A 72089-nucleotide genomic window follows, 5' to 3' on the forward strand; every position below is an offset into this window, starting at 1 on the left:
TCTCTTAATATCTGTTAGGATGGGCTTAGACACCAGAGATGAGATCATAAGGAAGCCCTCGATATGTTTTCGACAATCTTTTTTTCTTTTTCTTTTTTTTGCAGCTGTGCCAACTATTGGCTCATTGGTGTTTAATGAAATAGCATCTGAGACAATGTCGATTCAACATAACTCTTGATTAATTACATTTTCTCTCATTTTAGGACAAAATGTGTATCAGATTAGCAAATGTGCTTCAGCACTGGGTCAGAAATTAACTTATCTATAAAGGGGCAATCAGTGTGTAAGCTTGCATGGAATAAAAAAAAGGAAATTGGGACTTTGTCTTGCAATTCTGACTTTTCTTCTAAACTTGCAATTGCTAGAAATGACGTCAGAATTGTGAGATATTAGCTTTAAATTCTGAGAATAAGGTCAGACTTGTGAAATTATATTGTTTTAAACAAGCTTCCATAAATAAGGGCTTTCTATATAATTATACACTCAAAACAATTGTACTTTAAACTAATTAAAAAGCAACTTAAATTTATATTAGCAGGACCTCAAGCACTTAACCACGTGTTCTACACTTCGCCACAATGGTAACCCTCCAAAAGCACCAAAATAACTATTTTAAATACCAGCATAATAGAACATTAAAATTTAACAAGTCTCCACATTTTATCATCTTAATTAAAACATGCATAAAATCTCTAAAAATGTATTTCATCGTTTTCTCTTTTTTTTTAATCCAGCCCAAGGAAGTGGAAATCTTGTTCCTAGTTTCAATAATGTCACTTTGACACAGGTAAAATCATTCATATAGTTTGAACTAGAATGTATTAAGTTGTTAAACTTTATGAAATTAAGTTGTGACAACATCTTGAATTGTTTAATATACTAGTTTTATTTAAGAAAATGTAACAATTGACCTAAATTTGACCTAAAACATGTTGAATCAAAATGTGTTTAAACTGTTTAAATAAACAATATATATATATATATATATATATATATATATATATATATATATATATATATATATATATATATTATTTTTTTAATTGTATATGGGTTGTATATATTAATAAAGTCTTAATTTCATCCAATTAATTCAATCATTAAAAATATTAAAGATTGTTACTACACCAATTATACCCCCCCCCCCCCCCCCCCCCCCCCCCCCCGACATACCCCACTCACTTTGGATTTAAGGGCATTTTGTTTATTTTTGTGGCAATTTTTCCCAAGCCCACATTAATACCCGGGCCTGCTTCAGCGGCATATTTACTTTGGCAAAATGTAAAAGCGTCCGCCTAGCCATTGAGTCTTGTTTGTATGAGGCCGTTTTCAGCTCTGATTTTGAGCTTCAGGTTTGAGCTGTGGTTTGAGCCAAACTGTCAACTAGAAACCTGTCTTATTGTCAGTGTCTGTCTGTCTCTCAGGTGAGGTCGCTGAGGGTTGTCTGGGTTGTCGAAGTCCAGTATCGCTGTCTCTCTCTCTCCTGTCGTCTGCTCCTCCCTCTATCCCAAGAGTGACACAACAAGTTAGTGGTGTAATAAATCACAGTGCGGCTGGCCGCTCTCATCTTTGATATAATTAATAGGTGCTAAGAGAACGTAACAGCCTGTAATTTGCAGATGCCATTTTGAGGAGGCTGTAAGAAAGCTTCTTCTCCGCCTAACTGCTTTATTTTTTAGGAAAAATAGCAGAGCAGTGTTAAAATGGTCAAGGTTAAATATCATTATTTTTACATGAAGATAAATCTGCAAATAGAGAGCTTTTGAGGCTAAACAGGAAACTATATTTTTATGATTTCTAAAGAAAACATGAGTCGTGTTTGCAAGTGGAAAAATATACTGTTGCTAAAGTGTTGTCTTCAATGTGGTAACAAGATATTACTTCACAGTTGCTCAATAGTTTTTCTAAGCTTTGTTTAAGGACAGGAGTGTCCAATCCTGCTCCTCGAGATACTTCCTTCAGAGTTTTGCTTTAGCACACCTGCTTGGATGTTTTCAATGATCACCAAGAGCTTGATTCGCTGGTTCATTGGGGCTGGATCTAAACTCTTCAGGACAGTGGCCCTCCAGGAAAAGGACTGGACACCCATGTGCTGGTGTGTCGGGAGTAATTGCCTTCCTTTAGCTCAAACAAAATTATTCCTTGAGTGTAATGTAACTCAGCTAACAAAAATATGTTCTAACGTTTCCATTAAGTTATTTTTTTCTGGTTATGTGATCATTAAGGGAACATTTTATATTATCATTCTGCAAACATAGGAACATTACTTTTGACAACCTGGAGCAATTGATTTCATTTGAAAAATATTAGACAGACGTCCAACTAAAACATTTCAGGAAAAAAAAAAACACATTATTTATACATTGTTAAAGGTAATGGTTTTGTGTGAACATTATTAAAAAGATCAGATAACTTCGAACAGACATCCTATTACTGGAATAATTTTATATTACTGGAATAATTCTATCAGAAATTCAGAACATTGTCTCCGGAAGCAGACTCCAATCCAACTCCAGTTCCTCCTTATTCAGAGCTCAAATTCCTCTTGACCAGGTGTATTAAATTAAAACCTGTTAAGCTTTACCAGGACGAGGACGCACTGAATCGTTCTTTGTTTAAATAGTTCAAATTTACTATTAGAATGTTATTACTAGGGATGGGAATCGAGAACCGGTTCTTCTTCAGAACCGGTGCCCAGTGAACCGATTCCTTGGAACCGTTAGCATGCTTGCTTAACGATTCCTCTTATTGGTTCCGCTCGTTGCAAATGTGTCATGACGTCACACACGCGCTACGTTGTTTTCGTTATATTTCACGCGAAAAGACGACAATACGGTCACTTGCAACACTTGTAAAATTTCAATTTCGTCAAAGGGAACTACCTCCAATATGCAGAAACATTTGGCCACACAGCATGTAATTCATTTGACGCGAGTGTGAGTAATTAAAAATGCTCCAACTACTTTAAAAGCCTACATCTGGGCACATTTCGGGTTTTATGAACAACCTGGTAAGCACGACCCGGAGAAGAGACAGTGCGTGTGCGCTCATGTCACGCACAAATAGAATATGCAGGAGGTAATACCACTAACTTGAAATACCACGTTAGCCGTGTTCACTCGAGCTGTTATAATGCCTGCAGAGTCTGACTGCTTTAGAGTAAGCATGAGCTCCAATATCACCCGGATCCGCAGCCAAAAACAAATCATCCACCCGCCCTAATGTTATCTGATTTAGGTATCCGCACCCGATGGTCAAATTACAAGTATTCTGTGTTGTTACTCGTGATTATAAATGGATGATCGTTCAACAACGACTCGTTGATGGATGCGCGCGTCTCAGGGTAACATTATACACTGATGAATGAGCGCTGCTTTTAAATGAACATTTCTTTAAAACAAAATTGATTTGACAGAATTTCATTTTCTTAATGGCATAAACAGACTTTAGTCCCATGAAACTTTAACTGGAATGTCACTGTTTCTGTCACTGTGACTTCCCGAACAGGCGAACACACACAAGCGTGCGCACGCACACATCACTTTTGAAGTAAAATTGAAAATTGGATTCAGTGCATCGTAATGCATCGAGATATCAAATTGAACTGAATCGATGACATGATAATCGTAATCGAACCGAACCATGAGACCAGTGTAGGTTCAAACCACTAATACTCTGTGCTGTGTCTTCTGATCAGATATTAAAGCGAGTTAATAACAGAGTTAACGCCTGTGAGGTCGTCATGAAAGCTCTTGACAAAACAACGTCCCTCATGGCTTTTAGCTCAAAAATGTGCGGATTTGGAGAAATATTAATAGATTTCATAGGTTCACGTCCGATTTCTGTAGAAATTAATAGTATTTATTGAATTTATACCCAAATTTGCTGATGTAATCATTTGAGCGCTGGATACTCAGATGTACTGTGTTTTCAATCCATACTGGCAGCCTGAGGGCGCCCTGTGCACATTTAGTCCATATGGAACACACGAAGAAGAGCCATATCATGTGACATCCCAGGAAGTTCATGACATAAACCAGAGAATGTCTAACAAGGGGAGAACTTTCACTCGCAGTAAACTTACAGCTTCTGAACTGGTTGCAGTTCCACTCTGGTTCCATATGAGGGCGCTCACAGGACGAGTGCAGAATGAATGGAAGTCTATGGAGCTATACCCTTCAAAATACACTTTTCTCAGGATATATTTTTTTGTCTAGTAATTTGAATGTTGTATTTCGAAAGGAGATGCAAAGAAATTACTCATTGCTGGCTGTCAGATATTTTAGAGTCACTTATTTGCTTTAAAAAGTATTTTAAAATGTCAATGACGTCATACACAATGTACCACCAGAGATACTGCTTTATGGCAATCCCTCAGTCACTTTGGTGCTTTCGCGCTCTGCACTTTCATCGACAACACAGCTGACACAGGTAAATACACGCGCTAGAAGAGTTTTTGTTTTGTTGTTTTAAAAGACCATGCCAAAAATACACACACAAATTCTGGTCCCGCTTCAGATGCCACGATGCCATCAAGCGGTATCTCTGGTCGTAATCAGTCCTTCACTGACCAATATGCGTTGGAACTACAACCAAAATTCGGTACAATAGAGCTTAATAGGGAGTGAACAGGCTCTCCGTAGACGGGCTCTGACATAAACAAAGCTTCCAGAGATCGCTGTAACATGTAGATAAAGATGTTTTGGAGACAATAAACATAATTGCAACGATATATAATGTGTTCTTCGAGCCATGTCAGGTATATTCATGATAATAAATTAAATTTATAATGTAATGCTAATCGATGTCGACTTTATCATTGTGCAGAATACTATAAAATTATATTTTCTGTCTGATTTTTTTACCCGAAGCCAAATCAGATCACAGAAGGTTATTTAAAACACTCGACTTGCATAATAAAGTAAGTTTGGAGCAAAAACATGGTTTTAATTTCACAAATTCTCATGTATAGAGGGTGTGCTAAGCTAACATGCTACATAGCCCTCAGATGCACCTGCCACCTAGCTGTTATTTTTATGAAAACTTTTACCTTCAACAGCTTGCACAAGTCTGCCATAAGCCGAGAGACAAATGGAGTACCCTGGTCAGTCAATATTTCCTTGGGGAAGCCCACCTGGCTAAACAGAAGGAACAACTCCTTGGCAATGTTCTTGGAGGTGGCTTTCCGGAGTGGAACTGCCTCAGGATACTGGGTGGCATAATCCATTATGACCAAGATATATTCATGCCCCCAGGCTGACTTTGGCAACGGACCCACCAGGTCCATCCCGATGCGTTCAAAGGGCACCTCTATAATGGGCAGTGGGATCAGGGGGCTGGGAGGAGGTTTCTGTGGGGAGGTGCGTTGACATACTTCACAACTTCTGCAGAAACGTCTTCTCACGTCTGCATTTACTCCTGGCCAGTGGAACCGATCCCTGACTCGTTGGAGAGTGTTCTCAGGGCCCAGATGTCCTGCCATTTCCGCCTTGGCACGCGGCACCACCTGTAGATGCTTTTCATCACCCCTCCTGATCGCCACGCAGTAGAGCAGACCATTTTCCACAATGAAGTGTGGCGTTGGATGAGGCTGGGGTAGACGCTCTTCTCCATTAATTACTCTGACCTGATCCCAACAGTTCTTAAGGCACTCGTCTTCTCTCTGCTCTCTGCTGAACGAACCCCCTGCTGTTACCTGTTGAAACAGATCAGAGTACACATTTAACTGGGAGGCACATGACTCACCCTCTTGTTCACTGTCGGTGGCGAGCATAACTGGCTGTTGTCGAGCATCCCTCTTTGTTCTTCCTTTATATTGTCGGCGCCGTCTGGTAGACTGCATTGTGTTTGACAGAAGGGCGGTCAAATCCAGGCCAGTCGCGACCAAGCAGGAGGGGCACTAGCAGATCCTGCACTATCCCTGCATCCATCCTCCAGCTTCCGGGGTCTGCGTCAATGGTAACCATACAGGCTAGGACATAGCGGGTGTCCCCATGCATACAGGTGATGGGCATCACAGTTTTACCTCTGCTTTTTGTTGGTACAACATCTAGACGGGCCATGCTCACTGAACTGCCACAATCTAATAACGGCTTCACTGGGCGTCCGTCAATCCTCACTCTCCTTTCTGGTGCCCCAGAGGGTATAGCACGGTGCACAATACAACCTGCCAGCCACGCTCGCACTTCTGGTGGGTTGGGATCAGTGGGCATGGGCTCATCGCGGGGCCCTGTCATGACTGGTCTGCCTACTGGCCTAGGGGTGCCCTCTAGCAGCCGTCTGTCACTCTGCACCCTCCGGGGAAATCCTCCGGCTCTCTCTCCAATGTCCTGTGCTTGGGCCGCCTCCGCTAATTCTACCGCTTGCACCAATTCACTCAGTGACTCTGGATTTCGCATCCCCACAGCCTTCCGGTGTACTCGGGGAAGAGACCGAAGAAGCTTGTCTACCACCATCTTCTCAGCGACTTGTAATGCAGTGGGTTGGCCAGTGAGAAGCCATAGATGGGCTAACCTGGAAAGTTGGGCTGCCTGTACTCAAACCGAGGAACGAGGGTCGTATGCCCACTCGATGAAACACTGTCCCGCACTGTCCCGCATTTTTCCCGGTGAAAGCCCCACCCGAGCCAATATCTCCTGCTTTAGCGCTGCATAATATGTAGCCGAAGCGGGGGATAACGAATAGTAGGCACGTTGCGCTTCCCCTGTTAGAAAGGGTGCAATAATTCCTGCCCACTCTGTCTCGTCCCAACCCTCCCGCTCAGCCACTATTTCAAATGTGTAGAGGTAGGCCTCTACGTCATCAAGATCTGTTAATTTAGTGAGCAGTTGGTTAGCTGTGGCTCGGGTATTGGGGAGTGGTGTTCGCTGGGCGACCTCTAGATGGCGCCGTTCAACCACATTTTCTGCTCTTTGCTGACGTGTAGCCAGCTCCTCTGTAAACCTTTGCTGGTGTAGTGAGACTTCTGATAGTCTGGCGTAGTGAGACTTCTGGACGAAACAGACCGAGGCCATCAGACACATTCTGCCCCGCCGGCCCGCTGCTGCCTCCACCCAGCCGGCCGGGCAGACGCCTCAACCTGTTTCCCGCCGAGGGCGCCCTCCTGCGGCTCCCGCCCCTCCCTCCCGGACCACGCAGCAGCCTCCACCCAGGGCCGGTCGCAGAGGAAGCCGTAAGAAGGCGCCACAGCCCTCTCCTGCCCCGCCCCCCGCTAAATGCCGGGCCAAGCGCCGCTCCTGAGACGGGCTGCTCAGGGATGATGGTTGTTTCTCAGGAGGTGGTAGCAGGACCACTCCTTCCCCCGGTGGAGGGCCGGGGGAGAATCTTTTGTTCTCCACTCCCCGCTGCTCACTCAGGGGTGGGCAGCACCCTAATGTGGTTAAAGACAGAAACAATCCCCTCTTCCCTGAGCTCACAGAGTTCTCGGGCGACACAGAGCGCCGCTCACAAGCCGTGCTCTCCTCGCCCCCCTCTGTCCCAGAGGCGGTTGACACGGCGTGCCGTCCACGGACCGCTTTGCCCCTGTCCCCCTCTGTCGCCAGACCCCTGGCAGAGCAGGCCCCCGTGGGACGACCAGCCTGGTCCTCCCCTGGCCCCCTCTTCCAGGGCGCGGTTGCTAACTGTGCCCCCACACCGGGGTGCTATGCCGTCCACGTCTGGGCCAGTTACTCCGCTGCCCCTCCAGGGGGACGCCTGTCGTTCGCATGATCCCGCTGGTTCAGTTCCTGGGAGCCTTGCTAGAGCTTCCCCGTCTGTCCCGCTGGATCGCGCGGACGGTCAAGCTCGGCTATGCGATTCAGTCCGCACGGTCTCCTCCCCGCTTCAGGGGAGTCCGCTCCACTTTGGTCGGTGGCAATGCCCCTATCATGAGAGCAGAGATTGCCACCCTGCTGGCGAAGGGTACAATCGAGACTGTCCCTCCAGCAGAGATGAGTTCGGGCTTTTTACAGCCCCTACTTCATTTTCCCCAAGAAAACCGGTGGGTTACGGCCAATCCTGGACTTGCGCGTGCTGAACCTCTCCCTTCACAGGATGCCGTTCAAGATGCTCACCGCCAAACGCGTTTTCGAATGCATACGGCCCCAGGATTGGTTTGCAGTGATCGACCTGAAGGACGCCTACTTTCATGTCTCCATTCTTCCTCGACACAGACCGTTCCTCCGGTTTGCTTTCGAGGGTCAGGCATACCAGTACGCGGTTCTCCCTTTCGGGCTAGCCCTGTCTCCTCGCATCTTCACGAAGTTCGTCGAGGCTGCCCTTGTTCCCCTTCGGGGACACGGGGTTCGCATCCTGAGATATATCGACGACTGGCTGATCCTAGCTCACTCTCGAGATCAGGTTTGCGAACACAGGGACCTAGTGCTTCCGCACCTAGCTCGTCTGGGCCTTCGGGTCAACTGGGAGAAGAGCAAACTTTGCCCCGTGCAGAGGATATCTTTTCTCGGTATGGACATCGACTCGGTCGCCATGTCCGCACAGCTTACGAGCGAGCGCGCGCAGTCACTGCTGACTTGCCTGAGACAATTCGAGGGCAGGAGTGCGGTTCCACTGACACTCTTTCAGAGGCTCCTGGGGTATATGGCGTCTGCAGCCGCGGTCGCGCCGCTCGGATTGCTTTATATGAGACCGCTTCAGCTTTGGCTTCGCGACCGAGTCCCGAGGTGGGCATGGCAACACGGCACGCTCCGAGTACCAGTTACTTCGACCTGCCGTCAGTTCTTCACCCCGTGGTCGAACCTCAGTTTTCTCAGGGCAGGTGTCCCCCTGGAACGAGCTTCCCGGAATGTTGTTGTCTCAACAGATGCCTCCACCACGGGCTGGGGCGCCATGTGCAATGGACATGCTGCTGCGGGCTCCTGGACAGGATCCAAGCGGCTATGGCATGTCAATTGCCTCGAGTTGTTGGCAGTACGCCTTGCCCTGCACCGCTTCCGGGCGTTGCTCAGGGGTCAACACGTACTGGTCCGTTCAGACAATACCGCCACTGTAGCGTACATCAACCGTCAAGGTGGTCTACGCTCCCGCCGTATGTCACAACTCGCTCGCCACCTCCTCCTATGGAGTCAGAAGCATCTGAGGTCGCTTCGAGCCATCTTCATTCCTGGAGCGCTGAACTGTGCAGCCGACGAGCTCTCACGACTTCAGCCACTCCCTGGAGAATGAGGTCGGTTCAGCTGATTTGGGACCAGTTCGGGGAGGCACAGATAGATCTGTTTGCCTCTCACGACTCGACCCATTGCGACCTGTATTATTCCCTGACCGAGGGCACGCTCGGCACGGATGCTCTGGCGCACAGCTGGCCGCAGGGCCGCAAGTATGCAACCCAGCCTTGGCACTGCTCTGTACAGCACGCGCTCTCCGCGCCTATGTAGACAGAACGCAGTGTTTCAGGACCTCAGACCAGCTCTTTGTCTGTTATGGTGGGAAGCTGAAGGGAAAGGCTCTCTCCAAGCAAAGGTTGTCTCACTAGAATAGTGGACACCATTGCTTTGGCATACCAGCAGCAAGGTCGACCGTGCACCCTTGGTGTGACTGCCCACTCCACCCGGAGTGTGGCGTCCTCTTGGGCTCTAGCGCATGGCGCCTCGCTAACAGACATCTGCAGAGCTGCAGGCTGTGTCCTCTCATGTTCTCGCTTCAACCAGCTAGTACCGGACCCGCTCAGGTGTCTTCGCTCGCTCGCTACGTTACTCCACGGACTGGATACGTGCGATATTCTCCTCAGGTGAGCTTCCCGGGAAAGCCCTGAGCTCCTCCAGCACTCCTGACATCGGCGCCAGTGTCTATTGCCTGCGCGTCGGCTAGGTGCCTCCCGTGTGCATGGCCCCTCCTCTGAGCGACCCCCCACATGTGTATTTCCACTGTAAGCCTCTCTGAGCATGTGTCTTTCCCTTGGCAAGCCTCCTTGCCACCCCTGGGGTTGAAGTATTCCACCTGCGGCTGGACACCACAGTGTTTTCCATATGCTTCCTTCGGGTCATATGTGTATTCTCTAAGTCCCCCCCCCCCTTCCGGGCTGGCATTAATTGCATACTTCCCCTAAGCTTGGGATATGTGACCCGTCACAGAAACCAGGGACACAAGTCGGCAGCACAACTTTCGAGCAAAATGAGAAAGAAGATTTTTTTTTCAAAATTGGTGATTTTCAATTTTTTGGAGAATCTGTTAATTGAAATCACGAAGAAGCCTCTCCATGTTTGAGATAGCAGTATTGGTATATTTAAAAGCTTACATTTTGAGGTTGAAATCGGCTTGTTTTCGGAGATTCTAGCATGCAGTAGGGGCGTGGCGTGTCATTGTCTGTGTGTATTTCCATACTGAATAACCCGGCGCTTTTGCCCCCGCCCTCCAAGTCAACCACATGGCTACTTATTATGCTGTGCTCTGGCCAGCTCTCTCTGATATCAAAATTCAATGAAGATGGATGCCGCAAAGATTGTCGCAGACGAGATGAACCGTCTGGCAGTTACACCGAAAATGTTTTCGCCGCACTTCGTGGGCTCGGGAAACTGAACCGGAGGTATGGGCGCAGCGCGCTCGCCCTCAGTGCTTCAATACGGCGGCTCGGCTCGCTGACAGCGGTGGCTGGCTGTTTCATATGTGACGGAGAATCGAAATAGAGGATGCAGTTAAGACCTTTGCTGCTGCGATGAAGGCCTGCCGTGCGTGTTTCTGAAATGTAAGTTAAGCTTCATTTGCTCTTTAGTCGTTATTTAAGATGCTGAACCTGCTGATGATATAATGTGCTTGCGGACATTTCATTTGTGTGTGTATACGCACATAAGAAAGTGGTGTAAAGAGATTTGCAACAGTAATTTGAGGAGGTGAAATGTGATTATTTGGAAAATTGCAGAAATGACTGCTTAAAGAAAAATGCCAGCAGGCATTTGCCTCCTACATAAACTTTAATATTGTTGACATTTTGGGCACACGAGCGTTGCGTACTATTTGCGCTATATGTAGGCCTATGGCTTATTGGTCTTTGTTTGTTGTTGTTGGTTTTGCGTTATATGTATATGGCATATTGGTCTTTGTGTGTTGTTGCTGGTTTTGCGTTATACTGTATGTATATGGCATATTGGCCTTTGTGTGTTGTTGCTGGTTTTGCGTTATATGCAGGCTATATGGCATATTGGTCTTTGTGTGTTGTTGCTGGTTTTGCGTTATATGTATATGGCATATTGGTCTTTATGTGTTGTTGCTGGTTTCGCGTTATATGCAGGCTATATGGCATTATTGGTCTTTGTGTGTTGTTGCTGGTACGTTGCAAATAGAGGGGCAGCACAATTGTTTTTCGCCTAGTGCGGCAGAAGTGCACTCATTCGAAGTGTAAAAAAAGCTGTAAAGCACATGGAGGAGCTTTACAGGGGGTATGGCTTATCTAAATGAGATGTAAATGAGCCCTATTGTCACCCCCAGCAGCAGAGACAGGTGAGAACTGCACAATCTTTAGCTCGTTTTCTCCTCTTTGAGCTTTTTTAAGTGCCTACTTTAAAATGGCCACAACTTCTCCAAATATTATCAGATTTCCACATGTTGCACATCGTTGGAAAGCTTGGATATTACACTCTCAGAATCTATGAATAACTCAAAATGCCCCAGAACCGACTTGTGTCCCTAGTTTCCGTGACTGGTCACATATGCTTCCCAGTGTACCTTGGTATTCCTGTGATAAATGGAGTCCTTCATCCAGTCTTGACAGGGATCTCGATTTACGCAGGGCACTGGAAGACAGCTGAGAAGGTGGCGTGATTAGACTGGTAACCCCATTCGTCGTCATCCAACATAACTCGGAGTGACAACGAAAGGGAACGTCTATGGTTACATATGTAACCCTCGTTCACTGAGTAGGGAACGGAGACGTTACGTCTGCCTGCCACTTTCCGCTGTACCGCGGGGATCGCCTGAGCTCAGTCTTGGCTCCTCAGCGAAGAAACATATCTGCATGTTGCTGGCTGCTTCCTCCTTTTATACCCACGAGGTGGGGCGGAGTTACGCCATGCAAATTCCGCAGACCCATGGCATTTCTTTGCCATTGGCTCGTTTTGTAATACTCGAAGTTGATAGGCTTTTTAAGCGAAACCCCATTCGTCGTCATCCGACGTAATGTCTCCGTTCCCTACTCAGGGAACGAGGGTTACATACGTAACCATAGACGTTTATCTGCATAGTAGTAAGATACTAGCCTATATTTAATGGCAGTTATTTTTACCTTAAAATTTATGCTAACAGTTGTTCTGAGTTCTCCAGAGGCCCCAGACAGTGTGATTTGTAACAATCATGTCAGTTTTTAGACGCATTTACTATCGCTTTTATTAATTCATGTTTTACTCTACAGTTTTTTTATTTATTTGTTTATATTCTTGAAACAGGAAAAGATTAAGGACAATCGGGCCTGGCTCAGTATAAACTGATTTTCAACAGCAGGTTCCTGCTCTGCAGAACATTAAACCACATACACAACAAACTCACACACTAGACAGCTAGGGACAACAACATACACACAAACCAAGATATTGGGCAACAGGAGGGGCTATAAAGCCGTCTCAATGGTCACAGATATACCTGTCCACTAAATGGCGAGCAAAAGTTATTTTAAACAGTCTTCTTGATGTGATAGTTCTGATGTGCTGTGGGATCTCATTCCAGATTTTTGTGAGCACATAAAAAAAGATCTCTGTCCATAACAGTTTCTAAAAGCCAGTAAAGGCAAACGTCCATTTATAAATGATCTGGTAGTGCGCTCAGAGCTTCAGCTAAGTTTCGGAACCAATTCGGTTAGAGCAGTTACAGTGTGTCCATTTGACATTTGATGAAACGGGTTTATCCCATGGCTTATTTTATAGTTCTGAAATGTCAAGGCATTACACAAAGATAGTGCAGTACAGTGGTGAGTCCGGCCTGGGTACCTGACATGGATCTTATGAGCTCTATTATAAAATCTTATTACTGGTTCAATAATCTCATTTGTTGTTAGTGACCAAACAGGTAAACAATACGACAAAGTGGACAGAATGATGGCATGAAGATAGGTTTTTTAAACAGAAAACAACCAATATGGTCTAATTTTGCTATAAACATATAACTTTTGATTTAACTTTCTGGTTAGGGTTTGAACATGTTCTTGATAAGTAATATGTGAGTCAAGGTAGACTCCCAAATACTTATATGCTGATACAATTGAAAGCGTTTGATTAGAAAAAGTGATAGGATTAGATATGGATAGTTGTCTTCTAGATGAATAAAAATACATGCATTGTGTTTTCTTGACATTAAGTGTTAAATGATTATCTTGCAACCAGTTCTGTAAATGCTGCAGATCCGTGTTAAGTTTGTGATTGATTGTGTCAATATTAGAACCAGAAAGAAAAATAACTGTGTCATCAGCATACAGCACAGAACTAGAAAAATTCAAAACATAGGGAAGATCATTAATATACATAAGTAAAAGACCTAAAATACTGCCCTGTGGAACTCCCATAGAACACACTCGTGGCTGTGATGTTACTGTGCAAATTCTTACAGTCTGAGATCTGTCACTTAAATATGAAGTACACATATCTATTGCGGAAGATGACAAATGAAAAGAAAGAAGTTTGTTTAACAGAATTTGATGATTGACTCTATCGAAAGCTTTCTGAAAATCTATGTATATAGCTCCAGTAATCTGACCCTTGTTTAGAGACGCACGTATATGCTCCGTGAAAAGCAGCAAAGCTGACATAGTTGACCGCAAGGGTCGAAAGCTATGCTGGCAATCACTGAGCAAGTTATTATTTTCAAGCTGGTTAATTAATTGATTATATAATATTTTTTCAAGGAATTGGGAAATTGTTGGAAGAATTGCAATTGGACGATAATTGGAAATATTAGTTGGATCATCAGATTTAAACATCGGGTTGATCTGGGCCGTTTTCCACATGGCAGGAAATACTGATTGTCTAATACACAGGTTAACTAAATGATGAAGGAGTGGTATAAGAGTACTGGAATTAGTTTTAAGAAAAGTTATGTTTAAATTATATATATCACAAGCATGAGAAGCATTCAGAGAACACAAAATATTAGTTATATCATTTTGTACGATTTCAGAAAAAGAGAATTGCTGAGATAATGCTGGCACTGATGTGAGAAACAGAGGAATAGTAAATTTAGAGGATAATTCTTGTACAGTAGACAATAAAATACTCATTAAAGAATTAGCAATTTTATCATGATCAGTAAGAAGAGTACCATTTATGGATAATTGTCAACTATTATTATTTTTAATTTTATTTTCACCAGTTATAGATGTCAATGTTCCCCATAAAGTTATTGGGTTGGAAACTGTTCGACTAATTTGATTTTCATAATAAGACTGTTTTGCTTTGTATAATTCAAAATTACACTTATTTCTAAACTGTGTGAAAATAAGCTTAGCTTCAGGTGTTTTTAATAATCTGAAGGCTTTCAAGGAAGAGACTTTCTTTTTTAGGAGCTGTAAAATATCAGGAGTTAACCAAGGTACTGTATTTTGTCTAATATGTATTTTACAGGTAGTTGTATATTTTTGACGTATTGTCTCCATTCTCCTATATAAATTTGACAGAACATGATCTGGATTTTGTAAAAACATCTTGTTACTCCAATCAGTATCAGCAAATTCAGCATTAAACTGAGACAATTTTGAATTTGGTACTTTTTTGATGTAACTCGTAAACGCTAGATCGCTAGCTAATAAAACTTTTATCCTTAAGGATTTCTTCACGTCCCGGGGACTGGATTTTCTCTGTGTGACTGAGACATGGCTGAGTGTTGGTGAGTCCAGTGTCTTTTCTGAACTTTTACCGCATGACTGTTGCTGTTTGAACTCCCCGCGAACGCCAGGTAGAGGAGGAGGAATAGCTACCGTTTACAAGAATGTCTATAAATGTAAGCAGATGTTGCCATTATCCAAGTTCTCCAGCTTTGAATTGAGTTTATTTGAGCTCAGTCGCTCTCACACAGTGTTGTGTGCAGTAGTCTATCGGCCTCCAAAATACAATAAGGACTTTGTAAATGACTTTTCTGTGTTTTTGGCTGAAATTATGCCTAAATATGATCGTGCCCTTATTATTGGGGATTTTAATGTTCATGTGTGTTGTCCTGAAAACCCACTGGCAAAAGACTTTTTACACCTTATTGACTCTTTTAATCTTGTGCAGTCTGTGTCTGGCCCCACGCATGAGCGCGGACACACACTTGATATTGTCCTATCCTATGGATTGCTTATTAATAATTTAGAAACCTGTGACGCTGTGTTTTCCGACCACATGCCAGTATTATTTGAGATTGTTCTTGCCTGTAAAACAGATAAACTGAGCACTACTGCACGGCGTTGCCGTATTATCAACCCCTCCACTGCTGTTCAGTTCTACTCCATTTTCAGTCAGCACTGTGACATAACTGAGGCTTTATATAATGATTCAGAGGAGATTAGCGCATGGTTTAACTCCATTTGCCAAACTGCTATAGACTCTGTGGCTCCATTGAAAACTAGGCAATCTAAAACTAAAGCTGAACCCTGGTTGAATGACACTACCCGTGTTGTCAGACGTGAGTGCCGTAGGGAACTGAGCGAAAATGGAAAAAGGATAAACTACATGTATCTTTACAAATGTTAAGGGACTGCTGGCGGCATTATCAAACAAGTTTGAAAGAAGCTAAAAGGAAATATTTCGCTGAAATTATTCAGTCAAATTGGAACAAGCCTCATGTTTTGTTTAAGACCATTGACTCAGTTCTTAATGTACCGATAACTGTCTGTTTTGATGCCGCCTATGGTGTGTGTGAAAAGTTTTTGCATTGATAAGGTCACTACCATTAGGGCTCAAATCTCACCTTCGGCTTATGATCCCTCAATCACTGTCCACTACTCGGGTGTCTTTGACAAGTTTGAACTTGTGACGTTGTCTGTTTTACAGTAGATTGTTAGCCATTTGAAGCCCTCAGGTTCTCCAAATGATACTATCCCTCCTCGACTTTTTAAGGAGGTTGTTCCTACTACAGGGCCATCTATCCTTGCAGTTTTAAATAACAGTCTTTCCTCAGGGGTGGTCTCTAAACTTTTTAAACATACAGTAGTGCAACCCTTAATAAAAAAACCTGGTCTGGATCCTGCAGATCTCGCAAATTTTAGACCGACATCTAAACTATCCTTTCTGTCAAAAATCCACTGGTATGTCTTTCCACTGTTATGCAGACGATAGTCAGATCTATGTGCCCCTAAAAAAGAATGAAACTGTTGGTCCATTACTTAAATGTCTTGATGATATAAAGGCCTGGATGGCTCTTAACTTTTTAAGTTTTAACGAAAGTAAGACAGAAGTGATGTTTTTTGGCACCTCTGGAACCCCCTATGTCGATCTGGGTTCCTTGAGTCAATATATTAAGCCAACAGTCACTAACCTAGGGGTTAAAATTGACCCTGACCTTAAGCTGGACAGACAGATACGGTCAGTGGTTAAAACAAGTTTTTTTCAATTGAGGCAATTGGCCAAAATAAAGCCATTTCTTTCAAAGCGGCATTTTGAGACAGTAATCCACGCCTTTGTTACCACTCGGTTGGATAACTATAATGCACTCTATGTGGGGGTCTATTGCTCGTCTCCAGATGGTGCAAAACGCTGCTGCACGTCTTTTAACTGGAACACGTAAATACGAGCACATTTCACCTATTTTATCCTCACTCCATTGGCTGCCTATATATCAAAGGATCCATTTTAAGATTCTTTTATTTGTGTTTAAGGGTCTAAATGGTCTTGCCCCACCTTACATCTCTGAGCTGCTACACCCCTATAGGCCCACCCGTTCTCTCAGGTCAGCTGACCAACTGCTCCTAAGTGTGCCTAAAACAAAGCGCAAGCTAAAAGGTGACCGTGCTTTTGCTGTAGCAGGTCCGAAATTGTGGAACGATCTACCTTTGAACATTAGACAGGCATCATCATTGTCTTTTTTTAATTCTCTTCTTAAAACCTACAGGTCCTTCTAAAAAAATTAGCATATTGTGATAAAGTTCATTATTTTCCATAATGTAATGATAAAAATTAAACTTTCATATATTTTAGATTCATTGCACACCAACTGAAATATTTCAGGTCTTTTATTGTTTTAATACTGATGATTTTGGCATACAGCTCATGAAAACCCAAAATTCCTATCTCAAAAAATTAGCATATTTCATCCGACCAATAAAAGAAGTATTTTTAATACAAAAAAAGTCAACCTTCAAATAATTATGTTCAGTTATGCACTCAATACTTGGTCGGGAATCCTTTTGCAGAAATGACTGCTTCAATGCGGCGTGGCATGGAGGCAATCAGCCTGTGGCACTGCTGAGGTGTTATGGAGGCCCAGGATGCTTCGATAGCGGCCTTAAGCTCATCCAGAGTGTTGGGTCTTGCGTCTCTCAACTTTCTCTTCACAATATCCCACAGATTCTCTATGGGGTTCAGGTCAGGAGAGTTGGCAGGCCAATTGAGCACAGTAATACCATGGTCAGTAAACCATTTACCAGTGGTTTTGGCACTGTAAGCAGGTGCCAGGTCGTGCTGAAAAATGAAATCAGATGGAAGCATGAAGTGCTCCAAAATTTCCTGATAGCTAGCTGCATTGACCCTGCCTATGATTAAACACAGTGGACCAACACCAGCAGCTGACATGGCACCTCAGACCATCACTGACTGTGGGTACTTGACACTGGACTTCAGGCATTTTGGCATTTCCTTCTCCCCAGTCTTCCTCCAGACTCTGGCACCTTGATTTCCGAATGACATGCAAAATTTGCTTTCATCCGAAAAAAGTACTTTGGACCACTGAGCAACAGTCCAGTGCTGCTTCTCTGTAGCCCAGGTCAGGTGCTTCTGCCGCTGTTTCTGGTTCAAAAGTGGCTTGACCTGGGGAATGCGGCACCTGTAGCCCATTTCCTGCACACGCCTGTGCACGGTGGCTCTGGATGTTTCTACTCCAGACTCAGTCCACTGCTTCCGCAGGTCCCCCAAGGTCTGGAATCGGTCCTTCTCCACAATCTTCCTCAGGGTCCGGTCATCTCTTCTCATTGTGCAGCGTTTTTTGCCACACTTTTTCCTTCCCACAGACTTCCCACTGAGGTGCCTTGATACAGCACTCTGGGAACAGCCTATTTGTTCAGAAATTTCTTTCTGTGTCTTACCCTCTTGCTTGAGGGTGTCAATGATGGCCTTCTGGACAGCAGTCAGGTCGGCAGTCTTACCCATGATTGCGGTTTTGAGTAATGAAACAGGCTGGGAGTTTTTAAAAGCCTCAGGAATCTTTTGCAGGTGTTTAGAGGTAATTAGTTGATTCAGATGATTAGGTTAATAGCTCGTTTAGAGAACCTTTTCATAATATGCTAATTTTTTGAGATAGGAATTTTGGGTTTTCATGAGCTGTATGCCAAAATCATCAGTATTAAAACAATAAAAGACCTGAAATATTTCAGTTGGTGTGCAATGAATCTAAAATATATGAAAGTTAATTTTTTATCATTACATTATGGAAAATAATGAACTTTATCACAATATGCTAATTTTTGGAGAAGGACCTGTATCTTTATTCTTTGGCCTTTGGTAATTGAAATTGATAATCCAGGTTTGGTTTTATAGATTTTATTGGTTCATTGTGTGGCTGTGTATTTGTTTTATTTGTTTTATGGCTTTTTATGTATTCATGTATTGTTTTTACTGTACAGCACTTTGTGTCCATTTTGGATTTTAAAGTGCTTTGTAAATAAATTTTGATTTGATTTGATATGATTAATTATTTTTATGACATTTTGGCTGTTTAAAACATTTCCTAATTACATATATGAGTGAGTGATCTGAAACTGCTGTGTTTATCACTTCTGATATGCCATACTTGGAAGGTTGATTAGTGAAAATAAGGTCCAAAATAGAATTTCGTGTTTTACCAAAATCTAGTGTGATCTTCAGAGGCATCGCTAGGCCCTTTTTAGGGGGGCTTCAGCCCCCCTAAAATTGTGTGATTAATGTAGGCTACACAAATTCGTGTTCGCTTCCGTCTTGTTATAATCAGATTCAGTGCGTTCTTCATCTTCAATCCGCAGCGGCGCCGAGCAGAGAGCAAGTCAGAAACAGAGGACAGGGTGTGTGTGTGTGTGTGTGTGTTCATCTGAGCCTCATTGGTCTGTCACTGCTCGTCAATGTCAGAATATTTGAGATGACCAATCAAATCAAAGTAGGAGGGCTTTATGTTCACAGACGCTGCTGAGCACGAATTTTAACAGTGCGACTCGACGCGTACGGTCAAGTGCGAGATAAGATCCAAGTAGCTAAACTTAACATTTTATATTTGACATTTTTTTAGGTCATAAATGTTAAACGAATGATAAAAAAATAATCAGGAAAACTAATATAGTTTTGTCTATTTTCGCCATTTTGAACTGAAAATAGGCCTATGTAACGTGTAATGTAATATTTAGTTTACTGTCATTGTGAGGGAACAAGAAACATTAACAAAGCCGTTTTCATCATGTTAGGCACAAGATTAATAATGAATGTGTACATATTGAGAATATAAATATATACAATATATACAAATTGTAGCCTTTAGTAAATTAAAAAAGCTCAGCTCTAGGAAGGCAAGAGAAAGGGATGAAGAGACTGAGAAAAAAAGAAAGAGGGATGGAGATGAGGAGAGAGCAGGTAATGACAAATAATCTACTGCCCACTGACATGGTTTTAAAGCTATTTCTTATCCTTTTTTTTGGTCTTAAAAAAGTATTGAAATGCACATATCAGAGAAATAAAAAATTTGAACCCCCTACCAACCTCAAATTTAGGACCTCTTTGATTATAAAGCCCTGTCTTCGGCCCTGTATTAGGCATTAGATCAAAAATGAATGTGTAGCCTACATATTGTGAATGCAACCTATCAGTTGACCCTATGTTTACTTTCTTCACTAACAGACAAAAATGAAAAGCCTATATCAGTCAAAGCTCAGCTTTAGGAGGGGAAGAGATAGGGCAAGATAAAAAACAAAGAGAAAAAGAGTGTGATGCTGATGAGGAGAGAAAAATAATCAGCTGCCCACTGACATGGTTTTAAAGCTGTTATCCAATTTGTTTGGCCTTCAAAACATCTTAAAATGCACATATGTAGATCAGAGAAATCAAAATTTTCTCGGGGAAACACCGAACCCCCTCGAAATGATTGTCCGTTCGAACTGAGGAATGATGTCAGAACGAGAGGCACAACCTGCATGATCCTCCGGTTGCATACATAAGGTAGAGCACTGCAAACTTGGAACACAAAGCCGGCCAGACGAAAACCAGGCCTGCTCTCCACATATGGCTCCTCCGTGCTGGACATTGGGCGCACACCACAACCCGCCTCTCCGGGAGGGTGAAAAGGTCGCGTCCATCTCTCCGCCGCGTCCACGTCTCGAGGCCGGACATCCCCACTAAGGCTCAGTCACTCTCTCGAGACAAGTAAGATTGCTAGGGACTTGAACAACATTAAAGGCGTTTGTTATGCCAAACAGGCACGACACAGCAACAACACAGCAAAGGACCCAGTTCAGCTGGTGTACTAAAGGCTCCACGCTGGGTTTGAGTTGTTGATCTTGAGTTGTTAAAGTTGTATTGGCGTTTGTGAGTTGTCCAAACAAAGCGGTTGACCCGCACTTTACGGTACTGGAGCAAATGAAACAACGATAGCATTATAACTGCATTAAATCTGGTAAAAAACAGACCTGCAGACATCTGTAATACCAGATATTTGGTGTTAGTCTGCAGCAGCGTTTCATAGCTCGCTGTGACAGCCGCCATCTTGGTTTGATTCAGTTGTGCAGTTTTGAGGGGGATATATGGCATTTTTTCAATTTATTTGCCAAAATTATTAATGATATTTATATAGGCTACAGGTTTATTAAAAGTAGCAACGTTTCTGTAAAATTCACATTAAAGAAGACATTTCGCAGTTTCAATCATGGTGAAAACATGAAACGTGCCATAGTTTAGTGGAAGATTGCTGCCATCAACTGCAAAACAAACACTTTTGCTAGTGTTCAATGAATAGTTTGTGCATGAATGACATTTGGACGATGACATCACTGTTTTATCCAGAGCGGCTATTTATAAATGAACTAAATTAATATTTTTTTTTACAACAAAAATAAACTGAAAAAATCACTGAAAATACTTAAGCTGGATTATGACACTATTTTCATCTAGACCTGGAGTACATTATGTTCCTGTTATCTCTGTACAGCTGCCTTGAAATAATCTGTATTGTAAAAAGTGCAATAAAAATAAAGGGGATTTGATTTGAAAACTAGATGTAATGCTCTTGCTATTTGCATTTAGGCTGTAATGTATATATGTATATATATATATATATATATGGGGGGGGGGGGGGGTCATCTCAGTATTTTCATTTTCTTGTAATTTAATGAATTTAATTGATCCTTCATTTTTGGGAATATTTTAGTTATCATAGTTTTAGTTAATTTAATTCAAGGGTCCCCATCAATTTCATTCTCTGTCAAAACAACAGTAGTCAATATCATATTGTGCTTAATTGTGAAAATTTCTGTTTGTTGCAAGGTGGGAGTTAAAGAGAGTGGGGATTTTTGTGAGATCAGCCTTGAAATGTAGTGATGAATGAGCCCGATCTCACAGCAATTCGTACGAATTTTACGAAGTGGCTAATTCGTACGAACTCATATGACATCACTCGTATGAATTAGTACGATTTTTGCTAAATCGTACATATTTTACGAGTTGCCCAATTCGTATGAATTTGTACGAATTACCTACCCCTGACCCCGCCCCTAAACCTACCCATCACATGGGTTTAGACAAATCTGTGTGAGATTTGTGTGTGAGTGAGGCCGTACGAATTCATACAAATTAGCCACTTTTTAATCACTCGTACAAATTCGTACGAATTGGTAGAAATAGGCGTTTTGTGTACATAGAAAAGTCTTAGATCTTTGAGTTCAGCTAATGAAAAATGGGGGCAAAAACAAAAGTGTTGCAATTATAATTGTGTTCAGAGTATTCGTGTTAACAGTGATCTGAACAGCATTATGTGCGTCCGTGACATACGTGCGTGCCCGGACATGTCCAGTAGTGATCGTTCTGTGTTAGTCAGATCGGTAATATCATGTAACATGTAATTGTTCATTCTTTATGAAGATGCAGATCAATGTTATGGGTTCTTTATAATGTCATGATGATGCGATGTGGATCTGTTAAACTATTATAATTTCAAATGAGGGATTGTTGTTTGTTTGAATGCTGTTCATATGCTCCACAAGGATATCCATCTATTGTATGTTGTTAATGACAAATAATGCTTATGGTGTGTATTTTATGTGAAATACCTCATTTGTTTGTTTAACTGGATGTTTACAGTGGTTAAAGTGGGATTTGGTAGGTGGGGGAACCGTCAAATTTTGTGTAGGTGCAACAGGGAAAAATGACTCACCGTGGGACAACATATTGAGTATCGTGGTATAGCAATACTTTTTGGGACAAGAGTGTCACTGTGGCACCATCACAATACTTATTTACTTGATATTTTAATGGTTTTTATTTTTGTCCATCAACACTGACATGATGACGATACTATGTTAAAATTGCTGAACACTGGGACAAAAATTGAGCCCTGTCACTGTAGCCACATCAGCCCACGTTACCGCCCACCCCCACAGCCATGTGCATTTAAATGTGGGGTAGTTAGGGGGGTTTGGGGGCATGTTCCCAGAGAAAATTTTGATTTCTCTGACCTACATATGTACAATTTAAGACTTTTGAAGGCCAAAAAAAAATGGATAATAAATAGCTTTAAAAACATGACAGTGGGCATTAGATTATTTGTCAACACCTGCTCTCTCATCTTAATCTTTCTTTTTCTCTCAGTCTCCTTATCCTGCCGTATTTCTTCCCCTCCTAAAGCTAAACTTTGACTGTTAGTCTATCATTTTCGTCTGTGTCAGTGAAGAAATTAAACATAGGCTCAACTGATGAGTGTTATGAATCATTTTCTTAGATAAATTAATTTACTCAAGGCTACCAGATCAGCATTGCCGATAGGAACCTTCTACAAACTTTGGAATTTGAAAAGTAATTTTAAATAATACAAAATATAGGCTACGTTTAACGCAGTTAGTGGAATTGGCAGACGTTCCCTTAGGCATGCGTTGTGGAAATGCGTCAAAGCATTCAGGTATAAATATGCAGCTTTAATGCACGTAGGTGATTTTGAACGAATATTTAATGTCGATAATGGTTACGTTAAAACTAATCCTGCTATTGATATCTTTGTAAGACTGCCGACCCTATAGAACAGTGGCAAGGGAAAACAAATGTCTGGGGAAATATTTAATCTACAACTAACTTTACCGTGCTCCACCACCGTGAGTGCATTTTAAGGGGAGGAAGGGAGGTTGATCTCGGCACCGACGAGATTCGTTGAGATTAATGAATCTATTTATTTATTAATTTATCTGAGGTGCCGGAACGCAGTTCCGGACCGTTCCAGCCCACCTTAACCCCTGGATGTTTATTAAATAAATGTCACTGGTGTGAATTAGGAATACCTTTTCGTTATGTATCATTGAATGATTATTATTGTTCATATATTTTTAGTTTACTCACTATCTTTATTATATTTATTAATTTTCAGACTATATCAATACATCATTGAATGAACACATATGTGGTCCATCCCTCTACCTCCAATACACTGAGTCAGTGGCGGTCTTAACATAGAGGCATAGGTAGGCGGCTGCTTGGGGCCCCCTAACAGCGGTCGTAGTAGGGGGGCCCCCAACCAACCTAAAAAAAAATATAAATATAAAAGAAAAAAAATGAAAAAGCTTCTTATCATCGTGAACACTTCAAAAGCATAGTAAATGTTATTAATATTCTTAAGAAATACGTTAAAATGTTGAAGTAGTAGTTAAAATGTCCAGTTCAAGGTTATATGTCCCTACACATAACACTTTCTCAATGGAATGGACTAGTCCGTGAGGCGCAAAACGACGAAAGATAAACACACAATGACAGGAGGACTCAACGTAGTCAGGAGGACTCAACAGAAGTACACAACGAAGCAAGACGAGTCTAAACGCGAAAATGAAACGAAGTTACCCAAGCGGCTCAAAAAAAAAAGACACCGATATGTATTTGGCAACGCTGCCAAAAATGACAAACTTTTTTACGCCTTCTTTTAGGGATACATGCCGCTACAGCAGCAGCTGTTATGTGAAGTGATGCAAGGTGAGGATAACGTGTAAGTTATAACGTTACATCCTACAGAAAGGGCAAAAGTAAATACGACATTTATTATGGGTTTATTTGATGATTGTTTGAAGTTAACGGAAATAAAAAGTTGTTATATATATTTTTTGAAGCCTAATATATGTTAATTTTTCGGCTTTCAATTACACTGTCATGTTGGATGGCCATAATTAATGTTTAAAATTAGGGGGGAAAAATAATTTTTATCCAGACATCAATAGCTGTATTAGTATCAGTCATAGGTCTACTGACCTTCATTCATAAAAAATGCCATTAAACAAGTATTTAAAATATACTGTGTTTATGTTGTCTCTACATTCATTTGTAAATTAGCTGTGAAATTATTACATTATAAAATATATAAACTAATATAAACCTAAAAAAATGTTTGTTTGTAGAATGTTTGAAAATGTCAATCTCAAGTGCAATGCCAATTGCAACCTCCCTCACTCATACAAAGTCAATTATTCATCTTGGCAATATTTGCTATGTGTTGCTGTTTGTGATGTTTTGCTAAGTAGGCTATATGACTGTTTGTGGGGGTTTACCATAACTACCTGTCTTGCTGGTTATATTGATATTAATTTGATCTTAAAAAAAGAATAAACCGTGCTGGTTTTCCTGGCATTTTGGCAAAGACAGGTGTTATCTGAAACCGTATTCTCTGTTGTGTTCCATCATGACTATTAGTTTGTGTAGTGCTACACTTGAAGAAATGTATGCAGGGTTTAAAGAGGAAGGTTTTTTTTCTCCTCTCCAACCTTAACTTCCCCGTAGATTAGCTTTCAGTCGGTACATTTTTTTTTTAGTTCTCTTTTAAAGAAGGGATACCTACCTTCGCTTTGGGCCCCCGATTTGCTAAATCCGCCACTGCACAGAGTTAATCTGATCACCTGTCTCCTCATTATTTGTGCTCTGACCGGCACCCAGAAGGGTTTCCTTTTCCATTAACTAATCAGAACCTTGCAGTCCAAAACCATCTCAAACACACCCAGAAGTCAAAACTTCAGCTCAGATTGTCCAACTCCTCCATGTTCAGTGTATATTTGTGGCATCCACCCATCTGCAGTGTTTTCCTGCGGGGTTAATGCTGTTCTAAGCCCATGATTGTGTGTCATGCTGTTTTTAATTGTGCTAATAAGCACATAATCACTTCCTCTCCTACTCTTCTAATTTTTAAAAATATAATCTACAAACCTGTCCGCCTGTCTGTGTCTAAACCTCTGAAAGTCCTCTGTGAGGATATTGACGTGTGTGTGGGTTAAACCTCTGCCCGGGGTCTTTACACGAGGCCAACAGCTCTGAGATTATAATTAAAATCTGCAGGGATTTCATTTTAATGTTCTCAGTGAATATTTTGGACCAACACAACCACAAACCAACAAACACATAACCAAGAAACAAAAAAATAGGCAAAAACGTACATATTAGTATGTCATTTTAGTCCATTTTACTTTAACAAAAATCACATTTTAAGTAAAACAACAAATATATGATAAATTACAGCAAAATATGTATGAAACATTTTATGAAAAAATGAGTATGCACTTTAGGGCTGGGTATCGATACAGATTCGATTCGATTAGATTTGAGATTTCTATTCGATACAATGAATTAAATTATACACCACAAAACAAGAAATAAAAGTATACATTTTTTATTTTTTTGTCTTGTTTTTGACCCATGTATCCTTCTATTGTAATAAATAAGTTAATGACACCAAAACTTTAGATACCAGTGAAATTTCGATACCACAGCTAAAATTACTATCTAACTAATAGGCATTTCAAACATTAATAAAAACAAGTAAACAGTCATTCATAAAAAAAGAAAAATAATCAAACTACAAGCAATAGCACAAATACAATAGAACAAAGGCACAAATGAAACAATCAGTGCTTTTCAGGTTTTTTAGGAAGGTCTAGTTTTCATAAGCCCCTTTCACACAGGGCGTTGATCCCGGGAAATTGCCGGGAAATTGCAAGAACACCTTCTGTGTGAACGCACACACGACCCAGGATTGATGCCGGGATCGATGCCGGGTTGGGGACCTAGTAACATTGCCGGGATCAGTCCCGGAACGCGCGCTGTGTGAACAAAAGCCGCAATCAATGCCGTGTCGTAATGATGACGCTGAAGTGAAGTGAAAGCAATCTAGTGAAACGGTACGTAATGCACTAGTTTATGATCGAATCAGAGAAAAAAATGCACAAGCATGGTTTCTTGAGAGAGAAATCGCAGCTCATAAGCAAACTATAGATGCTGCTGAGACATTACATGTCACATCGTTGTCACGTGTCTTTGTTGTGCCCTTAAATAGGGGAAAAGTAACAGGAGAAGGTTGAAGAAACACACACGCAGCTCTCGCCTTCACTCGTCTTATTGAATTAGTTTTTGAACAATACAAAAAAACATACATTTAGATATGTATGCACTCATCAGATTCAGGACCACAGTCACAAGTATCTTTTTAATGCATTCAAAATGATCTTTTTAACTAAATTACGATATGAAATGTTAATTGTTTTAACCAACGTTATCAAATTACATTTTAATACTCTTTTTTTAAAATGGGTTCTCACATAACACTACAATTAATTATACCTTTAACAGTAGGCTATTCATTGTCTCAGCATAACATAAACTCACCCTTATAGTGATAAATACACAATAACCATTACAGCAAAAATATGTGGACGTAGCAGTAGCTAGCTTAAACACAAACGACCAAGTAAACACTCGTGTATGGCGGGACTCGGACACGACGGAGCCATGAGGTCTCCGGCTGCTAACATAATGTTACACATCTTCTAAGTTGGCACGAAACTCTTTAAACAGTGCAAAAACGTCTCTTTTACTCATATAAAACCAAAGTAACATAACGAAATGTACTATCAACATGTGTTAGAGTTTACATTGCTTTGTAATGGCGCTTTTCCACTGCATGGTACGGCTCGGTACAGCTCAGTACGGTTCGGCTCGGCTCGGCACGGTTCGGCTCGCTTTAGCCTGGTTGCGTGGTAACCACTGCGTGGTTCGGCGCGGCGCGGCACGACTCGGTTTCGCTTTAGCTCGGTTGCTTTTCCACTGCAGTTAGTACCGCTTCAAAGTGGGTGGGATTATGACTGATCGTTATAGTTTATCCGCTCCTCGGCAACCAACAAGAGGAACGGCTGCACTTCTCGTCCACTGACCAAGATTCAGCCATTTCTTTTCTGTTACTGGCTATTATCTAGCGGGTTAGATGTCTCGCAAATACAATGACGCTGGTAGTGACGATTCTGTCTGTCTGACCAATCAGTGATCTACATTGCTTCCACGTCACATTTTAGTATCGGTACCGTACGCTTGGAACCTCAACAGAGGTGGTACCATTTAAAGCGAGCCGAAGCGAGGCGTACCGTACCATGCAGTGGAAAAGCGCCACAAGTGAGCCGTACCGAGCCGAGCCGAGCCGTACCGTACCATGCAGTGGAAAAGCCGTCAACAAACACACAAAAAAGATGCTGTTAAAACAGCAATTGAGAGCTCAGAAGCTTGCGATCACCGCTGTACTCGCGCTGTAGAACCACCAGCACTGGGAGAGTCTTCCAGAAGAACACCGACACACTCGCTCGTTGTAATATAACAGCACTCTTCAGAGACATCGACATTAAGACCGATCGGCTTTTGCAGTTAAACTTTTGAACTTTGAAAATTTGAACTTTTACTATGAGCGATGTAGAATGCTGTGTCATGCGTGAGATGCAGCAAAAGGCATAACAAAATAACCGATGATGTCACATATCATTTATGCAAACATATGGTGCCCTCAAATAATTATACACAAGTATGTGTGTAAGGATTGTTTTAAAATCGTGATTAAAATTGAAATTGCAATATTGATAAAAAATCGTAATACTGTAAACACAGTTATTGTATCAGAAAAATCCAGTACTGACCAATATTAATTCGTACTGTATGTAATGATATATTAGTACATTTCAGTCCATATCTGTACCATCAACCAATTTTGATTCAAACTGAATAAAACATGTGTATTATTCAATTTAGAATAGTATTTTAAACTTGTTTTGCAGTTTAACATCCTTGTTCAATATGTCTCCCAACCTATTTAAGTAAAATAATCTGAGATACATTATTTATTTTGAGATTTTATGGATTGTGTAGGGATCTGTACAGGTCTTAATTGATGCAGTGAAGATTATATGAAGTGTTATTTTACAGTTATTTTACATTTGATTACTTTATTACTTTATAGCCCCTTTCACACAGAGATTCCGGAAAATACACGGATAAAGTGACCCGGGATTTGACCCGGGTTCGTTTGATTTTGGTTCATTCACACTGCCAGTGATTTTCCGGAATCAGAGAGTGTGTTCACACACAACCCGTAAAAATCCCGTAAATATGTGACAAGTGGTATGTGAAATTATAGTTCCTAACTTTAACTAAAAAGTAAATCTCATTTTGAAGTATTACAGTACTACTATATTCCATTTTCAGGACATTTAATTTACAATCGTCTGTTATATTTATGTTTATATTAGAATGTGTATTAAGTTTTGTCACTGGTTTAAACTAGAAAACGAGTGATATTCAGAAGTGGAATGCAGATAATGCTGATCCTTTTCTATATGGGTTGATTATTCGTTGATGTGTTGGTAATGCCTCGGGACTTCAGTAGGGGGATCGCACGTGCGCTTCTCTTCCTCATTCAATACAGACGAGCGAAGGCGAGAGCTGCGTGTGTGTGTGTTTCTTCAACCTTCTCCCGTTACTTTTCCCCTTTTTAAGGTATTTGCCACTTATGGCGCCTCCCACTTTGGGTTGTTTAGGGTCCGATTCCTGCCAAGGAACTTTTTTCCTGCTCTACAGACCCATGCTACTGCTTTAACTAGTCTGGTCAGGTCACTGAACTGCTTCATATCAATTAAGTTTTGGACAGCTGATCCTGCAGGTGGTCTCTTGGGTTCAATTTGGATTTGGACGACATCCTTATTTTGCCTTGATACTTCAGCTGGTTCCTGCTGTTTTGCTTTAGACCTTGTCAGTGCAGCTGCGAACGCCTTCTTTTGAAGCTTACTGATGCTTTCTCGGGTGTCAGCTGCTAGATCCTTAGCTGACTTAATTGGCCATTCATCTACTGGTAAGCTCAGGAACTTTGGCCCATTTTGCCACTCTGAATTTTCATCAAGATCTTGAGGATTAGCCCCCCTAGTGATTACATCGGCTACGTTTTGTGGACCTGGTATCCACCACCATTCTTGCGGCTTGGTAATCCGTTGGATCTCTCCAATTCTATTAGTGAAAAATGTCTTATAACCATAGCTTTTTCGCTGTATAGCACCAAGAACTGTTTGGCTATCAACCAAGTGAAACCACTTCCCAACTTGAATTCGGCCATGCTGCTCAAAGTACTTCCTTAGCCGTGAGGCAAACACTGCTCCGCACATCTCCGCTTTAACAGCGTCCCCTTTGTGGTCTAACAGAGTTAGTTTGGCTTTGGACTCCACAAGCTTGGTGATTGAGCCGTTATCAGAGTTCCATCTGAGGTACATTACCGCACCATAAGCACTCTCGCTTCCATCTGAAAAGGTTATCGCCCAGGGTTCATCACTGACATTTTGGGGAGTTATAGCTCTAGTGAATTTAATCTGGCCAAGCTGAACGTATTCCTCAAAGAGCTTTACCGCATCTTCTCTGAGACCATCTGAGAGGGCGGTGTCCCAAGTTTCACTGACTGGAACTCTTCCATCCTTTGCCTCTTGGAAAGCTCTGCGGACTAGAATTGCTCCTTTCTGCTTGGCTGGGGTCACTAGACCTACAGGATCGTACAGCCCCGACACCTGACTCAACAATTCCCTTTGTGTCAGTGGATTTAGTGTTTGGACACTGACTTGCTCTTGCACGAGATTCTGACCAAGACTCATTTTCTTCTTTCACTTCGAGAAATTGATTGACGTCATCACACAGAGCTTGTCTTCTTTCACATCATATCCCAGACCAAGTGCTTTGTTGTCATCAACGTGCATCTGGTTTGGTAAAACCAAGACATAAGTGAGGCCCTCTCTTACTATTTCGAGTTCCCTCTCCTCAGCAAGAGTCATTTCTTTCCCACCAGGCTGGCAATTTCCACAGCGGCAACCATCACATTTAGGCTCAGATACTGCTCCAATGGCATCCCACTTCCACCACTCCAGAAAGTCTCGGCTGCAGGTCAGAGTACTTGATTCATGAAACCTAGCTAATGGCTTGTTTGGTGGATGGTACTCTGTTATTTCCTCATATTTCACAGCTGCCATTCTCATCGACCTTGCAAAGTGCATTTTGGATTGGTGGGCCGATACAGCTACCTCATCGAAGAGCTCGGGGTGAGTTCCTCCAACCGTCTTTCCCAGGGGCCCATCCCACAGGACAAGGTCTCCGACTACTCGAACTCTCTGTGGGGCTAGTTGCCCCTCTCGATGGCTTATAAGCAGTTCGACCACTTTAGGCCTCGCAAGTTCGATGAGAGGAACGTCTGGAAATAAATTTCGCAGTCGTTCAGGTGGCATAGTTTTGTGAATTTCTGCAATGCTTTCTAATCCATAGCAAGCTAGCTGATGTGACTTGAAAGTGCCCTGGAGAGTTTTTACTCTGATTTTTAGTAGATGTTGCTTGGTCTTTACGCAAACTTTCATCCCTCCGACTCCATGTATGACGAGAGTAATTCTTTCACCGCTTAGGCTCAGATGGTTTGCAGCACTGTGTCTTATGTAATTTGTGTCTGATGCTAAGTCAATTAACGTCCCAATTTTCTGTCCAGCATTAGCTGTCACATTGAGAAGCATCATGATTACGGGAAGTTCCAGCAACCCATCTTCTGCTTGCAAACTTAGCTGTCCTCCTTTTGTCACGTTGAATGCTCTTGCTGCAGTGTTTGAGAACACACTTCGGCATTGCTGCGCTAAGTCTGGTGGAAGTTTACAGAGGAAGTCCTCCTGCTCTTTAGTGTAGTCCTTCCTGCCCTTGTTTCTGTCGGGATAAAGCTTGGTCTTTCTCTGAATAGCTCTGCTTTCCTTTCTTTCAGCATTTGGGCATAAATAAAAGTGATGCTCAGGAACACTCTCTTCTTCGCAGTCTTGGTTTTTGCATAGATAGCTAGGTTTGCAGAATGAATGGTCCTCGTGGATTTCAAGGCACCTACTACAAGCTCCCAGTTTTCTTACTGCAGCTTTCCTGTCTGCTAGCTTTAGTGACTGGAACTGTTTGCAGAAGTAGAGTTTCCTTTTGTGCTTAGCGTCGCCACAGACTACACACCCTGCTTGGTCGTTGCTTGATTGGTCTTGCCCATCTTGGCTCAGTTCTTAACTCCCTTCTGTTTGGTTCCTCATCCCTTAGTTGTTCAAGCTGCTCGTAAATGCTCTCTTGCTTTTTGAGGAACGCTAACAGGTTGTCAAACCGGTTGTCTGGTGTAAAAGAGCTCTGCTGGTCAGAGACGTGTACAAGCCATTCCTTCTTGAGAGACTCAGGAAGTTTTCCCTCAATTGACTTCGTCATTAGCGGATTTTTAATAGCACCAGTATTTCCAAGGTCACTCAAATCTCCAAGTGCCTTCTCTACTACTTGAATTAATTCAATAATTTTCTGTGGCTGGTGACCTCTGATAGCAGGGATTTTTTGCAAGTCCTCCACTATTTCAATTGCAATAGCTGTTACGTTTCCATAGCGGTTTTCCAAGACAAGGAAAATGTCATCTGATGTGTTATAAGCGGTGAGGCGGAGATCTCTTCCAATCCTCTCATCGAGACTGTCTAACACCTGAATCTTTTTAACTTCCTTGGAACCGGTCGGCTCGCCCTGCTTCTGAAGTGCTTCCCAGTCTCTCTTCCACCTATGAAAGTCCCGTTTGTTACCAGTGAACTTTGGGAGAGCTGTGGGGTTTGTCTTAATTGTAGCCACGGGGTAGTTGGAGATCATTGGTGGAGGTGTTGACCTCTCTGCCTCCTCCTTTTGTCTAGCTCGAATGAAATCAGCTTTTCTCGAAACCAACCTGGTAACGTTGAGTTCGAGACCCCTCAGGCCTTGGCAGAAGTTATTCTGATCATCTAGTGGGATGCACCGCTGCCACCTGCTGTATTGATCTTTTGCAGTCTTTGTTAAATTTTGCAGGTGACTGAGCATGTAGTCGTATTCTTCGTGATTACCATCTGGAACTACTGCTGCGACTCGTTCACTCTCAGCTTCGGCAACCTGCAGCGCTGTGGACAGTTCAACATCTCCATACTTAGCCCAGAGAGTTTCTTGAAGAAGACCTTTAACTTCATTTAGTTTTAACTCACATTCACTTGCAGTTTTTTCAAGGTAGGCTCTTTGCTGTTTTGTTAACACAACTGGTTTGTCTGCGTCCAGCTCCGCCTCTAATTCTGCGATGATGCCTGATTCAAGATCGTCATTTGCTTCCATGACTTTCTCCGCTTGCTTTGTGAGTTTATTTAAACTGCTCAGAAGATCCTCTTCTGTCATCTCTTCATAGGCTCTGGCAATGGCGTTGACTAATCGTGTGAATGCTCTTTTCTCCACTGTCCTTTCTGCTTTGAGCTGCTCGAGTGACTTCCCGATCACCTGCTCGGCCATTTTGAATTCTCTTTTGGTTGAGAAGGAATGTATAATTCCCTTTCAAGGGAACTTCGAGCTGCGTCAAACGCTGCGGGAACGCCCCTGCGTTGTGCGTCATGAAGCACGTATGGAATCAGCCCAATGGAGAGATGAAACGTCATAGGCGGGTGACGTCATCGACCAGGAAACTATAAAGCACCCCAAAAACACAAGCGCATTAGCTTCTGTGCTTTCAGTCGCGCTACATGTGAATCTGTCCCTGTGTGATATTGTCTGTCTTACATACCCTGCACCACACAAACAATTTATCCCTATATATATATATATTGAGAGATTATGGCGGACGAACAGCAGTTTAGAAAGTGTGTTCCTCCCTGCTCGCGTTATTTAACGAGCGGGGATACACATGATCTTTGTGTTGTTTGTTTGGGAGTTCAGCATGCCCAGTTTGCTCTCGAGGGAGCAGACTGTGAGCATTGCGAGCGTTTGCCGTTAAGGACGCTCCGCTCCCGCCGGTCGCTCTTTGAGGAGAGCGGTTCGGTGCGCGCTCCCCGCGGTTCGGGTCCCGCTTCTGCCGAGGCAGAGCGGCGGCGCTTATCGTGGGGATCGCAGATGGATCTCACAGCGGGGTTTGAGACGGGCTCTGCCTTATCTCTCCCTTCACCTGTGAGATCCAGTGCCTCAGTCCCGGGTTCGGAAGCACGCGCTGCGGTTTCTTCCGCTCGGGCTGAGGCACCAATGCTGCAGCTATCCAGTTCTGAGGAACTTGATGTTGTTAGTGTTGAGGGAGATGTGGAGGATTCGCCACCCCACACTCCTGAGAGTGATGAGCTTATGGAGGTGTTAACAAGAGCTGTTGAAAAACTTAATATTGAATGGCCAGTGACTAGACAGGAGTCTGTTTCTAAATCAAAGTTGGATGAGAGATTTTTGCCGTCACGTGTGCAGCCTCCACGCCGGTGCCTGCCGTTTTTCCATGATCTCTACACCGAGGTGTCGAAATCATGGAGAAAACCGGTGTCATATAGAGTGTTTAGTCCCCAGACTTCAACATACGCTAATATTATGGGAGCCAAGGCTCATGGTTATGGTGCTTTGCCTCGTGTGGAAGAGACGCTTGCGAGCCATCTCTCCCCCGAAGCAGCATCATCTTTTAAGGCACCGGCATTACCCACCAAGCCTTTAAGAAACACTTCGGCTTTAGTGGGTAAAGCATATTCGGCAGCAGGTCAGGCTGCGTCATGTCTGCATACTATGTCAATCTTGCAGGCATACCAGGCTGATCTGCTAAGGGACATGAGTGAGAGTGAGGAGGTCAGTACTGACGTAGTTCGTGAACTGCGTCAGGCTGCTGATTTATCCCTGCGTGCCACCAGAGAATCGGCCAAATTAATGGGTCGTTCTATGGCAGCTCTGGTGGCCGCAGAAAGACATTTGTGGTTAAATCAGACTAATATTAAAGAGAGAGAAAAAGCTTTTCTTTTAGATGCTCCTCTTTCTCCCATGGGGTTGTTTGGTGATGCTGTGAATTCAGTTATCGATAAATTCCAAGAAGAAAAGAAACAAACTGCAGCTTTTAAAAAGTTTCTTCCCCTTAAAGTTCATGTCCCTGGGGCTGCTGGGCGGGAGCAGCCCCGGCCGTCTTCGAGCTCATCACATAGAGCGCAGCAGAGGCAGAGTGTCGCGTCTCGTGCTCCCCCTGCTGGACAGTGGGCTCAGCCGCGACACTCTCAGCCGAAGCCTTCTCCCAGTAGAACTGATCTGAGGACAGTTATATTGGCTAAGAAGGCTTCGGCTAAGAAGAAGTCCTGACGCCAAGCCGTTCAGGATGCTGAGGGTGGTCCCCACCGAGGCGGAAAGGTGTTCACCTCTTTTTACGGTGCCCATTCCTCCTCGGTGCCCTCAGGGGCTCGTTCTGCCAACCCCGCCTTTATGCCGGGGCACAGACGATCCCAGCGAGCGCTTTCCCGAGGGACGCTCGCTCCCTCTGAGGAGGGTCTCAGAGCGGTCAGACCAGTTGTTCCCTGCCGGTGCGCCGTTACAGGGCGCTGCGTCTGCTGCTCAAGTTACACCAGAGGCCAGTCTCGAGAGGCTGGTACCCTTAGTAGAATTTCTGGCAGAGTGGAAAAGCCTTCCAAAAATATCTCATTGGGTCCTGCAGACAGTAGAAAAGGGTTATGCTATCCAGTTCAGGTGTCGTCCACCAAAATTCAGAGGGGTTCTGCACACAGTGGTGGGCCCCGAGCAGGCTCTGGTATTGGAACAAGAGGTGAAAACGCTCCTTCAAAAAGAGGCTATAGAACGGGTTCCTCCTCCCAGTTTGGAGTCAGGTTATTACAGCCGATATTTCATCGTTCCAAAGAAGGATGGGGGGTTGCGTCCAATTTTAGACCTGCGCATATTGAATCGCTCGGTAGGGAAGCTAAAATTCAAGATGCTCACTATCAAGCAGATCGTGTCTCAAATCAGGTCCGAGGACTGGTTTGTCACGATAGATCTGAAGGACGCATACTTCCATGTGTCCATCCTTCCACAACACAGGAAGTTCCTGAGGTTCGCCTTCGGGGGCGAGGCGTACCAGTACAGGGTTCTTCCGTTTGGCCTAGCTTTATCTCCCCGCACTTTCACGAAATGCATGGATGCAGCACTAGTGCCTCTGAGGCTTCAGGGCATTCGTATTCTCAATTACATCGACGATTGGTTGATTTTAGCCCAGACCGAGCAGATGGCGGTTCGGCATCGAGATGTCGTCCTAGCTCATATCAGAAAGTTGGGGTTGAGGCTGAACGCAAAGAAAAGTGTATTATCTCCTTCCCAGAAGACCACTTTTCTGGGTGTCGTTTGGGATTCGGTATCGATGCGGGCGCGACTCTCTCCGACCCGCATCGCTTCGATTCTCTCAGCTGTGAAACAAGTGAAGCTAGGCCAGCTACTCACTGTCAAGCAGTTTCAGAGACTGTTGGGTCTGATGGCAGCAGCGTCCAACGTTATACCTTGCGGCCTGTTGTACATGAGACCGCTACAGTGGTGGCTCAGGACCAAGGGATTCTCCCCGAGGGGAAATCCGCTCCGCACGTTCAAAGTCACGCGGCGCTGCCTTCGTGCTCTGGTCATGTGGAGAGAAACTTGGTTCCTATCCAAAGGTCCTGTGCTGGGGGCTCTTTGTCGTCGCATAACGCTAACGACGGATGCTTCCCTCACAGGGTGGGGGGCGGTCATGAGTGGTCGCCCAGCCCAAGGTCTGTGGCAGGATCATCATCTTTCGTGGCACATAAATTGTCTAGAGATGTTGGCTGTGTTTCAGGCTCTGAAACACTTCCTAACAGACCTGAGAGGCCATCATGTGTTAGTTCAATCAGACAACACGTCGGTGGTCTCTTATATAAATCATCAGGGGGGCCTGCGGTCTCGCCGGCTTTACAAGTTGGCCCGTCAGATCCTCCTGTGGTCCCAAGGGAAGCTACTATCTCTGAGAGCAATGTATCTCCCTGGGTATTTGAATGTGGTAGCAGACTCCCTGTCGAGGCAGGGGCCGAGGCCAGGGGAATGGAGACTCCACCCCGAGGTGGTGGAGCTCCTTTGGTTGAGTTTCGGTCGCGCCGAGGTGGACCTATTCGCTTCCAAGGAGACCACTCATTGTCATCGGTGGTTCTCCATCACTCTTCCAGCCCCCCTGGGGTTGGATGCTATGGTGCAGCCGTGGCCGAGGTCACGTCTGTACGCCTTTCCCCCGATTGCTCTGTTACCAGGAGTTCTGGAGAGGGTCCGCCGGGACGGGGTCAGTCTACTACTAGTAGCCCCGTTCTGGCCGGCCCGAGTATGGTTTGCGGACCTGATTTCTCTCCTGGACGGTTCTCCTTTGGAGCTCCCGGTCAGGAGGGATCTACTCTCCCAGGCGGGGGGCACGATACTTCACCCCCGCCCAGAATTGTGGAAACTGTGGGCTTGGCCTCTGAGGGGGCCCAGCTCATAGACTCCGGTCTCTCAACCGAGGTTGTTGAGACCATTCTTAACTCCAGAGCTCCATCCACGAGGAAGCTTTATGCCTTGAAGTGGAAACTTTTCACTTCTTGGTGTGGAGAACACCTGCAGGACCCAGTTAACTGCCCAGTGGGTGCAGTGCTGGAATTCCTGCAGGAGCGCTTCTCCACAGGGTTATCCCCCTCCACACTAAAGGTGTATGTGGCGGCACTAGCTGCTTACCACGTCCCTTTCAGTGGAGTTTCTCTTGGGAGACACCCGCTTATAACTCGTTTCCTCCGTGGCACTTTGAGGCTGAGGCCAGCAGTTCGTACGAGGGTGCCGACTTGGGATCTGGCCATTGTATTAGAAGGTCTTTCCCTAGCTCCTTTTGAACCTATCGAAGAAGTTCCCGAGAAGTTTCTCACTTTTAAGACTATCTTTTTGCTTGCTATCTCTTCACTAAAAAGAATCGGAGATTTGCAGGCTCTGTCGGTTTCACCCTCGTGCCTGGAATTTGCACCTGGCATGGTTAAAGCTTTTCTGCATCCTAGACCAGGTTACGTTCCTAAGGTTCCTACTAATATTGTTAGACCTACGGTTCTGCAGGCTTTCTGTCCTCCTCCATTTATGTCATCGGACCAGGAGAAACTTAATTCACTCTGCCCTGTTAGGGCATTAGACGCTTATGTCCACAGAGCTGCCCTGTGGAGGAAATCAGAACAACTTTTTGTATGTTTCGGGCCACCCAGGAAAGGGTGTCCGGCGTCTAAACAGAGAATGAGCAAGTGGGTGGTTGAGGCTATCTCACTTGCTTATGAGTCGGCTGGCCAGCCTTCACCTTTGGTTGTCCGAGCTCACTCTACCAGGAGTATGGCTGCTTCTAAAGCTCTTTTGTCGGGGGTTTCCCTGAGTGATGTTTGTGATGCGGCTGGATGGTCTTCACCGCATACTTTTATTAAGTTCTATGACCTAGACTTAAGCTCTACCCCTGGGGCACAGGTGCTCTCGTCCTCTGTGCGCTAGTCTCACATGACGGTCATTTGGTCCTATGGCGACGTGGGTATTCGCGTTCCCGCAGCGTTTGACGCAGCTCGAAGTTCCCTTGAAAGGGAACGTCTCGGTTACGTATGTAACCCTAGTTCCCTGATAGGGAACGAGACGCTGCGTCGCTCCGCCATACTCCCGGCACTCCCGTTAGCGCTTCCTTCAAGCCTATCAGAAGCTAATGCGCTTGTGTTTTTGGGGTGCTTTATAGTTTCCTGGTCGATGACGTCACCCGCCTATGACGTTTCATCTCTCCATTGGGCTGATTCCATACGTGCTTCATGACGCACAACGCAGGGGCGTTCCCGCAGCGTTTGACGCAGCGTCTCGTTCCCTATCAGGGAACTAGGGTTACATACGTAACCGAGACGTTCTTCAAATGATGTCTCTTTGAGCTTCCCAGGTTTCCAGTTCCTACTGGTTTCTCGTTTTTTCACTGTCAATCTTTGCTTTTTTGTGCACAATTTCCCCGCTTGAAAGGGACAGACACATCATCAATGAAGGCCTTGACTGGATTCCACTCTTCTTTTTATTGTATCAATTATGACGAATGTTCACATAGGTAGACTGAAGAAAGGTGAAAAACCTTTAACAGAAATAAAAATACAAAATATATAAATTAATTGCAAATAAAGCTTATTAAACATCTGTTGTTGTCATTTTTGCAGCACTCTCAAACGATATTATTAACAAGCTTCATACACTTATCACATTTTTAATGTGTATATGAAATCAGATCACGTTTAACGATCTGCTTAATCACACGTGAACTTCAGAAATAATATTTTATCGTCACTCTCTCCCACGATTAAATCGAAATAAAAAGGTACACAAATCAAACACCAGTAACTTAATAACATTAAGATTTGCTACACAGAACTAAATTTAGCTTGAAATAGTCACGTTATGAGCAGTTACAGAAAGTAGGTCACAGACTTTCCCTGTCGAGCACAGACATATATGCTGCGTCACAAACTAATTTGGCATTTGCCGCTACAAAAGTGTCATTCTCTTCCATTCACAGAAGCAAACAAATTATTATAAGTTCTCACCGGCTGCCACTTCGGGATTTGACGATGTATTTAAAGTTTGTGCACTTTTTCCATGTCCAGCTGTTCAGTTTTCGACAGAGCTCCTGTCCGACTCATCTCATACACACCAACTCTTTTTTTCCTTGCGTTTTTACGCCCCTTGCTACGATTGGCTGAGAGACTACTATAGTTATTTTTTCCTTTTTTTTCTCTTTTCTTGTTCGTAATTAATTTATATTTTGTCCAGTTTGACTTGACAGCTACCTTTGTTGTAAATGGAGACTTTATTGCGTCATCGGTTTTATATTCATCTTCAAACAGGCAGTTTGGAGTCTGGATTAAAACAAATCTAGCTGTTATTCAAAAGTAACATATAGGCCTATTCAGATTTAATGCGACTGTCATACAATTCTAAGAAAGTAAAATCTAAAACTGAAAGACATTGATATATCAAGGATAAGAGAAAGCTATATGTAAACGTAAAAGTACACACAAAAAAACGTACAGTTGTGAGAGCTCTTCCGTTGACCAGGAGTTCTGTTGTTTGGGCCAATGTGTCAAATAGTCAATTTAGACAACGGACATTTTGCGCCGATTTCTTCAACAAAAACGTTACTTTCTTTGCACTGTTTCTCGATTTCAAATGTTCTTACGTCATGGGAAAATCACGCTGGTGGTTTTAAACGTCGATCCAAAGTGGCCCCCAATCAGCTTCTCGTCTCTTTTAAACACATTTCGCGCAACAGTTCAAACAGTTCAGAGTAATATCCTCAAAACACTTTACGAATGCTGTTTTGATAATGTTCCTCTTTTACTATGGAACATTATGCCAATATTTTATAGGTTAAAATAATTCTACAATCTGTTACCTAAACACCTTCCCTAAAATATCCTTAAAATGTTATGAGCTTTTGTTACACATCATATTATGAGATTTTGTCATCTCAGGCCAATAATGTCCTCAAAAAATTTGATGAATGTTGCTTTGATAATGTCCCTCCTTTATTATTGTGCTAATGATTTATAAAAGATTACAACATCCCTAAAAAATCCTCAAAATGTTTCATGCAAAATCTACTTTTCTACTTTTGTTAAAAAGTCAATTGAAAGGAATGTTTTATTAAAAACATTTTATCATCTCAGGCCTCAATGATATTGTAACGATCACCAGCTGGAGTGCCCTCTAGAGCCACCAGAGGGCGCTCCACACTAGACTTTGATCACTTCCTCACTAACTGCATTTCCCATAACTCACTGCCCGGATTCATCAGCATTCATCATTTCATTCACCTGTGTCTCATCACCTGGTTGGTCTCTGATTGCATTCACCTGTTTCTCATCACCCTGTTAGTCCTTGTCTATTTATTCCATGTTCATTCACTCACTCAGGGCTAAGTTTTGTTTGTGTCCCACTACATCTCTGAGTGTTTACCTGGTTTTTATATTTTGCCTTTTTCCCTGCTTGTCTTTGGATTTCCCGTTTGCCTTGTTCTCTGCCTTTTGTTTTGTTTGTTTGGACTGCCTACCGGGACTTTGACCTATTGCTTATCTGTTCGACCACGATTCTGGATTACCACTTTATATTATAATAAAAGCTGCGTTTGGATCTTAACTTACCTGTCTCAGAGCAGTTTCGTGACAGAAAACTTAGCCACACCCAGATCCAGCAGCAATACCAGCCATGGACACAGCAGTCCAAATCCTGTGTCTCCGTCAGGGGGATCGTTTGATTGAGGAGTACGTAGAAGATTGTATCAAGCTGGCACCTTTCACCTCTATGAGCGAGGAATGCATGATGATCTTCTTCCGAGGAGGGCTATCAGAACCGCTCAGTTCATTCATGGCCTTGCATGAGCCTCACGGGACATTGGAGAGCTATATTGAACTGGCCCTTCTCTTAAGCGGTTCGGTGTATACGGTGGGTGTGGTAAATGAGGAACTCCGTGAATCCACAGTATCCCCTTAGCCTGAGTTTCACGTCAACCACGACGACTCAGAGACCGTCCAGCCAGAGCTTCACGTCAGCCACGTCCAGCCAGAGCTTCACGTCAGCCACGTCCAGTCAGAGCTTCACGTCAGCCACGTCCAGTCAGAGCTTCACGTCAGCCACGTCCAGCCAGAGCTTCACGTCAGCCACGTCCAGCCAGAGCTTCACGTCAACCACATCCAGCCAGAACTTCACGTCAGCCACGTCCAGCCAGAGCTTCACGTCAACCACATCCAGCCAGAACTTCACGTCAGCCACGTCCAGCCAGAGCTTCATGTCAGCCACGTCCGGCCAGAGCTTCACGTCAGCCAGGTCCAGCCAGAGCCAAGGCCCTCTTCACCGCTGTCCTGCCCAGCTCAAGGCCCTCTTCGCCGCTGGTCCTGCCCAGCGCTCAGTCCTCTTCACCGCTGGTCCTGCCCAGCTCAAGGCCCTCTTCGCCGCTGGTCCCGTCCAGCACTGAGCCTTCGCCGCTGGTCCCGTCCAGCACGGAGATTGTTCAAGTCACTTCTGCCGATCCAGAGACTGTTCAAGTCACGTCTGCCGATCCAGAGACTGTTCAAGTCACGTCTGCCGATCCAGAGACTGTTCAAGTCACGTCTGCCGATCCAGAGACTGTTCAAGTCACGTCTGCCGATCCAGAGACTGTTCAAGTCACGCCTGCCGATCCAGAGACTGTTCAAGTCACGCCTGCCGATCCAGAGACTGTTCAAGTCACGTCTGCCGATCCAGAGACTGTTCAAGTCACTTCTGCCGATCTGGGCCGGTGTCTGCTGTTCCTGAGCCGGTGTATGCTGTTCCTGAGCCGGTGTCTGCTGTTCCTGAGCCGGGGTCTGCACCGCCTTGGCCGCCCGAAGGGTCTTCACCACCCTGGCCGCCGGAGGGGTTTTCACTGCCCTGGTCGCCCGAGGGGTCGTCTCTGCCCTGGCCGCCCGAGGAGTCGTCTCCGCCCTGGCCGCCCGAGGGGTCGTCTCCACCCTGGCCGCCCGAGGGGTCGTCTCCACCCTGGCCGCCCGAGGGGTCGTCTCCGCCCTGGCCGCCCGAGGGGTCGTCTCCGCCCTGGCCGCCCGAGGGGTCGTCTCCGCCCTGGCCGCCCGAGGGTGTCGTCTCCGCCCTGGCCGCTGAGGGGTCGTCTCCGCCCTGGCCGCCCGAGGGGTCGTCTCCGCCCTGGTCGCCTGCACAGCCTGCTCCGCCCTGGCCTTCCATCCTGCCGCAGTCTCCAGGCCCTCTTCTACTCCACGGACCTGGACCTCCATCCCGCCCCCGGATCCGCCTCCATGCCACCACCCACCTGGACAGTTTTGGAGCGTCTGGAAGCCGCCCATTGGGGGGGGGGGCTATGTAACGATCATCAGCTGGAGTGCCCTCGAGAGCCACCAGAGGGCGCTCCACAATAGACTTTGATCACTTCCTCACCAACTACATTTCCCATAACTCACTGCCCGGATTCATCAGCATTCATCATTTCATTCACCTGTGTCTCATCACCTGGTTGGTCTCTGATTGCATTCACCTGTTTCTCATCACCCTGTTAGTCCTTGTCTACTTATTCCATGTTCATTCACTCACTCAGGGCTAAGTTTTGTTTGTGTCCCACTGCATCTCTGAGCGTTTAACTGGTTTCTATATTTTGCCTTTTTCCCTGCCTGTCTTTGGATATCCCGTTTGCCTTGTTCTCTGCCTTTTGTTTTGTTTGTTTGGACTGCCTACCGGGACTTTGACCTATTGCTTATCTGTTCGACCACGATTCTGGATTACCACTTTATATTATAATAAAAGCTGCGTTTGGATCTTAACTTGCCTGTCTCAGAGCAGTTTCGTGACAGATATCCTCAAAACATTTTTCAAACGTTAATTTGATAATGTTCCTCCTCTGTGTCAGGATATACACAAGGACAACAAGGTAAATTGGATTCAGAAGGCTTTAATAGTAGAATGGCAGGTGAGTCTCAGATGAAACGGACAGATGCAGGATATGATTAGCAGTGGAATGATAGTGTGATGATATCTTCCAGAGATATGCTTGGATGTAGAAAGGATGTGCCAACTGGGAAACAAATGAAAGGGTCACAGGAGAATCGGGGAGCATCCAGGAGGAAACGTGGGGTCTTGGGAGAGAAGCAGTAGGTAAGTCCTTTTCCTGGAATTCTGTGGTGATACACTGGAACAAATGAGTATCCAAATCTGGGAATCACAGAGAGAAAGTTAGCAGGTCGGTTCCTAGTTCAAGGTTCGACGGAGACTGGATGAGAAGTGTGCTCTTTTGTAGTGCTCAGTGGTGCTGGACTAGATGACAGGTGCAGGTGGTTAATACTCAGGTGATTGTGATATTTGTGCAGTGGGTGTGAATGAACCTGATTGATCGCTGACATTACCCCCTCCTCCAGGGTCCGCTCCAGCGGACCGATGACCCCGACGTAGTGGTGGTCTGCCTCGAGGTCGTGGAGCCGGTCGCTGTGGATGCTGCTGGTGGAACTCAGTGAGCAGTGTTGGGTCAAGGATATCGTCTCGTGGAATCCAAGATCTTTCCTCTGGTCCATACCCTTCCCAGTCGACCAGGTATTCTAGGCGACCACCACAACGTCGGGGGTCCAAGATGTCACGAACAGTGTAGATGGGATCTTCTTCAATGGGGGGCATGTCAGGATCAGGTTCTGTGGAAGGAGGGAGAACAGCAGGATAGTGAGGTTTTAACGGTGATACATGGAACACAGGGTGAATCCTGAAGTGAGGCGGGAGTTGAAGCTTGTATGTGACCGGGTTGACTTGGTGGAGAATTTTGAAAGGTCCGATGTATCGTGGGCTAAACTTTCGACATGGTTGGCGTAGACGAATGTCCCGTGTGGAAAGCCAGAAAAGTTGACCAGATTCATATGTAGGCGCTTCACCTCTTCGGGCGTCTGCGAACATCTTATGTCTGTTGACCGCCTGTTGGAGATGAAAATGTGCTTCGTTCCAAACCCTTTCACTTTCTCGGAACCAGTAATTAACTGAGAGAACCTCGGATGGTTCACCGGACCATGGAAACAAAGGTGGCTGGAAACCCAGGAAACATTGAAAAGGTGTTAGTCCAGTAGTGCCTTGACGTAAAGAATTCTGGGCGTATTCGGCCCATGCGAGGAACTGGCTCCATGTCTCGTGGTGGTTCTGGCAAAAAGTGCGGAGGAAACGATTTATTTCTTGCACTTTTCTTTCCGTTTGCCCATTCGCCTGAGGGTGGTACCCAGATGTTAGACTAATCGTGACCCCAAGGAGAGAGAAGAAAGCCTTCCAGACCCGAGATATAAACTGGCGACCACTATCGGATACAACATCCTCAGGGATGCCAAAATGGAACACCTGGTTGAAAAGATTCTCTGCGGTTTCGAGGGCCGTGGGGAGACATGGTAATGGAATCAATTTACAAGCCTTAGAGAATCTGTCCACGATGATAATGATGCACGTATTACCTCCAGATGATGGTAGATCGGTGATGAAATCTATCCCCAGATGTGACCAGGGTCGCTGAGGGACAGGGAGTGGTAAGAGTTTCCCGGAAGGATAAATGGCGTGGAACCTTGGATTTAGCACAGATTTGGCATCCTTGGATGAAGCGTTTTACATCTCCCCTCATCTTTTGCCACCAGTACCGTGGTTGAAGGAGATTAAACGTTTGCGTGGCTCCGGGATGTCCTGTACCCACAGAGGAATGCGCAGACTCAATAAGAGGTAGACGAAACTCATGTGGGACATAGGTAAGGTTGGCTGGGCACTCAGGTGGAGGTGGATCTCGTTGTGTACCTCTTTGGATCTGGTCGTCAATATCCCAAAGGATCGGGCTGATGAATACCGATGTTGGTAAGATCGATTCAGATTCTTCAATGAGATCTGGGGGGGCATGAAGTCTGGAGAGAGCGTCGGCGCGGATGTTCTTGGATCCTGGGTGGTAGGTTATGTGGAAATGAAAACGAGTGAAGAACAGGGCCCAACGGGCTTGTCTCGGGTTCAGCCTTTTGGCTTCTTTGAGGTACTGCAGATTTTTATGGTCAGTAAGGACTGTGAATGGATGTTGAGCACCCTCGAGCCAATGTCTCCACTCCTCCAAAGCCAGCTTGATGGCGAGAAGCTCACAGTTTCCCACATCATAGTTTTGTTCTGCTGAGGATAACTTCTTGGAGAAAAATGCACAAGGGAGAGGTTTGTTGGTATCTTCCTGCTGTTGAGACAGGATGGCACTGACTCCGGTCGTGGAGGCATCGACTTCCACAATGAAGGCGAGGTTTGGATCAGGATGACGTAGAAGGGGTTCAGAGGTGAATTCCTGTTTCAAGATGTTGAATGCTGTGTCTGCCTCGGGAGTCCAGGTTAAGGACTTGGGTTTTCCCTTTAAGAGAGAGGTGAGTGAAGAGGTTATGGTACTGTAGTTATTGATGAAACATCGATAACAATTTGCGAAGCCCAGGGATCGTTGGAGATCTTTTATTGATTGAGGTGTTGGCCATGAGGTGACTGCTGTGACTGTCCCGTCATCCATCTTCACTCCATGTTTTCTGACGACATAACCGAGGAACGGGACAGTCTCTTGATGGAATGTACACTTTTCTGCCTTGAGAAAAAGGGAATGATCTCATAAACGTTGGAGTACTTTAAAGACATGGTGTCGATTAACAGTTTCGTTGGGAGAAAAAATGAGTATGTCGTCAATGTAGACAATCACAAATTTGTTCAGAAGTCACGGAGTATCTCATTCATGAAATCTTGGAACACAGAAGGGGCGTTGACCAATCCATTTGGCATAACTAGGTACTCATAGTGGCCAGATGGGGTAGTGAACGCAGTTTTCCATTCGTCCCCTTCGCGGATTCGAATAAGGTTATACGCACTTCTGAGATCTAACTTGGTAAAGATGCGTGCGCCTCTCAGTTGTTCAAGAGAAGTGGGAACCAGAGGAAGGGGGTATTGGAACTTGATGGTTATTTTGTTCAGTGCGCTGTAATCGATACAGGGCCTCAATCCTCCGTCTTTCTTGACGACAAAGAAGAAACTGGAGGCTGCTGAAGAGGTGGATGGGCGAATGTATCCCTGTTTCAAGGCTTCCTGTATGTACTCCTCCATGGCTCGTTGTTCAGGGATGGAAAGAGAGTAAATATGACCTTGGGGTACCGATTTGCCTGGCTCTAAGTCAATCACACAATCCCAGGGTTGATGTGGTGGAGGATGGGAGGCTTTTTCGGGACTGAAGATATCGGCAAACATGGAGTAACAGAAAGGAATGTCTGTAGACTGTTTTTCCCGAGGGCTTTCAATGGATGTCACAGCGATGGGAATATTCACTGGAAAGGGGGAAACCGGCTCGGGAAGTTCAGGAAAACAAGTAGAGAAACATGTTGACCCCCATTGCAGAATTTCTCCCTTCCTCCAACAAACTACGGGATTATGTTGTATGAGCCAGGGTCTGCCCAGAATTATTGCTGCCGTGGAGTTTTCAAGTGTCAGAGGAGTGAATGATTCTTTGTGTAAACACCCTACTTGTAATGTGATGGGCTTGATTTGATATTTCACATACCCGGGGTTCAGGGCTTTTCCAGTCACTGATTTTGCATTGAACAGGGTTGGAGAGTGGGTCTTCTGGAGTTGAAGTTGCCTGCAAAGGTCGCTCGAGATGAAATTACCCGCTGACCCAGAGTTGATGAGGACTGTAACTGAAATACTAGCGTCAGCAGTAATAAATGACACTGTAGCAGATAATGGAGCAACACTAAGGGTACTGGTGGATAACAAACTCACCAGGAGACGTGGTGGTCGGACAGGGCAGACACTGATATAATGGGTGTTGTCTCCACAATACAGGCAAAGATGATTTGACATCCGTCGGGCTCTTTCAGAGACAGTCAAACGGGTATTGTCAATCTGCATGGGTTCTGTATCGTTTGCCACGGGACTTTCCAATGATTGAACAGAAACAGGATGTACTGGTTGTCGATTCTCAGGATAACAGTTCTGAGCACGTCGAGCCACTCGGATGGAGAACTGGGTGAATTTCTCTAAGCCAAAACTATCATCATATACTGCAAGTTGCAATCGAAGAGCGGGATTTAACCCTTGCCGGTAGGTAGTGATGAGTGCTTTCTCATTACATCCACTTGCCGCAGCCAAGGTTCTAAATTTCAAGGAATATACAGTGATTGAACTTGTACCTTGTCGTAGATGATAGAGCTGTTCACAGGTGGATGAGTCGCCTAGAGGACAGCCAAACACCTCTTTGAAATGGGATATGAAAGTCTGGAGGGTATTGGTGGCTGGACCGGCCTGATTCCAGATAGTTTCGGCCCATTGAAGTGCTCTGCCAGTGAGTAATGAAATAACAAAGGAGATTTTTGAGCGTTCAGTAGGAAAATTAAATGGCTGTACCTCTAGCGCTAGGGAACATTGAAGGAGAAACCCGTTGCAATCCTCCTCCTTGCCTGAGAAGGGCGTTGGTTTTACCATGGGGCTTGTCACACACCACGGAAACGAAGCAGCAGATGCGAAAGCGGGATTGGCTGTCGCTCCGCGCTCGTCAAACCCAGGCAGAGGAATTTCGACTGGATTTCTCTCTGGAGCGGGATTTCCTGAATCCATGGCAGTTTTGGTCGAACCTTCTGTCAGGATATACACGAGGAAAACAAGGTAAATTGGATTCAGAAAGCTTTAATAGTAGAATGGCAGGTGAGTCTCAGATGAAACGGACAGATGCAGGATATGATTAGCAGTGGAATGATAGTGTGATGATATCTTGCAGAGATGCTTGGATGTAGAAAGGATGTGCCAACCGGGAAACAAATGAAAGGGTCACAGGAGAATCGGGGAGCATCCAGGAGGAAACGTGGGGTCTTGGGAGAGAAGCAGTAGGTAAGTTATTTTGCTGGAATTCTGTGGTGACACACTGGAACAAATGAGTATCCGAATCTGGCAATCACAGAGAGAAAGTTAGCAGGTCGGTTCCTAGTTCAAGGTTCGACGGAGACTGGATGGGAAGTTTGCTCTTTTGTAGTGCTCAGTGGTGCTGGATTAGATGACAGGTGCAGGTGGTTAATACTCAGGTGATTGTGATCTTTGTGCAGTGGGTGTGAATGAACCTGATTGATCCCTGACACTCTGTTATTATGGGACATTGTGTCAATGTTTTATAAAAGATCTCTCTACAAACTTTTACCTCAACAACATCCTGAAATGTTACATTTAAAATGTTCTTGCTTTGTTAATACGTCACATTACAAGAACGTTGTAAAAAACACTCCGTCATCTCAGGCCTCAATGATATCCTCAAAACATTTTGCGAACGTTGATATGACAATGTTCCTCCTCTGTTATTATGGAACATTGTGCCATTGTTTTATTGAGAACATTGTATAATGTTACATGTTAATGGCTCATAGTCTTAGAGACAAAACATGACAATCTGGGGTTCAGGTCAGGAAGCAGACAAACTGGCTAAACCGACCGTCTGCTAGCGGCCTCGCGTCACCAAGGTCAGATAAATCCCATCACATAGAGCCTCTTTCACCTAGATATCATCATATAGAGACTGTGTCTGTTCCCCGAATTTGGAAATCCAAAAAACGTCCAAACCGATCTAAGGTTAAAAATGTAATTGATATTCAACAAATAAAAAATAGATATAATTTGATGAGCAAACGATAAAGCTTGGGTTGCTGAATATTCGATCCCTTACTTCAAAAGCGTTCATAGTTAATGATATGATTTCAGATTATAACCTAGATGTGCTGTGTATGACATAAACCTGGCTAAAACCAGACAATTACATTACTTTAAATGAGTCCACCCCCCATGATTACTGTTATAAACATGAACCTCGCCTGAAAGGCAAAGGGTGAGGTGTTGCTGTAATTTATAGTAATATTTTCAAAACCACTAAAAAATCTAGTTTTAAACATACTTCTTTTGAAGTGTTTGTGCTGAATGTAAACGATAAATCAAGTTTGAGAATTCTGCTGGCAACTGTATGCAGGCCAACAGGGCACCATAAAGATTTTATCAAAGAATTAGCTGACTTTCTATCAGAATTAGTATTGACTCCAGATAAAGTCCTTATTGTTGGTGATTTTAATATACATGTAGATAATGGAAAAGATGCAATGGGAGTGGCATTTAAAGACATTCTTAACTCTATTGGAGTTAGACAACACGTGTCAGGACCTACTCATTGTCGTAATCATACTCTAGATCTAATATTATCACATGGAATCAATGTTGATGCTGTTGAAATTCTGCAGCAGAGCGACAACATCTCAGATCATTATCTAGTCTCATGTAAATTACATTTAGCCAAGGCTTCAAAGCCAACTCCGTGTTACAAGTATGTTAGACCTATCACTTCTTCCACTAAAGATTGCTTTATCAATAATCTTCCTAATCAGTTTCATCATCTCAGCATCCCAGATAGCTTAGAAGAACTGGATATTGCAACAGAAACTTTTAACTCTCTCCTTTCCAGCACTTTAGACACAGTTGCTCCGTTGCGCTTAAAGAAGATTAAAGAAAATAGTCCAACGCCGTGGTACAACGAGCACACCCGGGCCCTTAAGAGAGCAGCCAGAAAAATGGAGCGCAACTGGAAGAAAACAAAACTAGAGGTATTTCGGATTTCATGGAAGGAGAGCTCGATTGCTTACAGAGTGGCTTTAAAAGCTGCTAGATCTGCTTATTTTTCAACCCTATTAGAAGAAAATAAACATAATCCTAGGTATTTATTTGAAAAAGTGGCTACACTAACGAAAAAGAAAGCTTCAAGCCCAGAAGTTTCCAAGAAACACAGCAGTAATGACTTTATGAACTTCTTCACTTATAAGATTGATAATATTAGGGACATAATTATAACTATGCAACCGTCTACTACAGCATCGCATCAGGGAGTGCATTATAGTCTCCCTGAGGTAAAATTTGATTCATTTGTTGCCATAGGAGAGGAAGAATTTTGCAAACTTGTTAATTCATCTAAATCGACAACATGTATGTTAGACCCTATACCGACTAAACTACTGAAAGAGATGCTTCCATAGATGCTCTTCTTAACATCATTAATACGTCTTTGTCTCTAGGATACGTACCAAAAACCTTTAAGCTGGCTATGATTAAACCTAATCATAGCCAGTCATAGCGCAACTTGATCCTACAGAATTAGTCAATTACAGGCCGATCTCAAATCTACCTTTTCTATCAAAGATATTAGAAAAGGCAGTATCCTCACAACTGTGTTCCTTTCTTGAAAGAAATGATATCTGCGAGGATTTCCAGTCAGGATTTAGACCGCACCATAGCACTGAGACAGCTCTCATTAGAGTCACAAATGATTGTCTTTTATCATCCGATCATGGTTGTATCTCTCTATTAGTGTTACTTGATCTTAGTGCTGCATTTGACACCATTGACCACAACATTCTCTTAAATAGACTAGAAAACTATGTTGGCATTAGTGGAATTGCATTAGCATGGTTTAAATCATATTTATCTGACCGCTATCAGTTTGTAGCAGTAAATGAAGAGATGTCTCATCGATCACAAGTTCAGTATGGCGTACCACAAGGCTCAGTACTAGGACCGCTGCTGTTCACTCTGTACATGCTACCTTTAGGAGATATCATTAGGAAACATGGAATTAGCTTTCACTGTTATGCTGATGATACTCAGCTCTATATTTCTTCCAAACCTAACGAAAGTCACCAATTCACAAAATTAACGGAATGCATAGCTGATATCAAAAATTGGATGACTAGTAATTTCCTACTACTAAATTCTGAAAAAACAGAGATTCTAATTACTGGACAAACTTCCACACGTAATAACCTAGAATACCGTCTAACACTTGATGGCTGCTCTGTTAAGTCTTCGTCGTCAGTTAGGAACCTGGGTGTGCTCTTTGATACCAATCTTTCATTTGAAAGTCACGTGTCTAGTGTCTGTAAAACCGCATTTTTCCATCTTAAAAATATATCTAAATTACGTCATATCGAGGCTAGATTATTGTAATGCTCTACTGGGTGGTTGCCCTGCACGCTTAATAAACAAACTACAGCTAGTTCAAAACGCAGCCGCTAGAGTTCTTACTAGAACCAGGAAGTACGACCATATTAGCCCGGTTCTGTCAACACTGCATTGGCTCCCTATTAAACATCTTATAAATTTTAAAATATTGCTGATTACTTACAAAGCACTAAATGGTTTAGCTGCCCAGTACTTGAGCGAGCTCTTAACGCATTATAGTCCTTCAAGTCTATTGCGATCTCAAAGTTCTGGCCAGTTGATAATACCTAGAATATCTAAATCGACTGCTGGCGGTAGATCCTTTTCCTATGTAGCACCAACTTTGGAACAATCTTCCTAACATTGTCCGGGAAGCAGACACAGTCTGTCAGTTCAAAGCTAGACTAAAAACACATCTCTTTGACCTAGCATTCACATAACACTCTATAGACGTCTATAATTCAATATTAGGCTGCTTAGATTAGGTCAGCCGGAACTGGGAACACTTCCCTTAAATCCTGATGTACTCGTTACATCATAAGAAGAATGGCATCTATGCTAATTTTAGTGTCTTTGTTTATCCCGAGGTTTTCCCGCAGCCTGCCAGATCCGGGCCGTTTCCAGATCTGACGAAGGACATTCGCCTGGACCTGATGACAATGCAGTGCTGAAGTGCCAACTAGCCTCTCCCTATGGAGGATCCCTATACCACTCTACAGATAAAGCGTTGTGGAATTTTTCGGTTCGCGTACCTACCCAAAGTGATAAGATAAAATAAAATTCTGCATCAAAATTTATAGACAAGACAAGTAGTTTGTTTAGGCAACACACATAACTATAGTATCAATTCTTAATGCGCATGTGAACGCCATCAGCGTCTATCACAGGTTCGCGTTTAAAGTCTGTTTAGAGAGAACGGTGTCGTCTTAGCGGCCCCTAATTTAATAACAAATGATCATTTAGATGGAAGTGAATCAATCAAACTAACTTTAGCTGGAAAAAACACTTTTCAAGAACCACTATAGAACCAAACCAATCTCTGTTACCTTAAATCATATGCTTATCTCTGTAAAGCTGCTTTGAAACAATCTACATTGTTAAAAGTGCTATACAAATGAGGATGACATGACTTGACTATAATCTGTTATCTCAACAACATTCCCATCTCATCTCAAGCCTCAATGATATCCTCAAAACATTTTACGAACGTTGATATGCTAATGTTCCTCCTCTCTTATTATGGAACATTGTGCCAATGTTTTATTGAGAACATTGTATTATCTGTTATCTCAACAACATTCCCAAAACATCCTCAAAATATTACAGTTATAATGTTCTTGCTTTGTTAACACATCACATTACAAGAATGTTTTATAAAAAACACTCCGTCATCTCAGGCCTCAATGACATCCTCAAAACATTTTGCGAACGTTGATATGATAATGTTCCTCTTCTGTTATTATGGAACATTGTACCAATGTTTAATTGAGAACATTGTATAATCTGTTATCTCAACAACATTCTCAAAACATCCTCAAAATGTTAAAGTTATAATGTTCTTGCTTTGTTAACATGTCACATTACAAGAACGTTTTATAAAAAAACACTCTGTTATCTCAGGCCTCAATGATATCCTCAAAACATTTTGCGAACGTTGATTTGATAATGTTCTTCCTCTGTTATCATGGAACATTGTACCAACATAACATCATCTGTTATGATCCGGTGTCCTTTTATAACTTCCACATCGCCGTCACATGTGACGTCACAAGTGACGTCACAAGTGACGTCATGACACAACACCAATCGAGATTGGACTAGTTCCATACAGGCTTCAGAGGCATCACGCTGAAGGTGTTCCCCAAAGTGTCGTCTTTCGACGCAGCGTAGGCTACTTTAGTAGACGAAACAGTGGATCTCATTCACACTGATTCACACAGACACACAGAACAAGCAGATCATATATTTATATACTGTATCAGTCTTTAATATTCACAGACAATGTCGCTATTTGATTTACTGTAAGGCTCTACATTCAATTTATTCATCCATCCATCAGTTTGCATGTTTTATGTGACATCTGCGTTATACTGTAAATACCATTTGCATGACTGTATTCTGGGATTCCCGCTGCATCACGGAAATCATTCAGCCTTAAGTTATAAACGGGACACACCTTTATCTGCACGGAGGGATGGTGTTTTATGTGTTTCATCCTTTTGCAGCCACTTTGCATCCACGTTTTTTGCTAACTGGATATCTATCCTGGAGGACAACCACACATTCATATTTTCTATAGGCTCGCTTCATAAGAATTTGATGCGTTTCGCTTTCAGCTGGGTATGCATCACTGGCGTCTCTGTCTGTCCGTCGCTGTCTTGTTTTGTGATTTTAGCGCGTTCTCCCGCCCTTCAGTCAAAGAAAGAGTTTCTGGAGCGCAATTTTATTTTTTTTCCTCTTGTATTATTTTTTTTTCCTCAGTAACGAATATAATTTAAAATGTGGCGAAGTACAATACTTAAAACAAAACATACTTAAAGGCACACTATGCAAGAATCGAACCTTAATATACCAGCTTCAAAGTCATTTCGGTGGTAAACAAACTCATAGTAGGGCGAATCATCCTGGTAGTAAAGCTTGGGGGGGACACCGCTGGGAAAACCAGCTGTAGAAAGTATTCCCTTTTGACACACATGGACTCTCCCAGTCACCCCTGTCATTCAGCGAGAAATTGACTATTCAAAAACTTTCCATGGGGTTCGTGAAGTGACGGAGAAGAGAGTAGTCGGATGATAAAGGGAAAAGGAGTTCGGCTGAATATTGTATATAGTCTTTTGAGTGAAATATAGTGTATTAGCCCAAATCGGACCATGAGTGTTTATCGATTGTGCGTGTGCGTGCATCACACTGTAAGTTATCGCATAATTATTGAACACACTATGAATGCTAATCTGCCTGTATTCGTGTTTATAGTTAATGTTGTTTACTGAATTATATTCTGCTGCTGTGACATTACTGTCATTCCATGTATATCTATGTCATTTGTTGTCAGCATTAGTGATATTTATTCCTTATAATCACCAATGTACGGGTGTATCTCATGTCGCACGCATGCATTCATAGTTGTTTAGACCGCACATGCAGCAGTAGCCATGCTCGCATGCACAACTCGTGCACAACTCGTGTACAGCATTAGCGCACACACATCCATTCCCACGTATTTAAGTATTTCATCATAGAGATTGTATTGTTATATTTTACCTCGGTTAGTCAGTATTTTACCAAATAAGCTTTATTTATATTGTTTGTTTTATATATGTTTATATCCATATTTATATCTGTTTTTTGAGTTCACAGAACCACACATCTATGCACATTTAATAAACCAACGATTTGGAATATAACCTGAGTGAGACATCATTGTCCTGACCGGACAAACTGTAGCCTTCAGCCAAACCTGAACTAGCAATTGGGGTGAATACTCACAAGATTTTACATGGTCCTTTGAGTCGGATTGGTGAATTGCTATAGAAATGTCTCAAACCGAGAGAGAAGTGCCTGTCATACGTCCACGGAGACAGATCAACCCACCGACTCATTTAGTGGATTACGAGCTTGGTGAGCCATTGCCACATCGACAGCCACTCCCAGACTTCAGCCATAGCAGAGTCCACTCACCAAGTATGATAGTACGGACCCGATCGCCTTCTCCTGTCAGTCAAGAGTCAGATCATGATAAGTGGACACTGAGAGATGAATGGCAAAGTGAAAGATCCGATGGGCGAGGAGAAGAGGAAGTGGAGCTTACAGCCATGCTGTGGGTGATGAAACGCGAGAACGCCGACTTGCGGTTACAAACCAGCGAGCTTCCAGAGATTATTTCACCCTGACAGAAGATGCGACAATAGAATGCCATGTTACATCTGGAACTTCAAAGTCTTAAGGCAGAAAGGGGAGCCCACTCCAAGCCAGTGACTTTACCAGTGCTATCTCAAGGTCCCCTTTCTCCAGTAGTGAACCCTGAGACTCCACAACGGTTCCATCCTACTCCAGCCCCACGGACAAACCCTCCAACACCGCCTACAGCGATGAGAGAATTTTGCCCAGTTACAATGGATGAGCAACTTGGATTAGCCCAGGATTTCAGAAACATGGACATTTCCTCTTCAATACATGATAGAGTACCACCACAAGTGCGTTATAGTGACCCAACTCAACCCAGGTACTCTCGTTCTTCTCAACACATTCCAGCTCATCAGTCAGAGTTCGAGACCACAGCATATGAGCGTGTGGCATCACCGCATCCAGGCCACAGACAATCATATTATCAACCTCCATCAATGTAGGAGAAAATGTACAGAGGCCCTGCTCCAACTATTCCATTCCTAACATCCCCTGATCCTAGAGAGTTCTCTAGACTGAGAATAGCATTAGAGAACATTTTGCCTGAGGATTGTAGGATTACAAATTTTATTTAAATGTTTAATTTAGATTTCCAATACAATAGTATTTTATATTGAGAAAGTTTATAAATGATGAGACCAGGAAATCTCTGCAAACGGTAGGGGTTCCCAGCGGGATATTCCAGACTGTCCCGTATCAATACGAGAAGGCTAGGCTTTTCCTGTTCTCATTGTTTTACCGGACGAAGAGTCATGCTGAGCAAGTTTGAACACCTGCTATTTTATTACTGAGACCGTTTTTCTTGGAGTTTTTATCTCAGTGCGTGAAGTCCTGCAACGTTCTGTTCTCATGTCTCAGCTCATTTACATGCTTTGTTCATCACAATGTAATCCCTCCCCTTGAAATGTATATAAACTACAATGTAAAGTAGTTCCCTTAGTTAGCCTAGACTAGACTTGACTTGGGTAAGATTTTGGACCAAGCAGACTACAGCAAATAAAGAATCCTGCTTAAATAAGTCTCCTGGTTTTCGCTTCTGAGTTTTTCTACACTGAAGAAGGAATAAGTTTTCAACAGGATGCAACAGAGCGATTCAAGTACCAGATCCTCACTGAACATCTTAGGTTGGAGGAAGCCCTACTTGTGGCAGACTCATACAGTAACTCAAGCTTTCCTTTCACCAACATCATGAGAGCCCTCAATAAAATGTATGGCCAGCCCCATCAGCTAGCCTTACAACGCATTGCAGAACTGATGGATCGACCAAACATTCGCAGTGGAGATGTGAAAACTTTTCGAATGTTCGGACTCCAAGTGCATTCCATGCTCAGTATGTTGGAACAGCTGGGTCAGAAAGGCAATGTCGAGTTGGAGTGTGGATCACGTGTGTCGAGACTGATGAGCAAACTGCCACATGATCTCAGGTCCAGTTTAAAGAGGTACACGCATCCACTTCATGTCACTATCCCCACATTATTGGACTTTGCGGATTGGCTTCAGTACGAGCTACAAGTTCAGGATGACCACACTGACCATACCAGCCAGTCTAGAGTTTCGACAGTGCAGAGGAGGGAGCTGAGGAGATACTCTAGACAAGCCCGCAAACTCACTACCATCCTCCTTGGTACAGAGAAACCGAAAGGCAGCCCAGCATCATCAGTTTATCCACCCAAACCAACTGCTGCTAAGAGAGAAGAGGTGAATGTTTTCTGTCCATACTGCGACAACAACAGACATTTCCTGAACGGCTGTGAGAACTTTACCTCTCTGGGGTCTGAGGTGTTTTCTGGGTCCTGGGTCCTCTGACATGCTCTGACATTTGTGCTTTTTTCAGTTATTTATAAACATGTTAATAGCAAAGGTGTAAATTCACTCTACAGGTCCTTCTCAAAAAATTAGCATATTGTGATAAGGTTCATTATTTTCCATAATGTAATGATAAAAATTAAACTTTCATATATTTTAGATTCATTGCACACCAACTGAAATATTTCAGGTCTTTTATTGTTTTAATACTGATGATTTTGGCATACAGCTCATGAAAACCCAAAATTCCTATCTCAAAAAATTAGCATATTTCATCCGACCAATAAAAGAAGTGTTTTTAATACAAAAAAAGTCAACCTTCAAATAATTATGTTCAGTTATGCACTCAATAATTGGTCGGGAATCCTTTTGCAGAAATGACTGCTTCAATGCGGCGTGGCATGGAGGCAATCAGCCTGTGGCACTGCTGAGGTGTTATGGAGGCCCAGGATGCTTCGATAGCGGCCTTAAGCTCATCCAGAGTGTTGGGTCATGCGTCTCTCAACTTTCTCTTCACAATATCCCCCAGATTCTCTATGGGGTTCAGGTCAGGTGAGTTGGCAGGCCAATCGAGCACAGTAATACCATGGTCAGTAAACCATTTACCAGTGGTTTTGGCACTGTGAGCAGGTGCCAGGTCGGACTGAAAAATGAAATCTTCATCTCCATAAAGCTTTTCAGCAGATGGAAGTATGAAGTGCTCCAAAATCTCCTGATAGCTAGCTGCATTGACCCTGCCCTTTATAAAACACAGTGGACCAACACCAGCAGCTGACATGGCACCCCAGACCATCACTGACTGTGGGTACTTGACACTGGACTTCAGGCATTTTGGCACCTTGATTTCCGAATGACATATGCAAAATTTGCTTTCATCCGAAAAAAGTACTTTGGACCACTGAGCAACAGTCCAGTGTTGCTTCTCTGTAGCCCAGGTCAAGCGCTTCTGCCGCTGTTTCTGGTTCAAAAGTGGCTTGACCTGGGGAATGGGGCACCTGTAGCCCATTTCCTGCACACGCTTGTGCATGGTGGCTCTGGATGTTTCTACTCCAGACTCAGTCCACTGCTTCCGCAGGTCCCCAAAAGTCTGGAATCGGTCCTTCTCCACAATCTTCCTCAGGGTCCGGTCACCTCTTCTCGTTGTGCAGCGTTTTTTGCCACACTTTTTTTCCTTCCCACAGACTTCCCACTGAGGTGCCTTGATACAGCACTCTGGGAACAGCCTATTTGTTCAGAAATTTCTTTCTGTGTCTTACCCTCTTGCTTGAGGGTGTCAATGATGGCCTTCTGGACAGCAGTCAGAATCAGAATCAGAATCAGAAAGAGCTTTATTGCCAAGTGTGCTTGCACACACAAGGAATTTGTTTTGGTACTGAGGCTTCCAGTGGACATATACAAATACAACATGAAACATAATACTACAAATTATAAGAATAAAAAATAAAAATATAAATATATGAGAATAAAACTATCACAGTTGGGTTTAGTCAGAATAGACATTTTCAGATTTACAGATTATGAACCTATTTACAGTGTTTTGAATATTATAAATAAATAAATCTACATATAAGTATCACCTGAGTTGTGGGATATTGCACTAAACAGTGGGAGTATTGCACTTACAGGCATATGCCTTGGGAGGAGTGTTAACTGTTCAGGAGGGAAATGGCCTGTGGGAAGAAACTGTTCCTGTGCCGAGATGTTCTTGTGGCCAGTGATCTGAGTCGCCGTCTTGACGGTAACAGTTCAAACAGGTGGTGTCCAGGGTGAGTGGAGTCTGTGATGATTTTACCTGCTCTCTTCCTCACTCTGGAAGAGTACAGGTCCTGGAGGTTTGGCAGGGGGGCACCAATAATCCTCTCCGCAGTCCGGACTGTCCGTTGTAGTCTCCTGATGTCTGATTTGGTAGCTGAACCAAACCAGACAGTGATGGAAGCACACAAGACAGACTCAATGACGGCTGAGTAGAACTGAATCAGCAGATCCTGTGGCAGGTTGAACTTCCTCAGCTGGCGAAGGAAGTACAGTCTCTGCTGGGCCTTTTTCACAGTGGAGTCAATGTGATTGTCCCACTTCAGGTCCTGAGAGATGATAGTGCCCAGGAACCTGAATGACTCCACTGCTTCCACAGTGCTGTTCATGATGGTGAGTGGGAGGAGTGCTGAGCTGTTCCTCCTGAAGTCCACGATCATCTCCACTGTTTTGAGCGTGTTCAGCTCAAGGTTGTTATAACTGCACCAGACAGCCAGCTGTTCAACCTCCAGTCTGTAAGCAGACTCGTCACCGTTTCGGATGAGACCGATGACAGTGGTGTCGTCTGCAAATTTCAGGAGCTTGACAGTGGGGTCTTTAGAAGTGCAGTCATTAGTGTACAGGGAGAAGAGCAGTGGGGAGAGAACGCACCCTTGGGGAGCACCAGTGCTGATTGTGAGTGTCTTGGATGTATGTTTCCCCAGTCTCACTCGCTGCTGCCGGTCCGTCAGGAAGCTGGTGATCCACTGACAGATCGAGGATGGTATGGAGAGCTGGGTCAGTTTGGCTGTGAGAAGACCAGGCATGATGGTATTGAAGGCCGAACTGAAGTCCACAAAGAGGATCCTTGCATAAGTCCCTGGTCTGTCGAGATGTTGCAGGATATAATGCAGTCCCATGTTGACTGCATCATCCACAGACCTGTTTGCTCTGTAAGCAAACTGAAAGGGATCCAGCAGGGGTCCAGTGATGTCCTTCAGGTGGGCCAGCACCAGTCTTTCAAACGACTTCATGACCACAGACGTGAGAGCGACAGGTCTGTAGTCATTAAGTCCAGTGATTTTGGGTTTTTTGGGGACAGGAATGATAGTGGAGCGTTTGAAGCAGCAGGGAACTTCACACTGCTCCAATGATCTGTTGAAGATCTGCGTGAAGACCGGGGCCAGTTGGTCAGCGCAGGCTTTTAAGCAAGCAGATGAGATGCCGTCTGGGCCTGAGGCTTTCCTAGTCTTCTGTTTTTTGAAGACTCGGCTCACGTCCTCCACACAGACCTTAAGCTCAGGTTGGATGGCAGGAGGGGGGAGTGATAATTGGAGAACAGGAGGTGATGCTGAATGTGTGAAGTGCAGATCAGACCGGGTGTGTGGTGTGAATGAGGGCTTTTCAAACCGGCAGTAAAATGAATTTAAATCGTCAGCCAGGTGTTGATTGTCCACAGATCGGGGGGATGGTGACTTGTAGTTGGTAATGTTCCTCAGGCCATTCCAGACTGATGATGGGTCGTTGGATGAAAACTGTTTTTTCAGTTTATCAGAGTAGTTCCTTTTAGCAACTGTGATCTCCTTTGTCAATCTGTTTCTGGCCTGGTTATACAAGATTTTATCCCCACTTCTGTAAGCATCCTCTTTGGCATGACGAAGGTGTTTGAGTTTCCCAGTAAACCATGGTTTATCATTAGAGAATGATAAGAAAGTCCTGGTAGGAATGCATGTATCCTCACAGAAACTTATATATGATGTTACAGTATCTGTGAGCTCATCCAGATCATTGGTAGCAGCTTCAAAAACAGTCCAATCAGTGCAATCAAAGCAGGCCTGTAGATTCTGCTCTGCTTCATTAGTCCATCTTTTCACAGTCCTTATTCCAGGTTTAGCTGATTTCAGTTTCTGCCTGTAGGTCGGTATGAGATGAACCAAACAGTGATCAGAGAGCCCCAAAGCTGCCCGTGGGACCGAGTGATATGCATTTCTTATTGTGGTGTAACAGTGGTCCAGTATATTACTGTCTCTGGTGGGACATGTAACGTGCTGTCTGTATTTTGGTAGTTCACGGGAAAGATTTGCTTTGTTAAAATCCCCAAGAATGATTAAAAGAGAGTCTGGGTACCTTTGTTCCGTTTCAGATATTTGTTCAGCCAGCTGTTGTAGCGCCGCGCTCGCGCACGCGTCTGGAGGGATGTAAACATTCACGAGAATGAAAGAGGAAAATTCCCGAGGCGAGTAGAAGGGTTTACAGTTTATGAAATGTGCCTCTAAATTAGGAGAGCACATCTTCTTCAGTGTTGTTACATCTGAACACCAACTTTCGTTAATGTAGAAACACAATCCACCACCTCTCGTTTTCCCCGTTAGCTCTGCGATGCGATCCGCTCGGAACAGCTGGAAGCCCGGCAGATGTATTGCGTTGTCCGGTATGGCTTCACTCAGCCAGGTTTCAGTGAAGCACAAAGCAGCAGAGTTTAAAAAATCCTTGTTAGTGTGGGTGAGGAGAAGAAGTTCATCCGTTTTGTTAGGAAGGGATCGGAGATTCGCGAGATGAATGCTGGGGAGTGCAGTGCGAAGGCCGCGCTCGCGGAGTTTAACCAGCGCGCCGGCTCGCTTCCCGCGTTTGCGTCTGAACGTGCGTTTGAACAACAACGCTGCCCCTCCGACGAGAATGTCCAGCAAAACGTCCGAATAATCAAAAACTGTAGAAAAGGTTTCTGGTGTGTGTTTCCTAATGTCCAATAGTTCGTCTTTGGTGAAACTGATAGGAAAAGAATGACTAAACGCAGAACAAACGAACAAAAACAACACAATAGCTGGAGAGCTCCACACCGAGGCAGCCATCCGCGGTGCCATCTTGGAATAAATGCAGTCAGGTCGGCAGTCTCACCCATTATTGCGGTTTTGAGTAATGAAACAGGCTGGGAGTTTTTAAAAGCCTCAGGAATCTTTTGCAGGTGTTTAGAGTTAATTAGTTGATTCAGATGATTAGGTTAATAGCTCGTTTAGAGACCCTCTTCATGATATGCTAATTTTTTGAGATAGGAATTTTGGGTTTTCATGAGCTGTATGCCAAAATCATCAGTATTAAAACAATAAAAGACCTGAAATATTTCAGTTGGTGTGCAATGAATCTAAAATATATGAAAGTTTATTTTTTATCATTACATTATGGAAAATAATTAACTTTATCACAATATGCTAATTTTTTGAGAAGGACCTGGTATAGCACAAACGGGGCTACCGTAATATGTGAGCAACATGTATGTACATGTTTGTATTTTTAAGAGAATAATGTTTATGCGTGGTTATTGAAAAAACTAAAACCTAAAGTGTCTGAAAAAAGGCCACAAAACACATACTAAATATGTGTCCACAAGACTTTTGACTAATGGGTGTTGTTGCCTAGAATTTTTGCTTCAAAATGATCTGAAAATCATCCTGCCTAATCATTTACACAAAACAATACATTTATTTACATTTTATAAGACACCTTTTGTTTGGAAAGGCAATATGCGTGGAGGCATGTTCACACCTGAGAAGACAAAGGCCGGATAATGTGCCACATACATAATGAGCTGCATATTAATTATCCTTTCACACAGGTGTGTCAGAGGGTCCGAAAGAATGCAAGGACAAAAGAAATGATCTATATATACATATTTTACAATTATAAATTGTAACCAATTACAAATAGGTTACAATTACAACAACAATTACAATTTTAACAATATTTCAAGTGTATTCTTTCTTTGTAAAAAGTATACATTTTATCATACGTATTAAAAAAGGTAAGGATTCATTAGTTTGAATATTGGAACAAACACTATAATAACATCTTAGTTGATAGTTCAATATACCTACTTTATTTTTGACAAAACATCATACTATAGTACATTTAACATATGAGCAGAAAATTGGTGAACAAAAGCGTACCTATTTAATGTGACAGTAGTCTTTTGTACAGTCAAAACTTTATAATCTATCCAAAACTAATCACAAAATCTTGTCTAGACATTCATATTTAGTCTGTAACATATTGTGTATGATATATTAGCATATACATGTGAATTTGCAGTTTGTTGCTTATACAGACATTTTATTTCAACATATTTCAGTCTATTTTTACTCATCTTAGTAGGATGGCAAAACTAACCAGCAGTCTTTCCCCACAGCAATGTCTTTTCACCAGCTTACAGCCCACTAACAACCTTTATGTAAATATGGAGAAACTGTGGAAAATGGATATTCTTCCATATCGAAACGAGAAGGTACTGACAAGGTCTAGAAAAGACAAAGAGTCCATCCAACTTCTCCAAGACAAGACTGTGAGAGTGGATGTTAACAGAATCCAGCGCTATGCAACTCCTCTTCTACGTGCCAAAGGTATGCCATGTCTACATGCACCCGAAGAAGCTGTCCTGCCACAATTACGGGGAATAGAGAACTGGCTGAATAAGAATCCTGATCAAGCGGCGGCCTACCAGGAGGAGATAGTCAGGTTACAACAAGCTGGCTACATTACGAAACTCCTGAGCAGGTGGACTGTTCCACAGAGAGCTGGTACATTCCACATCATTTGGTGAAGCATAATGGAAAGAAAAGGGTTTTCTTCAACTGTTCGTTTGCTTACCAAGGCCACAACCTGAATGAATACTTGCTCCCTGGTCCAACACTCAGTCCTTCTCTTCTGTCAGTTCTTCTAAAGTGTTCGTCAAGTCAAGTCAAGTCATCCTCATTTATATAGCGCTTTTAACAATGTAGATTGTTTCAAAGCAGCTTTACAGAGATAAACATATAATTTAAGGTAACAGAGATTGGTTTGGTTTTATAGTGGCTCTTGAAAAATGTTTTTTCCAGCTAAAGTTAGTTTTGATTGATTCACTTCCGTCTAAATGATCATTTGTTATTAAATTAGGGGCCGCTAAGACGACACTGTTCTCTCTAAACAGACTTTAAATGTGAACCTGTGATAGACGCTGATGGCGTTTACATGCGCATTAAGAATTGATTCTATAGTTATGTGCGTTTGAATATATGTGCGCAGGTTTGTAATTCCTTACAAACCATGCCTAAACAAACTACTTGTCTATAAATTTTGATGCAGAATATTTATTTTATCTTATCACTTTGGGTAGGTACGCGAACCGGAAAATTCCAGAACGCTTTATCTGTAGAGTGGTATAGGGATCCTCCATAGGGAGAGGCTAGTTGGCACTTCAGCACTGCATTGTCATCAGGTCCAGGCGAAAGTCCTTCGTCAGATCTGGAAACGGCCTGGATCCAGCAGGCTGCGGGAAAACCTCGGGATAAACAAAGACACTAAAATTAGCGTAGATGCCATTCTTCTTATGATGTAACGAGTACATCAGGATTTGAGGGAAGTGTTCCCAGTTCCGGCTGACCTAATCTAAGCAGCCTAATATTGAATTATAGAAGTCTATAGAGTGTTATGTGAATGCTAGGTCAAAGAGATGTGTTTTTAGTCTAGCTTTGAACTGACAGACTGTGTCTGCTTCCCGGACAATGTTAGGAAGATTATTCCAAAGTTTTGGTGCTAAATAGGAAAAGGATCTACCGCCAGCAGTCGATTTATATATTCTAGGTATTATCAACTGGCCGGAGTTTTGAGATCGCAATAGACGTGAAAGACTATAATGCGTTAAGAGCTCGCTCAAGTACTGGGGAGCTAAACCATTTACTGCTTTGTAAGTAATCAGCAATATTTTAAAATGTATACGATGTTTAATAGGGAGCCAATGCAGTGTTGACAGAACCGGGCTAATATGGTCGTACTTCCTGGTTCTGGTAAGAACTCTAGCGGCTGCGTTTTGAACTAGCTGTAGTTTGTTTATTAAGCGTGCAGGGCAACCACCCAGTAGAGCATTACAATAACCTAGCCTTGATGTCATGAACGCATGAACTAGTTGTTCCAAATTTGTCAATGAGAGCATATGACGTAATTTAGATATATTTTTAAGATGGAAAAATGCGGTTTTACAGACACTAGACACGTGACTTTCAAATGAAAGATTGGTATCAAAGAGCACACCCAGGTTCCTAACTGACGACGAAGACTTAACAGAGCAGCCATCAAGTGTTAGACGGTATTCTAGGTTATTACGTGTGGAAGTTTTTTGTCCAATAATTAGAATCTCTGTTTTTTCAGAATTTAGTAGTAGGAAATTACTAGTCATCCAATTTTTGATATCAACTATGCATTCCGATAATTTTGTGAATTGGTGAGTTTCGTTAGGTTTGGAAGAAATTGGAGCTGAGTATCATCAGCATAACAGTGAAAGCTAATTCCATGTTTCCTAATGATATCTCCTAAAGGTAGCATGTACAGAGTGAACAGCAGCGGTCCTAGTACTGAGCCTTGTGGTACGCCATACTGAACTTGTGACCGATAAGACATCTCTTCATTTACTGCTACAAACTGATAGCGGTCAGATAAATATGATTTAAACCATGCTAATGCAATTCCACTAATGCCAAGTTTTAGACTAGTTTACACAGTGTCTACTTAAATAGTCTACTTAAATAGAATAGTTTTCTAGTCTATTTAAGAGAATGTTGTGGTCAATGGTGTCAAATGCAGCACTAAGATCAAGTAACACTAATAGAGAGATACAACCACGATTGGATGATAAGAGCAAATCATTTGTGACTCTAATGAGAGCTGTCTCAGTGCTATGGTGCGGTCTAAATCCTGACTGGAAATCCTCACAGATACCATTTCTTTTAAGAAAGGAACACAGTTGTGAGGATACTGCCTTTTCTAGTATCTTTGACAGAAAAGGTAGATTTGAGATCGGCCTGTAACTGACTAATTCTGTAGGATCAAGTTGCGTTTTTTTAACAAGCGGTTTAATCATAGCCAGCTTAAAGGTTTTTGGTACGTATCCTAGAGACAAAGATGAATTAATGATGTTAAGAAGAGGATCTATGACTTCTGGAAGCATCTCTTTCAGTAGTTTAGTCGGTATAGGGTCTACTATACCTCTATACCTTGGGGAGACTATAATGCACTCCCTGATGTGATGCTGTAGTAGACGGTTGCATAGTTATAATTTTGTCCCTAATATTATCAATCTTATAAGTGAAGAAGTTCATAAAGTCATTACTGCTGTGTTTCTTGGAAACATCTGGGCTTGAAGCTTTCTTTTTCGTTAGTGTAGCCACTTTTTCAAATAAATACCTTGGATTATGTTTATTTTCTTTTAATAGGGTTGAAAAATAAGCAGATCTAGCAGCACTTAAAGCCACTCTGTAAGCAATCGAGCTCTCCTTCCATGAAATCCGAAATACCTCTAGTTTTGTTTTCTTCCAGTTGCGCTCCATTTTTCTGGCTGCTCTCTTAAGGGCCCGGAAGTGCTCGTTGTACCACGGTGTTGGACTATTTTCTTTAATCTTCTTTAAGCGCAACGGAGCAACTGTATCTTAAGTGCTGGAAAGGAGAGAGTTAAAAGTTTCTGTTGCAATATCAAGTTCTTCTAAGCTATCTGGGATGCTGAGACGATGAAACTGATTAGGAAGATTATTGATAAAGCAATCTTTAGTGGCAGAAGTGATAGGTCTAACATACTTGTAACACGGAGTTGGCTTTGCAGCCTTGGCTAAATGTAATTTACATGAGACTAGATAATGATCTGAGATGTCGTCGCTATGCTGCAGAATTTCAACAGCATCAACATTGATTCCATGTGATAATATTAGATCTAAAGTATGATTACGACAATGAGAAGGTCCTGACACGTGTTGTCTAACTCCAATAGAGTTAAGAATGTCTTTAAATGCCAATCCCATTGCATCTTTTCCATTATCTACATGTATATTAAAATCACCAACAATTAGGACTTTATCTGCAGTCAGTACTAATTCTGATAGAAAGTCAGCAAATTCTTTGATAAAACCTTTATGGTGCCCCGGTGGCCTGTATACAGTTGCCAGCAGAATTCTCAAACTTGAATTATCGTTTACATTATATTGTAAGGGGTGTACAGTTAAAGACCCAGAACCAGATATGAAGAATGAAGACCCAGAGTCAGAATTATAAAAAATTAAAGAAAATATTTACTGAAGATAGTTTGCAGTTTCATCAGCAGAAGTCAGCTTCAATACTCGCACAGGAGTTCGTAGGCCGCCCCGCTTACAGTTACAAAGATCACAGCAGTTATACCATTTCCAAGGTCTAAGCTACGTCATTGCTTACAGGTTGAATTATTGTCATTGGCTAAGAAACCTTAAGAGCCTAAACAATTTAACACATGTGAGGAGATAGGGGTGCCTATCGCCATTAGTCAAGATAGTTGTCGTCCACTCATTAGATTTAGGTCTGTGGTGGCCTCGCAGGTTAGAGAAGGGCGCCGGGGTGTCTGGTCCGAACGTCCAGAACCTACATAGAATGTCATACGCACACACACACACACATAACAGACACTAGCAAATAACAGCTCCCATCAAGGCTGAAGAGAGTCTGAGCTCCTTATTATCAGTTAAGTATACCAAAACATAATGCTAAAACATTCACTCATTTGGGAGAAAAACAGATCACTGGCATTTACTCCGAAGGAAGGAAATATACTGGAAAGAATTTTAATAAAACAATTAAAGTTCGATATAGTAACGCTCAATATAGCTTGACCATATGTCCAGCGAAGAATCATATGTGTCCACGCTGCCTTTAGGACCCTCTACTGATACCAGAGAAAGAGACGAACGGCCTTGTGGGTTACGTGGCCTTCGTGTCCTACGTGTACTGCGTGCAATCTCAAAGTAAGATTGGAATGCATCTAAAAGAAACTGGTTACTTACATCACATGCATTTAAGACAATATAATTTCACAAGCACAAAGAATATAAAAATTATTATGTGATAATGAATATATTTGATTATTGATTTTTATAAAGGAAGTATATACATTCAAAAGGATATGATTATAGATGTATTTGAAGAGGCAAGGGATTTTGATCAACCCTTCAGTCCCCCGTTTTAGACCAATGTGGGGTCCAATACCGCCACGTCTGGTCTAACCAGTGAGGTCACTACGGAAGGGAGGAGTGGTGACGCATGCTCCCCTGACGGGTCACACTTGTCTCTTCACCTCGTCACGGACATGCTGGATACTAAAAATTCCAGTCCCCATTAAGAGGCTCTCCCACCTTCCACTCACAACAGGACATCAATGTCATTCTTCCTCAGTTTATCAGTCAGGTTAAAATTTTTATAAAACCCATAACTGATTACGAAACAAGTACATATTTATTCTCTGGAAGCCAGGCTAAATAAGCAAGCACTATTGCTGTATTCCTAGCATGGGCTAGATCCACAGTCACTACTCAGATCGTAAATAAAGACATTGTCTATAATCATGAATACCAGAATATAAGCACTAGGTTTTTTTTTTAATTAATTTTTTTAAATAAAATTATGATTTCCAAATCCTTTTATTATAAACAAAGTTGGATGGTTAATCCATTATTTTCACTACCCCTTTTATAGACCCTTTAGGTTCAAAACACAATGGTTGTCTAACTAAAAATAAACAACAAACAAATAAAATATTAATAATTAAGGCCCATAATAATCGATGTAAGCACTTTAAGTCTTTACTGAAATCAATCCTTCAGTTTACAGTCACATAGCATGTACCATTTTAATTGTATAACATCTTATACCCTTTTTTGTTTGTTTCAAAAATAGAAATAAAATAAAACAAATTCACATCATCATTTCAGTCATTATTTTACCACTAAAATATAGGATCGTTCCCCATTCTGCTTAATAAAGCTTTTGTTCATTCCTTATCCTTATATCACTTGAATCCCTGTCAATCATACAATGTCTTATTATTTTTATTTTGAAACTCACTTTTCCATACCATTTAAACTTAATTTGACTTCCATAAATTCTATCAGAAATTGTATTTTCATAACATACATTTTTTTCTACTATATTTCTTCCATCTTGCCCTACATGCCAGTTCCTTCTGCATCCGAGTCTCTCACCACTGTCAGCCTAGTGACACTTAAAGTTCCCTCGTTAGGGAAATCATGGTATTTTATTAATTCTTCAATACTCTTGTTTTCTTATCATTAACTTCAACTTTATTTTTCATTATAACTACTTCTCACAGTATTTGTCTCAGTTCCACTTATCTTTACAGTTTTACAGAAACCAAAATATTATGTTACTCAGATCCCAGCCCACAGCCATATAGCTGCTTTCTCTTTTTACCTTTATTAAATTGTAGTTTTCTTAGACATCTAATGTCATACATACATTTAATGGATTGAGAAATAAAACCTTTTCTTTTTAGAAGTTATATTCACTCCTCCTTTGTTCGCCCTCCGGCCTTTCAATAAAAATGAGGGAGTTCACTCTGGATAATTTGGATAGTGACTTAGCCAATGTGTCACTTTGTCTCTCTGCCGTCAAGTCTATATATATATATATATATTTTTTTTTTCCCTACGTTTATCCTTATGATCCCACCTAGTTGTCTATTTAAATGTAGACCCTCAGTTGAATTTAGACAAGAGTTTTACCCCAGAATGGACGGCAATCTTCTTTACAATTCCAATTTATATAAAATACTAACCCAGAGAGTAATTCAGTTCAATATCATAAATGACAAAAGCATTCATAATTACCAATAGCAGACAGAGCTGGAGAACCACTCCAATTAACCCTTCGGAGTCTTGGGCTATTTTGGCCGTTTTTGAGTGCTTTTATTTTTTTTAAATTTTGCAACATAAAAAAATGTTTACCATACCAATGTTTGGTATAATTTTTTTCAGCACAACATCACCTATATGATCAGACAATTAGTTTTTCACTTTGATGTACTCTATCAACATACTGGACCCAAAATCACACAAAAAACACAAAATCCGAATAGAAAAATTATAGCTTTTCTACTACAAAAAACACAAACATGCTCAATGAAGCATTTTAAAAGGTTTAAAATGTAAACACAAGTTGTAAATGTCAACATATACAGGTACAATTCAGATATAATCAACCTATATACAAAAAAAATATGATTTACAAAAAGAAGCGTGTGTAGCCATAGGCTTTTTTTCTTTCTTTTTAGCTCAGCCACTTTTTAAAAAATGTTGTGCACACAATTATTCAGAGAGCTATATTTAAGGCCTTGCATTCCCAGAGTATGAGGGTTCGCAAATAGTGCAAATACAACATAAAAAATTTAAAATTGAGATAAAATTAAACTATATGCAGCACAAAGCAGGTGTGGCAATAGGCGTTTTTTCTTTTCTTTTTTGCTTAGAAACTCTACAAAACAATTCATGTACAATTACACAGATATCTACATTACAGGGATTTCATTCCTTGAGTAAGAGGGGTTCCTCAATAGTGCAAATAGACCATACAATAGGTAAAATGAACACAAAATCAAATTATACATACAACTATTTACAGCAAATATCAGGTGTTTTTTATTTTTATTTTTTATCTGTGCCTCTCCTCAAAACAGTTTAGCTAAATCTACTCCTAAACTACCTAAACTACTCCTAAACTACCTAAACTATCTACACTACTCCTAAACTACTCTCAAAATCAACTCAAACTCTTCCAAAAACTAGCAATAATCTCTCTCTATATATATAACGTATATATGTCTATCTTTATCAACTCCGTAAATCCTCTGCCTTTCAATTTTGCGTCTTAGCTCAGTTGTCTCCTCCTTCATTCCCTAAAATGTGCAGCCTGAATAGCAGAGTCAGCAGATTCACACATTTTTCTCCGTTTTGTTTTATGACAAAAACCGACGAAGTTATTAGAATAAATGCAACGCCTGTCGCATCCCATCTTGCGTTCTTTTACGAACGAGTCAGTATTTTTTTATATAAAGTTTAAATGATCATATCTCCGTTTTTACTTGGTCTATCAACACAAAACAAAAAGTAAAATAGAATTTCAAGCCAGCACTTTCGACAGAAGTGGACGGCAGCGCTCAACGTGACTTTGTTTTTATGCTTCGACGTCTTAAACTGGTCATGTAAATTGATCACGCCGGCGTGATCGGCGACCCCGAAGAGTTAAAGCTCGTCCCATGTTCTGCATTGTCTTTTCATCAGATTGACTTAGAATTATCAACTTTTTTAAAGTTGGTCATTTCACTTAACCCATCTGTAATGATAAAACACTAATTCCAGAGGTTAATGACACAATATCCTCAAAATCAGGAAATAATAGTACCCCCAACTAATACATACAAGACATAAAGTGCTGTCACCATCACACGCACTCATACTAGAGACACATATGTTAACTGTTCATTTTCAATGTTCATTTTTCTTTATATTATTGCTAAAAGATTTAAATTTTAAATAAGATTTTTAACTTCCCATTTTCCTGTAGCTTCTACCTAATTTTACATGGTCTCTTAACCAGTTTCAAAGCATGCCTGTTCATTATTCATTAGAATTTAATGAGGTCAGCTGGGTTGTTTTGTTTCATTATCATTATTTTGCTTCAGCTTGCTCTAGCAGGCCGATGACAGAAAGACAGACACAGTTACCATCCCTTCCTCCGCTCAAGCAGTCTCTCTCACTATAAATACATTTCTAAGACTGTAACTTATATAAAATGTAATATTAAATTCGTTACAATAATCTTTGACCATTCACCTTTGTTATCCAGACTTTTCTTAAATCAAAAGCTGTCTTCATCTTTAGCCACCACCATGTCTAACGACCTTCAAGAGTTAAAACTATGTTATAGACATATTAGTTCAAAATCAACACTATGATTTTCTTTGCCCATAAGGCAACCGACATCAAAAAGTTTTATTACTGTCTCCACAACAACTAATGGGAATCACTTCATGGCCCCGACTGAACCCCGAAAGCCCATTCCAGTTAGCTCTTTATCTATAACCTCCATCAGGGTGTTGTCCCCCCTGGCATATTTCCAGACGCTTGTCACAATGAAAAACAAGCCATACAACTAATGCGGTTTCTGGGGAGTGGTATAGAGGAGCTTTGTTTCTGGGGCAGACTGCAGTAACTCGTCACCGCTTCATCTCCCCTCAACGGTATAAGGACGCTGCTGGCCTCACAGCTCCTGCTCAACTCTCATACCTGTCTCACATAACACACCTCCATTCAGGAGATGCCCAGTGACTTTACGTGACCCCCCCTGCCTTAGGTTGCCCCCTGTCTGGCCAAAGAAGGTCTTACCCGTCATAGAGATGGTCACTCGTGCCCACTGGTAACCGCTTTTTCCCATCACAGAATCTTTGACCGTTTTCTTCAACAAAATCTGTTGTTCTCTGGAGCTCAGGAAAGACACAATCAAGAGTCACCAGGGCCATTTGGACTGCCTAATAGTTGTTACACAGGGAGACAGGTTAATAACAATAGTATTTAATCACTTAAATCCATTAACCATCTTAAAAGCAGCAACCTAGCTACTCAGTGGATTTACATCACAACCGTACATTCAGTGTACATTTCCGCTGGCCCCGCCCCCGTTTCATGGTGGGGACTAAGATCAGACAAAGAAGTTACTGGTCCTAAAATAACCTAATCAAAGATGTCACTACAAATAGCTTATCACTTATGACACCGACTCAGGTAACAGCTTTTAGCTGACATTGAATGAGAGAGAGACATTGAATGAGAGAGGGACTGGTACACTGCACTCTCATGAACGTCTAACTTTATTTACCATCTTTTAACTCTATCC

This window comes from Siphateles boraxobius, unplaced genomic scaffold (genome assembly GCF_051911475.1).
Source record: "Siphateles boraxobius isolate OS27281-9 unplaced genomic scaffold, OSU_SipBor_1 130, whole genome shotgun sequence".
NCBI lineage: Eukaryota > Metazoa > Chordata > Actinopteri > Cypriniformes > Leuciscidae > Siphateles > Siphateles boraxobius.